Below are 70,520 nucleotides of genomic sequence, written 5' to 3' on the forward strand. Positions count from 1 at the left end.
TTTGAGGCGAGGTTGATGTCGCCAAAAAGGGCTTCGGAGTCGCCCTGGACCGGAGTCAGAGTCGGAATCGACGTCTCCGGCGAAGGTGTTTGGGGTCCGCCAGCATTATTAGTGGCGGCAGCGGCAGCGGAAGCCTGGTTGGTGAGTAAAGCAAGGGCCTCAGTTAGGCTATCGATTTTCGCCTCGAGTGAGTCCAGCCGGGCGTCTGCGGTAGGAGTGACTCCGGACGGCATGACGGGTGCGGGGACCACAGGAGTAGCGGAGGAGGGGACAAGTGGCAGGGGCGGTGACGAGGGCGGAACGGACTCGTACTCCGAGCCTGAGTCAGCGCCGAACCTGGCAATCTTGTCCGGTTGATCCCGTAGAGAGTTTCTTCTGCTGTAAGGGCAACCCCGGAGGCCTGAGATCAAGGTCTAGCAGGGGAGGATCCAAAGCGTGAACATTGGTAAGCGAATACAAATGAAGCTGACCTAGCAGGGGAGGATCCAAAGAGAAGAAACTCTAAGGGTCCGCCTGCTAGGTAGCTGACTATAGACTGCTTGTCCGTAGCTGCCGCTGTCGGGCACAGAAGCCTTGGGCGGCGTCGCAGGCGAGGTCCCAGGGCGACCGTCGGGAGGGCGTTGACAGATTGGTGATTGTGCGGGCGAGATGGAGGGCCGGACCGGAGTCGGAACCGGAGTCGGACCGGAATCGGGTGCGTCTCCGGGCCGAAAGGGAGGTTCCCCTGACATGTATACGCAGGAAGGGCTCCCACAAGCCATCGCGGGCGGCACGGCCCAACCCGCAGTCTGACAGTGGATAATCACAGCTATTTTCACTAGGGGCACAGCCTACGGCTTGCCAGAAGACGCGGGTCAAACGCGTGGCTGACCTCGTACCTACCGCGGGCCAGCCGCGTTGCTAGCGCGGACCCAGAAACAAAGAATTTCTTTGTCCTAGGACAAAGAAAGTTGTCACTGAGCAAGCCCGCGGTAGGTATGCGGTGAGCTCTGCGGCCGGCCCGCGTGTTCCAGCACGCCTTAGGTAATGCCCCCAGTGTTTCTCAGTCCATGTACTCAGTCATCGTACTGATCTTAGTCTGAGTTCGCCCTACTTCTGATAAATGTCACATATTATCTATTATATATATTGGTTCATACATTACTCCTAGTAGGAACAAGTGTCAGGAGTGATCACTTTGGGTTGACCCTATTGAACATAGTATAGAACCTCTGATCAAGTGTCTACTTGCCAACCTAATACTAGTGGTAATGCCCCTGATTGTATTTTAAGAGTCCTATGTAACCCAGGCTAGGATTAAAGAGGCCCGAAAGGAAGTTGCCCTGATAATCCAGCATGCATTTTATGTTTGTGATTTTTTCTTATATTATATCCATAAAATAATATAATTATATTTAGCTATCACTACCCTTAAGTAGGAGGATGACATTGTCAGAATCGATTCTGTAATTGGGTCTCTGGGAGAGGGTGTCAGGTTGACCCATGTCGCGGCCAGGCTTGTGGTGCAGCATGGAGTCGAACTGGGAGAGGTAGAGCAACCACCAAGCCTGTCTGAGGCTATCTCTGGTTGAGGTGCTGTGTCTTCCTGAAGTGCTCCACATTCTTATAGTCAGTCACAGACACAGAACTGAGAAAAAGTCGGTGTTGTCTTTATCTGGTACCCTTGCCTAATTTTGATTAGATCATATGGGTTTGAAGGTTACTGGCCTCAGCCTGAAACAAGTGAGCCAGGGCCCTGTTAGTTGTCTTCCGCCAATGTCATCAGTGCTGACATCTAAGTCACACTTGTATGTAATACCATCACATTTTCCTATGACTTCCCTGCTCCTCCTAGTTCAGTGTTGTGCCCTATGAGATTCAGCTACGAGAGGCTTTCCAAAAATCGAGGTGAGGCTGAATGCAGCGGAAAAGCAATACTGGGAGATGTCATAGATAGCTAGAAAACCAGGAAACTATAAAGGTGCGTTGAGGCTATCGTCTGTCTCAGGCATCATCAAGTTCACAAAGCTGACATTCTATGCTTAAGAGAACTTTCTGTCTCTTACAGCTGTTTGCAGAAAAGTTGACCAGACCCATTTTTTGATGATCAACCAAAAATTTGATCATTTTTTGGGCTCAGCTGCCAGCAGCCGTTTCTCGTCGAAATTCCGGCTTTTTCACATAAAATTTAGTATATTTCGAATGTGCTCAACGAGGCAAATGGAATGGTGTGGTACATGAAACGAAAAGAGAACAATTGAGAAATATTTAACACACTACTGATATGATGGAAATTTGCATATTTCTCAGCAATACCAGCAGCCTACAGTCTGATTAGACAACCAAATGGAAACTCGAGAGTATACCAGTCAAACTGTCGTGCTGCTCCAACCTGAAGGCATCTTTTTGCCATGCTCGTCGCCATTATGGGTGAGGTTATGGCGCTCGAAATGGGGAAAAAATACCCCTAGGAGAGAAACCTGTATCCGAGGACTTACCTGTCACAATCCAAGAACTTTTGTCATTTTATATGACAATGTCTTGGAAGACTGAGTCCCGAGAACTTGAACCTTCCAATAACTCGGCATTGCGAGATATGGGAGTGACTCTGGACAACTTGTCGCTTTTGAGAACTCAGCAATATCGAAGATTTGATGCCCAATATTAATTGCAATATGTTATTAAAAAATCAGGGAGGAATCTACCTCAGGCTAGTCTTCCTGTGTACTGTACTAGTAGCACTCAGATTGGGCAACAAATAAATAGCATAATGCATAATTATCCACATTACCTTTAGTAATAAATTAGTATAAAATTTATCTGCAACTGCCAAATACACGCTTCCAAAAAAGGCAACTCACCAATAAATGCCAGAAAATCTAAGAATGCAAAAGAATTTTTTAAGTTGGAAACATTTTATGCCGGTTCTGGGTCATTAGAGCCAAATCTACTGAGAAATGCAGTGTAAGTCTATAAATAATATAAATATTTGCAACTGAAATACTTTTCAAAGGTAGTGGGCATAATTATAAATTATGCTCTTCATTTATTGTCAGATCCATCTGAGTAGTAGCAGACTATACTTAGCAGACTATACTTACTATTCATAAATGTGCCTTTGATCTATGTATAAGTATAGTTCTTCAATAAAACTTATATCTCATGTGCAAACTTATTCTTATGATGTACTCCTATTATTATTATTATTATTATTATTATTATTATTATGACATATGGACCCAAATCTAGGTCCTAGTTTGTAGAGAATGACACATCGCCATCAATAGTGCTGAGTTGTCAGGAGCGAAGAGTTGAGTCTTTCCTCAGAGACAGGTCTTTCTTCTCGGGGTATTTTTTCCCCGTTTCGAGAGGTCACATCATGACTGGACACATTTTTGCTCTCATTTGCTCTCTCTTGTATTATTTGTGGATGCTTCGTCATACCCAAAGATGCCAAGATATTGGAGGACTTGTGCTAGGTTGTTGTGCACATGGCTGCGTGTAAAAGGCCGTCTGCAGAAACTGTTGCTTTTAGCTATGTCAGTTCTTGTTTACAATGATGGATACTCAAGGCTTAGTATATTCATAATGATCTGCGTGAGCAGCGTGAAGGGCCAGGGATGCATGGGGTTCATCTAGCTTTTGGATCTAGCTATGCGTTCTTTCCCTAACTCGGTGGATTTCAGTGATCTTTCTAACATTTCCAGCACTTCTGTAGACAAGTCAACAATCTGGCATGCATTATGAGCCTCTGGTTATACAATAAAGAATATTATGCACCAGGCTGCAGAGCGAAGTATTCTCAAGCATGCTAAGTTTACACTGACGATCGGAACACGTTATAATATGCAGCAACTAGTCTTTGTGAATTAGAGTGCTGCTGATCGACACACAACATACTGAGATTATGCCTGGGCTCTCTGTGGTCATTGCACAACTTGTAAGACATGCTTTGTCCAGGGATAAAGGTGAGGTATCCCTATCTACATTATGATTTATGCTGAGTATCATCAGATACTCTATTCTCCCTGCCCTCTTGCTAGATGGTATACTGACTATTGATACATAGCATCGAAGGCTTGCACCCAGCTGTTCCGCTACCAGATTAGATACCTACTATCATGCTTAAGCACGACAGAAGAGATAACAGCATACCGGAGAACCTCTAGCCAGGTCTTAGAAGAGTTAGTTCGCATTTGCAACAATGTACTCATATATTTTCAACAGAGGCTTATACCAATGGCGGTATGTGCAAGGGATGCTGTAGCAGTCCCCTTCTACTTTAATATGTTTATTGTTTTGACAACAAAAGTTAACTATCTCACACAGTTTCCAGGAAAGGCAACTATGTGTGTTATATCGCTGAGACTGCAATTAGAGAAAGAAAAAGGCAATTTACACAAAATGCCCTAATCGCATACAGGAACACAGCCGCATATTAGAACGTCATAGCGGAAAAGGGTGAAAAATCTCACAATAAACATTAATCTTATTTCAGTTGAATTATGCTCAGCTTGTACAACCTGTAATTTCTAGTAAAAACCCTGTCCTTGGATTGTTTATTATACCTGTCTTAGAGCTTGATTGATGGATAGTTGATGAAGGCTAAACGTTAACAGAACTATAATTACTTGAATTGCAATAAAATGGTTATATTGTTGTGGGAGAGGCACTTGTCAATACAGATAACTTGCATAGTTCTGATTAGAACTGTATGAGAATAAGTTTACAAAAGGAAAGAGAGGAATCATGTTATATGCATCTTTCTAATTTGGCAAGTGGCAAAAATTACAGTATCTGCTATTGCGTCTATTCTTCGCAAGCAAGGATAAGAGAACTAGTCATGGAGTTATTGTATGCAAAGGGTTATCAAAACAGGTACAGCCGAGGAATTGTCGTATTTACGACTGCAATTTGTTTACTAAGAACGACAATCGTGAGGACTGTGAATATATCTGCACCACAAGTGGTAGCTTCCTGTTCCATTTAATCATCTAGAGAGTTGCGGGAGGAGATACAAGGTAGTCCCAAGTTAGTTGGTGGGAAAGTCACCTTTATTTACCTCAACGGCTGTTGATGCCACAGTTATGGCCAATGAAAATGTAAACCCCCCTGATCCTACCAAGAACAAGAAGGTAAAAAAAACTTCGACTGACCAAAAAGTCAGAGTGGCGAATCTGCCTCTCATTTTTGCGTTTGCACAGTATTGACACTGTTGAGCATTTTTAGAGGGTCTGAAGAGAGTACGTAGAAACTTGAACAACCACAATGGAACCCTATCTGAGTGCTAGTTAAGGATATGAAGTCAACAGCGGCAGAGAAAGGCGCTCCTTAGTGTTAATAAGCATACATCTCTTAAGGAGAGAATTGAGAATAACGCACATGGGGTCCCAGTCTTTGCGACTCTATACCAGAACTTTTCACTTTTCCCCCTGCCTCTGCCTGTGATCGCTGAAGAGACTGCCCCGGTCTCTAAGGAGCCTTTATTCATCCTTCTACCATGCTTCGGAGCCGTTACGTTCATGGTTACTTGAGGGTTTGGGGCTAGGGGAAGATACTAGGGTGCATAAAAACACACCTTCAAGCCAAGAGTTTCCACCAATGCCTCAGTAAAGAGAAAGAGAAGAACCTCTAAGGGTCTGCCTGCTAGATAGCTGACTATATACCGCTTGTCTATAGCTGCCGCTGTCAGGAACAGAAGGCTTAGATGGCATTACAGGCCAGGTTCCAGGGCAACCGTCGGGAGGGCATTGACGGATTGGTGATTGTGCGGGGAAAGTGTCAGGGGAACCCCCACCTTAGCATCTGTCCATCACATCTCGGTATCAGACACCTGTCCATCAATTACCTATATGATGCCCAAGCGTTTTGTAGGACCCCCGAACATTCCCTATCACCTGGATCCGTGAGCCGGACTCCCATGTCCGAATTGGGCCGCCTCCGGCGGCCCCAGATGTCCGAATTTCCCCCAAGGTCCCACGCAGAAGCAGTCAAAATTGGCTATGTGCCGTGACAAATCGTCACGGAAAGGTCACATTAGGCGTCCAGTGAGTCGGCGCCACCGGTTCCCATGTCCGAATTTGGGGGGGTAGGTTTGGGCCAAAATTCGGGGTCCATGTCCAAATTTTCGCCAAGGTGCCGGCCGCGCGTTTGGTGTCCGAATCAGTAGCCAGGTGATAGGGAATGTTCGGGGGTCCTCGTTTTGTCTACCGATAGGAATCAACGTAGGTAATGCATCTGGATCTGCAAGAAGATCCTCCTGGGACCTGGCATGCGACATGGTGTGGGCATATTGCATGGAGCAACAATCATTCTTGGCGCATCAAGAGCCAGGTATATAGTTGGCTACCTGGCAACCCTCAGAGTTTCTTCTCTTTGGATCCTCCCCTGCCAGGACCTTGATCTCAGGCCTCCCGGGTTGCCCTTACAGCAAGATGGAGGGCCGGACCAGAGTTGGAATCAGAATCAGACCAGAATTGGAATCATCTTCAGGGGGCCAAAAGGGATGTTCCCCTGACAAGAAGTCTCACACTGTTTTTAAAACGTGCATAAAGGCATTTCCCTCCTAAGCTTACTTACTTCCCAGCATTTTACTGGCAAACTCTAGTGCACCTGGCAGATGTTCTTTGGAATGCTTCTGCAGACCTAAGAACTCCATAACAAAAACTCAGCAAGACTCTTGCTGAGTTTTTGACCCATTGAATATGAGTGATTATGAATATGAATATATTATGAATATAATATATTATACCTTGGCCATAATTAATTATATTCAAATACACCAGCAAGCCCTTCAGCCAGAGGTACTAGCTCTGTAGCAGGCTACTAGCAGCAGTAGCAACATCTTCAAACTCAGTCTTTACCATATCAATGGCTTTTGGCAGTAAATCAGGCCGGACAATATCCATATCCAGCCCTGACAGAAGGCTGAAGTTGACCTTTATATTGCTACCCTGGACTTTGATGATACTCTTCGCTGGTGAAGGTATCATACTTGACCTAGGCTAGAGTTTTGTTCAGCTTAATATCTTGTTGTAGAATATCCAGGCTATGTTACCAATCCTGGTTATGGCTGCAAAGAGCATCTCTGTAGGGCACCTGGTCTCCAGACTCCAGCATCAAGCATAGGATGACAGATATGCATGCCTCAATGACTGCAAAATTGGCCACAGAAACAACCATAACCAAGGAGTGGTTCAATAAACCATGAGATAAGGTGGATTATATGCACTATGTGCAGACTTGTGAAGCTTGAATATAATTGAATATATTCATAATATCTTCATATTCTGAGCCCAATTATGATTATGAATATGAATACAATTATAATATGCTCCAGCAGAGAGAATATATTATGAATATGAATAAATTATGAAAATTTCGTATTCATAATCATAATTGGACAGCACTAAGCAAGAGACATTAATGTTATAATAATTACGGAGACTGGTCTACATATACATAGGTACAGGGCATTCGCGATTATACACGTGACACATAAAATACGGGGTGCCAGACGGCGGGGAGACGTGAGAGGTTTGTGCACGCAAACAAGGTGGATGGCGCAGGGTGGATGTGGGTATTATGATACAGTGCCAGCGGCGATAGCAAGACGACAGCGAGAGCGATGGGGATAGGACCAATGCGGGAGACGACGACGAAGCGTGAGGATAGCGAAAGAACCAGAGCGAGAAAGAGAAATGTACGGGAGGGGAAAAAGAAAAGAAACGGCGGCGACAGGAGGCGGGCGTCGCAGCGCGGGCAGTCTAGACGGAGGGAACGCGCGGGTGGAAGATGAGCTTGCATTCCATGGAGGCCGGGAACATCACCTGCAGGTACGATCAGAAGCTTAAAAGAGAAGAGAAGGCACGACTCACAAAGCTGTCCCTCATGTTCATGCTCTTCTCGTCCGTCCCAGCGGCGGCTTCGATGTCGAAGTTGCGGAGCACGGCAACCAGGATGATGCGGAGGGCCAGGTGGGTGAGGTTAAGCCCGCCGCACATCCGCGAGCCGGTCCCGAACGGCATCATGTAGCTCGACATCTGCGCAAGACGCGCCGTTTCGGCCTCGCTGTCCTCCTTCGACGAGACGAGCCACCGTTCCGGAAGGAACGTCTCGGGCGAGGGGAAGACAGCCGGGTCACGGTGCATGGACCAGGCTTGCGTTCCGACGATGGTCCCGGGCGGCAGTGCGTATCCGAGGAGATCGAAGCCATCAGGCCCAAGGCAGCCTTTGTTGAGCGCGGTCGATTCGGGGATAACCCGCTCGAGCAGGGAAGGAACAGCACCATAGATGCGTAAACCTGTTGGACGTGAGGCTAAAGATCGGCTCCCAAATGAAAAACACGCACCCTCTTTGATGAACGCATTCAGGTACTCCATACCGTTGAGCGTCTTGATATCCGGAATCGTCTTGGAGTCGGGCATGACGGCGTCGATTTCGTTGCGGAGCTTGTGGAGTATCTCGCGACGACGGGTGAGCTCCCAGAGGAAGTAGGAAAGAGAGATCGAAGTCGTATCGGTGCCCGCAACCCTATAGGATATAGTGAGCCCTTAGCGTCTAACGAAGAGCATCGACCTACATGTGTCCCATACATTCGCTGATGGCGTCCTTCTCTGGCATCGGTGTTCCATTGGGGTACTTGTACGCCAGTAAACGGGGTAACAGGTACGACTTCTCCGTCTCATCCGCAAACGAGGAGTCATCAGAGGGGCACGGCGAAGCCGAACGCGAAGACGAGCGACTGCCGAGTCCCCCGACGGACAGGAAAGGAAACGATAACGGTATTGGCGAGACGATGGCGGGCTGAATCGGGGCAGGCGTCTTCTCGATATCGAGCTTTGCGCGCATCTCGTAGACACGAGTCGAGACGAATTCGGCCATGATCTTGTCGGAATCACAGAGAAGGCGAAGGCGCGCATGGGGAATCTTGCAGACCAGGTTCCAGGCCCATTTAGGCACCGCGCTGCGCTGAACGAGGCGACGAGTTAGGAAGTGAGAGATCAACTCATGGTCTATTACGCACGAGAATGCCACGTTTGGGGAAATCACCGATGGCGACAGTCAATCCTTCCTCAGCCTGGACAGCCCATTTGCCCACTGCACCGAGTCGGTATCCGTACGATGATGCGACAATGATGTCAAGAGCCAGCTAAGGCAACATGATAAGGAGGGGTACATGCAAAAGAGGAAATCGTACGTGACTGAACAGAGAGAGCGTGTCAACGGGAGTGTTGGCAGGCAGATGTTGGAGAATCTGAATGGAAATTTAGCCATACAGCACGAGTGAAACGAGATGGGAGGAAAAGGCGGGGAGGGAACCGATGTTGTAGGAGCCCTGATGCAGGGGAAAAGAAGGATTCGTGCAGCCACGTACATCAATAACCTGTCCCGTGGACTCGCAGATTTCTGGCTGGAGCTTGGCCAGGTTAGAAGGCATGTAATGCGATGCGTATGCCTTGCGGCGGATCGAGTGTTGCGCATGGGGAAGGGTAGTCATTCTGGAAAGAGTCGGAAACGAGATAGACGCGTAAAGGAGGTATGCTTACGCGTGGTCGTTGTCGTTCCTAGAGGAAGAAAGGTAAGACGGCGGGGGGCGTGATAGATATTATGAGGCACTGACGTCAATACGCTCTTGTAGTAGTCGCTCTTGTCGAGTTTGCAGGTGGAGTACACGCTCTTCATGGCGCCGAGGTCGCAGAACGCGACTTTGTTGGGTGCGATGCGGACGACGGGGCCGTAGACCTGGAAGAGCGCGTGGATTGTCTTGCATTGCTCGAGGCGGAGGACATGGGTCGTAATCCAGAGGGACGACACAGCAGCGTACCTAGGGAAAATGGTTAGACTGGAGAACGACAGATGACGCGTCGCGTACCATGGGCCTGGAATAGAGCTCAACGGGTGGAAGAAAAGGAGGTAGGTGGCGCGGACGAGGAGGGCGACGCAGAGGAGGGCAAGAGCGACGAGGGAGAGTGAGAGGGTGGACATGGGTGCCGTGCTGGGCGCGTGGGGGTGAGGTGTGTCGGGAAGGATGATGAGGGGAGAAGACAAGGAGCGCGTCAGGCGTGACGCATTATATAGGCCAGTCTCGATCGCCCCCGGTAATTCCCGAATTTCGTGATGGCATCGCCGTGTTTTTTTCCTGGTGCCGGCGCGACTCCTGGCGTTGGGGGAGAAATAGAAACGAGTGAGTAAAGGTCCTATTGCATCGGCTCATGCTGTTTAGTTCAATGCCATGTTCGGTCTGGTGCTTTTCGGGCATCCGCGAGCTAAAATACGCTCATCCGTGTCGCTTTCCGTTCTAAGCGAAGCGATTATGGAGGTACATACACAAGCCGACGGCAATGAGACTACACTTTATGACTATGAATCAAAAGTGCAAGATGAAAGCGACCACTCACGCCACAGTACAAGGCCGGGATCCCGGATGCCTGCAGCCTGGAAGCTTAAGCCTACGCGCTCAAGACCGCGGGAGTGAAACGACTGCCACTGTGCCATAACCAAGCACTGCGAGACCCACACTTTCCCGGGGACGGTCAAAATCCACCAAGCAATCCATGGCTCATGGTGGAGGAAGGTGAAGCGCGAAAAAAATCTCTTGATTGACAGAGTGTGGGGACAGTAGCACGTGCTTCCGACGAATGTGATGATCTGCGGCAGTCTGCGGCATGCACCTTGTTTTCGCCTTAACCTCAAGGACCCTTTTTACACACTGAACACACGATTTGTGCCGTATCCGACCCTTTGGCGCTTCTATTGAGCGTCGATTGAGCGTCGACTGGGCGGGACCCTCCCTTCAGCAAATTTTAGAACTTGAACTTGACTTGAACTGCGGTAAGTAAGCGCTTCAATTTACGCAGTAACCCTCATGGTCATGACAAGCACCCTGGTCCATATTTCGGTGGATACCCCAACAGTCGTACCACTCCCAATCGCCGTACCCACGCCCCGCAAACTGCGGCACCCGAACGTCCCTTTCGCGTCATCATCTCTTCGTACACATCATGATCCGTCGGAAATCGTCGTCACACGTGTGACCCTCCCTTCTTAAAACCACGATGTCGACGACCAAAAATACCTCGTTCCCCATCTTCCTCCCATGGCCCTCGTACCCGGCATCCACCCTTTCTTGACCGTCCTTTCACAGCACGCCGCCATGACGGCCCTTGTGCTGGGTGGTCTTCTGCTCAGTCTGTTTTATCGTCACTTTTTCGCGCGCCCGGACGAGTTGGCGGGAATGCGGGGCCCGCGGAACACAAGCTTGCTGAGAGGAAACCGCGATAGGCTCAACGTGCGTACTTCATGGGCTTGTGCTCATTCGGATGGCCGACCATTCCCAGGTTGCGCGGACCCTCGAGTGGCAGGAGATGTATGGGCGGACCTTCAAGACGCATGCCATGTTCAGCGTAAGCTTTATTCTCATCCACTTGTGAGACTAACAGGCCAATAGATGTCAACGCTCTTCACGTCTGACCTCACGGCGCTGCAACACATCCTAAACCGCGACGAGATATACCAGAAGGCGCCGATCATTCGCTGGGGACTGAGTGAGATGCTGGGTCGTGGGTTGCTAGTGCTCGAAGACGAGGAACATGCGAAACTGGTGCGCCGGACTCATTTCTTTCTTTATCCACCCGCTCAATGCGCCGTTCCAGCGCAGAATCATGTCACCCGCATTCTCCCCATCGCAGGTCAAGCTCCTCACGCCGCTCTTCCTCGACAAAGCAATGGAACTTGTCGCTTTCTGGTCCCCCACCAATAACGCCGGTTGGACGCAGTTCAATGTTGTGCGCGGCCTCAAGGCCGTGACGCTCGACATCATTGGACTTGCAGGCTTTGGTTATAACTTCCACGCACTCGCACCAGGAGGGGATGGCAGCACCGGGGTTACCGCGCTAGGAAGCGCATTCCGCGCGCTATTTGAGTCGTCTCAGACCCGCGTAATGACGCCGGTGCGCTTCTTAAGAGGAGTTGTTCCCGGGCTGAGGAATATTCTTGTGCGTTGTCTGTTTTGATTTATAACCCATTCTTTGACTGAAGGGGATTGTAGCCTGCGCCAAAGCATGCCGTCGAAGCGCGTAAAGCAATGGAACGGGTCGGAATGGAGCTACTACTCTCTGCAAAGCGCGATGAGGATGGTGCGGAGGACCGCCGGGACCTATTGTCGCTTCTTGTCAAATCTAATATGGCGGAGAGCGAGGGCCAGAGGCTGAGTGATGAAGTCGTCGTGGCACGTGTGTTACCATCCGCTCGTTTTTTCTGGCAAAATCTAATGATTGAGGCACAGAAATCCCTACCTTCTTCATTGCGGGCCACGAAACGACCTCTACGTCTACCGCTTGGGCTCTGCGTGCGCTCGCAGCCTACCCGGAAGTGCAATCCGCCCTCCGCTCGGAAGTCCAATCCCTCGGCACTGACTCGCCATCGTTCGATACCCTCCAAGGCCTCCCCTACCTCGACCACTTCGTCAGAGAGGTCATGCGGCTTCACGCTCCTGTATCGTTCACTAATCGTCTTGCGATGCGAGACGACGTCATCCCGCTGAGCAAGGACGGGGCCTGGACAGATGTGAACGGCGTGGTACATGAGAGTATCATGTAAGGATTCATTTCAACCCCCTGCTCCCAAATTAATCCTCTGTTTCCTAGTGTAAAGAAGGGACAGAACATCCAGGTCCCCATTGGCGCTGTCAACCGCGACAGAACAATCTGGGGCGCCGACGCAGACGAGTTCCGGTACATTTCCTTCCATGCCCATCTTGATTTACTTAAGCGTGGGATGTCTAGACCGGAACGCTGGGCCAGCCCGCTGCCCGCCGGAGCCGCCTCCGTTCCCGGCGTCTACTCGCACCAGCTCACCTTCCTCGGTGGGCCGCACAACTGCATCGGCTGGCGCTTCTCCCTTGCCGAGTGCGTTAAGAATATTAACTCTTGCTTAAGGGTTTTTCGCGCTTACTGATCGCAGGATGAAATCGCTTCTCTTTGTTCTCGTACGCGAGCTCGAGTTCGCCCTACCGGATGGCTGGACAGCGGATGACATCGTGCCCGCGTCCAATGCGGCAGTACAGCGGCCGATGCTGAGAGCGCGGCCAGAGGAGGGGACGCAGCTGCCGTTGCGCGTGCGGCGCATCGGTGTCTGACCGTTCGAGTTTGATATACATACTATTATGGTTTGAATAAACATGTAAAATGTTAGTTGCATTGGTTCTCTCTACAATAGATTGTTGCCTACAATTGAAATGATTTTCGCCAGACAAAAAGTAATCACATGTTCAAGTGCTCAGATAATGCGAAGTTAAATGTGGGTTTGCCCTCCGCCGTGTTGGTGGCGGGCTTGAGCGATTCCTGCCTGAGAAGAAACAACGGATTGCCGAAAGATTGATGTCACTCGGATATCAGATCCGGAAAGTCACCCGATGTCACGCTTTCCCGATCATCCTTCTTTTCTTCCTCGCAGTCACCACGTCATGGCGGACCCACCGTCTCCGCCCCCAGCGGCGGCCACCCTTCGACAACGACGCGCGGCAGCGCCTTCTGAAGACGAGCCGCCGGCGCCAGAGCCCGGGGCAATCCCAGAGTCGAGTCGGGGAGCAGGACGGGCAGAGCCAAAGGTGCGTAGTTCCTCTGGTCGGTTGGCGACTGACAGTGCCTAGCCCATGAAGGGAACATTCAACGTCATCCTGGGCCTCTACCTTCTCGTTGTAGTCGCCGGTTTTGCTGCGCTGGCCGCTGGTGCGGGAGCACTGCTGTACTATCAGGTGTGCCGCCCTTTACATTCTTTGTTAACTCGGAGGAAAACAGAATCCTGGCGACTACTTCCGCCCGACCGTAAAAGCAAAGGAGAGTCCGTCGTGGTTTTCGTCCCCGGATAAGGAGTGGGTGGTGGACTTGGGCGCGGATGCGGAGAAGCGAGAAGCCGTCGTGAAGGCTTTCAAGGTCCGTGAGTAGCTGTCTTAGATCCTTCACGACACCTAATAGTCGAATAGTATGCTTGGAGGGCATATGGTGTGTCGTTTTCATATTCTCTCGACCCAATAACTCAAACGTGGACAGAACGCGATGCGATGGGTTCGGACGAGTACCATCCCCTCGCACGGAAGGGGAGTAATTTGACTTCTGCTGGAGGAATCGGATATATGGTCGTTGACGCGTTGGATACGATGATGATCATGGGTTTGGACGAGGAGTATGCTAGGGCGAGGAGGTGGATCGAGACGAAGCTACAGTTTGACAGGGACGCCGAAGTTAGCGTGTTCGAGGTGCGTCTCCCTTCCTTACCTGTTCGAAGTCTGATATTGACAACAGACGACGATTCGCGTCCTTGGTGGGCTGTTGTCCGCGTACCATCTCGCTTCAAAACGACTCCATCCGTTCATCCCGCCATCCGACGCCGCACTCTTTCTCAACCAAGCTGAAGACCTCGCATCTCGACTTCTTCCGGCCTTCTCGACCGCGTCAGGTCTTCCATTCTCCTTGATCAATCTCCACAAGCGGGTGGGCGTGCCGGACAGGGAGAACCGTGGGTTAGTTAGCACGGCAGAGGCAGCGACCCTGCAACTCGAGTTCCGTTATCTGAGTTGGGTGTTGGGTGAGGATGAGTTCCACGAAAGCAAGAGCAATGTGCGTCCAGAGCAATACTGGGAGAAGGCAGAGCGGGTGATGAAGGTCATTCGGATGGCGCGAGCTAATGGCGGACTGGCGCCAATATTTATGAAGTGCGTGATTTTTCAACCTACTTCTCTCCAGTCGACCTGATGTCCCTCCAGTATCGACGCAGGCAAATTCGTCTCCTCTGACATTCGGCTGGGCTCGCGCGGGGACAGCTACTATGAGTACCTCCTGAAACAACACCTCCAGACGGCGTCGACGGAACCGATCTACCGCGACATGTACACCACCGCAATGAACGCCGTACACCGGACGATTTTCGTCCGCGGGCCTCTCACGGGGATGCTCTTCACGCAGGAGATCCAGTCCAAACGCAATGCTCAAAGTGGGATGAGTTGGGTGCGAGTTCGGAAGCAGGACCATTTGGTATGCTTCCTTGCTGGGGAACTCTTGTTGGGGGCGGTAACTGTGCATCGGGCTGCCGGCGTCAAGAAAGTTTCGATTCCACCGCGAGCAGAGGAGCTGACGGAGGAGGGGAGGCGAGATTGGACCGCGGGCATCGAGTTGCTGGAGACATGTGTGGATACGTACCGGACACCGACGTGAGTTGAGCATAATTCTTCCAGATGCCGAAGCTGATGAATCGTACTAGGGGACTGTCCGCGGAAATTGTGCACTTCCGCGAAGCGATGGACAAAAGCGCGAAAAATGGGGACCGGGTTCGGGACTGGTACATCAAGGATGCCAAGTGCGCTTGGTTGTTTATACTGTCATATTCTTAGTTGCTCCACAGACCTCCCGGTAACCCACCTGTCTACGACGCACGCTACATTTTGCGGCCCGAGACCATCGAGTCGCTCTTCGTTGCCTGGCGGCTGACCGGCAACCCGCGATACCGCGCATATGCATGGCGGATATTCCAGTCAATCGAGCGCGAGTGTCGGCTCCCCAGCGGCGGCTACGCAGGCATCAAGAACATTCTCGACGCACGCCACCACGAGGAGCAGGTCGCGCAGCGTGGGGCCGAACGCTGGGAAGACAAGATGGAGACGTTCTTCGTCAGCGAGACGTTGAAATACCTGTACTTGATGTTCAGCGAGGCGCGGTTGCTGCCCTTGGACGGTGCGGCTTTTTCCTGCCGGTTGATCAACGCTCAAGTTTGCTAGAATATGTCTTCAACACTGAGGCGCATCCGTTCCCGATCTTCGATCCGGGTCCAAGGATCGGCACCGGGCTGTGAGAAGGTAATTAATAGACTACCTGCGCTTCATGGCGCTGTGTGCCCTCGTGTCTATGGACGGTTTTTCACTCTCAAATGAACAAAAAAATTACTGTATCCGGCTCAGGTCTGGGTCATGCGTGAATCTCTTTAAAATGGGTCAGGTGACTGCTCGTTGGTCCGTGCGCGCCAACGCTTGTTATAAATCGCCGGACATGAAAGATCGCCGCCGCATTGTATAGGTCGTGATCATATAACATGCCAGTGCCTTACCTTGACATCATTTCCCCCGAATTGTGGGACCTCTGCATCTCATTCCTCGGCAAGTCCGACTTGCTAAAACTGTCGCTTGTGTGTAGGGCCCTCTATCAGGCAACGCAGCCGGCCATCTTTCGTGAGCTCAACGTGGTCTTGGTTTGTCATGGCGCAGACAGCGCGGCTAAGCGATCCCGCAAGCAAGCCATCGAGAATTTCACCAACATCGCAGGCAGCACTCAGTTTGCACCACTCGTCAAGGCACTGACTTATATGCATCGCCATAGTACTTCGGAGCGGCGCGCCCGACCTGTCTACAGGCCATCACAGCACTTCGTCGTTGTGCTTCCGCGTCTCGTCAACATTGTCATGCTTTCGGTCTGGAACGTTGCGCAGTCGAACCTGAACACCGTGGACAGCTTGCGGGCGGCCATCGACTCGCTACCTGTCCTTCGCAATCTCCATATTCAACACAGTGATCTTCCCAACGGAAACCTCCTCCCGCTTGAGAGCTTCAAATTTAGCGACGATTCCCTCGCCCTTGTCGCGAACGAGGACCAGCCATTCAGAATCTTTAACCCCGAAACCATCCAAACATTGATGCTCAAGGGCTTCGGTGGACCTCCCCCGATCCTACGAGCAGTTGCAACGCAGTCTTTTCCCGCCTTGCGCAGGCTTATCCTAGACATCTATCCCGACATCGACGTCCAAATGGTGGTGGCCATCCTCGAGGAGTCGCCGCAGCTCGTCTATCTTGCGCTGGATTGTCACTGTGATCCCAAGGATCAATACCTCGCTCCAGTTATACAGCTTCTTGTAGGACCAACGGTTCCACGCAGGACAACCGAGATAGACCATGTTATCCAAATATTCGAGCAGCTCTCCCGTCAGGCACTTCCGCGTTTGGAAACTCTTGTCTGTCCATACGGACTCATAAAGTGCATACTGCCTGGACGGCTAAACATTCACTCCCTCAGTACATTCCTAAGCTCAGCCGAGCTCCCGTTCGACACAGTTATTCCAGCCATAGAAGATGCCGCGATCAACGGGGCTTCCCTGACATGTATCAACCTGGTCGACCCGCTTGATCTCGACGACCTTCCTGCTGTTTTCTCCTCCCTCGCAGACTGTCTTGAATCATTGCAACATGTCCAGATCGCACTCATCGATGCTCCACTTAACCAGCCACCACGGGCTCTAACTTTGTTGCAGCGCCTCGTCCAGCGGCGCAAGGTCCCTCTTCCGAAAGCGTTGAAGTCGCTGTGTTTGGGTATTGCCCTCAACAAGGAAACCAGAAATCCTGAGGATGAATCGGACGAGACTGCGGCAACAGCGGCGTTCGAGCGGTTGCTCATGCCGTCGGTGCAGCTCACAATTGCACAGGGGTTGCACAGACAGCAGGCGTCGGGCAAGCTGACGAAAGTAACATTCGAGTTTTCAAAGCCGGCCAGCGGTGGGCGTACTTTTCCAGAGCTTCTTCAGTCAGACGAATGGGGGTATAAGATGGAAATCAATATGGATGCTGAATAGCCACGCCAGACACGGGCGATAGATCAGAAGTACAAGACCAGTCACCCTTGGAGGAACCGGTTCATGGCCAACGCCACATAGAGACCTCTGACCTAACATAAAGCTGTTCCGATCCATGAGCCATTGGTAAATAATACAAAATAGCATCTAAGTTGTTCCAACATTATGCGAATCGTAAAGTATCCGTGCTGGTCAGCGTTGGTGCATGCCGCGTGTAAGGGTTCGTATTCCCGGTCTCGGCATATCGCCTTCGGGAGAAGCTGCAGCCATACCATATTCTATCCGTACCAATGGAACTGAGTGCGCAGTTTTACACATCCTCCTTCTCCTTGCCCGCCGCCTTCGGCGAGTCTGGTTTTTCGATCTTCAAGTTCTTGATGAGGAGCGCCGCAATCAACCCGAGCCCAGCAACGGGCACGCCGATGACGAAGACCACTCTCAGCGACTGCGTGTAGCTCTTCACGACGCCGGGGATCATCTCGGGCGCGAGGCTCGTCCATATGGCGGTGGGGCTCTGCTTGACCACGTGCTCCGGCGCCTCAGGGGCGTAGCGCAGGAGGTAGCGGGACAATTCGGAGGCGAAGACGGGCTCCGCGATGCCGAGGCCCAGCGTGCCTCCCAGGAACTGTGCGAAGCTCGCCATCGACGTGGCCTGGCCCAGCAGCCGGACCTCCGCGGCGGAGCGGAATTCAACCTGCATTGCGAGCAATGAGTTCTGCATGCCCATGCCCGTGCCAATCCCCGCCAGAATCTGAAAGCCGACCAGCTGGGCAGAGGTGGTCGAGGGGGAGACAGTGTAGAGCAGGCCGGAGCCGACCGCGAGGAATAGCGGCGCGACGAGCAGGAAGGGGTGGTACCGCCCGAAAAGTCCGACCAGCTGGCCGGAGCCAATGACGGTGAGCACGGTGCCCATCATGAACGGGAGGAGGTCGATGCCGGACTGGGTCGCGCTGTGATGGCGCACGGCCTGGTAGAAAATGGGGATGTAGTAGGAGAATAACAGCAGCGAGAAGCGCGCAAGGAAGCAGTACGCGATGATGGCGTAAATTGAGGCGGACTTGAAGATTGCCGTGGGCACCATGGCACGCTCGCCGAGTCGGATCTCCCAGACGATGGTAATCACCGCGAAGACCGCAAAGAGCACGAAACAGACGATGACAGCGGGAGCAGACCATGGCTTTCACCAACGTCAGCGAAAGAAATTGGAACAACAAGGGAAACACACCTTCGTGTTTCCGCCCCACTGTAGCGCTAACACCAGACACGTAATGCTGGCTGCAACGAGCGTCGCCCCAATGTAGTCCAGCCGCAGTGTCTGCGCCCATAATTCGGCCCATGACTGCTTGTTTGGGTCCGCACCAAGTGGTGGGGCTGCCTTCAGCAGGAGGGCGACGCCGAGCATGGAGACACCGCCGAGGGGGAGGTTAATGAAGAAGCACCAGCGCCACGAGACGTGGTCAGTGAATGCTCCGCCGATGAGCGGACCAATGATGCTCGATAAACCGAAAAGAGCACCAAAGAGCCCGAAAAGACGGGGCCGGTCTTCGAGCCGCGTTACTTGCGAGATAACTTGCAGCATGGAGACGACTGGCGGAGGATTAGTAACGGAGAGATGCGATAGCAGCTGGACGCACAAATTCCAGCCGCGCCAACGCCTGAGACAGTCCGACCAGCAATCAGCATGTCGACGTTTCTTCCGACAGTCAGCCTCTATGTAAGACAAGGGAAAACCAGAACACGCACTGTGCAACCCCACACACGAGCGACCCAATCTCAAATATCGCAATAGCCACCATGAGCACCCATTTGCTCGGCCATATCCTCAACACTTGTCCGTAGAACAGCAGGAAGACTGTCTGTGCGAGGATGAATGATGTGGCAACCCAGCCCTGGAGCGTGAATGCGGAAAAGTCGGAGGCGATGCGGGGAAGGGCGGTGGAGAGGATTGTTTGGTCGAGTGCGACGAGCAGCAACGACAGCAGCATCGCGACAAAGACGACCGCGAGCTTGCGGCCTGTCAAGACACCGTCGGGAAGTGCGGGAGGGCTGGAGGGTGGGGACGGGTCGGAAGCAGGTGAAGGGGTCTTCTCAGTGTCATGCACACTGGGGGCGGCGCTGGCGAGGGTACGCTCAAGGGACGAGCGTGGGGAGGGAGGCACCGGGGCGTTATCGACGTTCGGAGCAGCCATTTTCGCGTCCGTGGTCGCCGGGGGTCGTGACGGGGGAGGGAAGTCGGTGGCGACCACGCACTAACCCTAGCCCTATATACCTGCGCTTACGAGCCCTAGCGCTGACGCACTCTGCGTCGTCGAGTCAAAGGGCAGGGTGTCAGCAGAAAAAATTTGTCAGGGACGGGTGATTAACCGCTCGGCAGCGGCATATGACCTAACTGTGCTGACACTCACTCCAAAACGGCCCGTGCCGACGCCAGATGGGGACGATCTTCGCGTGATCCGGCGAGCCCGACTGCGTCGTTGTCGACTTCTCCCGTCGGCCGCGAAAAAGCCGTGCAAAGAAAACGAGCAGACCGACGTCTCCTCCTCAGCGACAAGCCCCAGTGGCGGATGCGCACCCGCAGAAGCCCCACACGGGCGCCCCCCTGACCATCCATGTCTGACGCAAGTTTCACACGGTCTCGGAAACAGACCCACCGCTAGATCCTCGGGGATGTCGCCTGTTGACTTGTTTCGACAGACACGAGGTTGGCACCGCATAACCGCGGGCCACCGGACCCGTTTAGCCGTGTTTTTGATCGGCGACTCGGAAGGTGCCCTTTCTTGGTAGGATGTGGGCGTGCCGCTCGGCCGCAAAGTGCGTCCGTGTCTCGCAGTGATCACGGATTTCACGTTCCCCGATCGCAACCTAGCCTACATGCATCACCTGTTGCTTTCTGAAGTAACCTGAGTGGACCCTGAGTACATACATGCTTAATCCAAAATTAATATCTTATTCGTCGTCACAGAATATTTAACTTGAAGTCCTCGAGATGACCAGTAGGTACGAAGCTTCTGAGCACAATGTCGTATCACAGTTGAAGCGGACACTCAAACGCAAGGTCATCCAAATTTATTATATATCGGTACCGGTCTCAAAGGGAGATCAAAACTTTGTTTGCCAACGGCGCAATGAGCGTCATAAGTGCGCTGATCCCATTCGCGCGCTTGCGAGACGCATCAAGAGCGGCTAAAGTCTCCTCCTCTGTCAGCAGATCGAGCTTGCCAGCGACCGCCACCCTGTTGACGTCGTTGGCGGGGACCGCGTCCTTGTCCGATGCAAGCCATACGTCGTTGTGGAACCAGCTCCAGCACTCCTGCAACAGCACACATGCGAGCGTCGGGCAGCATCCTGCCCAGCGCCGGACATGTGCGAGCTCCGCGAGGACAATGGGTGTCAACTCTTCAATGGATTTCGTCTCCCAGTCCGGCGGCCGGGGTCGGGGCATGCGCAGTGTCGTAAGGTGCGGAAGCTGCGCGATGTACTTGTCGACGGACGGCAGGAAAGCCTGAGGAGGATTAGTATCCGCAGCTTCGCGATAGTTCAATAGTGGCTACTTCAGATGCCTCCCGACTATGATTGACTCCGAATGCAAAAATCGTTAGCAGTTGGATGGCCGGCGCATGCGTGGCGACGGCCGCAAGCGTTTCGGTGTCCCACATTTCAACAAACAGAGTGCAAGAAACGAGATTGGAAGCATCGGCGAGGACAGACAAAACCTTGCTGGGAGCATCCGGCGCAACGCGGCAATCAAAGACCGAATGCTCGATGGGCGAGTTTAACAGCCAGCGTTCGGCGAGTGTTGACGGGCCAGCGAAGCGCGTAAGGCACGGGAATTCGAGAGGCGCAAGTTGAGGTGCATCGTCTTGGGTTAACATGAGTTGTGTCCGCTCGCTGTTTGAGATGGCGAGGACCTGTAGTGTGGATTCGTGGAATTTGAGAAAGTCGACGGTATAGAAGCCGATGTATGGCAGCGTGCAGCAGCGGAGATGGGGAAATTGGTGGTTCAAGGCAAGCGCAAAAAACGTGGGTGAGGAGGTGAACGAAAGTGTCTCCAACTGCACAAGATTTTGCATTGCAGCGGAGATGAGGAGAGGGAGGTTCTCGTCGGGAAATGGCCCGGGGTCGAGGCGCTTGAGGGTCGTCGTATCGAGATGAATCCTGAGCTCGTCTCAGCAAGGTCACGATGTTGGAGGGAGTTACTCACACGTCGAGCTTTCGCACGAGTTCCGCACAGAGAGGACGCTGCGCAAGCGTCGTAATACAAGCTTTCATCTGCAGCGCATTGGAGCCATCGAAGACGATTTCGCGGTACAAAGAGGGGCAGCAGAGCTTGGCGAGACGTTTATTGACGAGACAAAGTGATGCGATATCGTTTGGCGGCGGAAAGCAGGAGATGAGTGCGACGAGTTCGTCGGGTACCTCGTCCATGACAGTCAGGAGCAAAGAGCAAAGGTGGGAGTCACACACGTCACAACGGGTCGGCGGCGGTTAGTAATCATATAAGTGGGAGGTCGACTCGGAAAACGTCCGGGTAGTGGCACTTGGGACGACTGGTGGCGGCCTAGTATGGTAGAGTCATTCGGTAAGGGGAAGGCTCGCTCTGACTTGGGTCATCGTCCACGCCAGGGAACTGCGTCGGAAGGAAGAAGGGAAAAGATAGCCATCGGCCTGTGATTGACGAGCGCGCACGGACCAGACTATGTTGCACGTGCCACATCAATCGCCTCTTCTTCCTTGACGACCATGGCGGCTACTTGGCGGAACAGCCGCTTTCGACACCTTCTCGTCCCATCTCGACTCGGATAGGGCGTTATGGCCGCAGCCGCAGCCGCAGGCTCCAGCACTGGGCGCTTATTGTGCTTGCTGGTGTATTTATACTCCCACACTCCCTCTCCCTTCACCCCCTTGCACTGCTGCACAGTAATGGCCGCCCCTGGCTTCCCTCATGCACATCCCTCGCTTTCTTTCTGGCTGCAGGGCAGCGCAGCTCGCCTCTCATCAACCACCGTTCCACACCGACCCTCCCGTCCGACATCCAGGATGTCGTGATCGTGGGAGGCGGGTACTCTGGTATCGCGACTGCCTACTTTCTACTCACTGGCCCGCAGCCGCCGGAACGCGTCGTGCTGCTGGAAGCACGGGAGATCGCGGACGGCGCAACGGGCCGGAATGGCGGGCATTGTCGGCCGAACGCTTATCGGAGTGAGTCTTTTCAGCTGCCAGTTGCTTCGTATGTATTCAGCGTGTGCAGCATACCCCACGTTCAAAAGGAAAGTTGGGCTGGAGCAGGCGCTGGCGGTTCTGGCAACAGAGGCGGTGCGTGGCTGAATGAAGGCAGTCAATTTTATGTGCTCACAATTGTTTTTGGATCCAGGACACTCTCCGCCTCACAGCTGAGATTGTTGCGACGGAGAGTATCAACTGTGACTTCCACCTGTGTGATACCTACGGTATGCCTTCCATGTTATTCCCTCAGCCCTGCTTATGGCCAATGTCATCCACGTCCAGATATTGCTGTCACCCCCGCCGAAGTCTCCGCCCTCGCCTCTGCTTATGCCGAATTCGTTGCGGACGGCGGGCCTGTCGAGGGGATTGTCGAATGCTTCACCACACCAGAGGCTGCTTCGAGGGAGACGCGCTGTCCCAGCGCTCTCGCGGCATATAAATTTCGCGCAAGCACCCTGTGGCCATACAAACTCGTCGCACACCTCGCTCAGTTGTGTCTTGCACGCGGGTTGAATCTGCAGACACAAACAGCCGTCAGGGCGGTCACTGCGTCGGACGAAGGGGGCATGTGGGAGCTGACAACGGATAGAGCCATTCTACGCACGCGTAAGGTCGTGTTCGCCACGAACGCGTACACGGGTACACTGCTCCCCGAGTTTGCCGGGCCAATTTATCCGTTCAAGGGACAGGTGTCGGCTGTCGTGCCGCCTGCGGCGTATTCAGGGTCTCAGGGATTCCCCAACAGCTATGGCTTTGTATGTCCTCTGTCGTTGATCTCTGGTCTCCTCTGAATTGAGCAGCTGTTTGGCGACTACTTTATGCAGCGGCCGAAGGATGGCATCTTCATATTATCGGCGGTGGGCGGCGGTTGGTCGATGAGGCACGCCTGCGCACAACCGACGATGCAACTGTACTTGAAGAGATCACCCAATTGCAGAAACATGTTGTCAAGACACTAATGGGCAGCGACAAATGGGGCGAGGAGGCCATTGGTGAAGGCTGGTTGACATCTTGGAGTGGTGGGTTGCCAAACTCTCTCAGTCTGCATTGAAGTCTTAGAGATACAAATGCCGTCCAGGGATTATGGGGTACTCCCGCGATTGTGCATATGTGCAGCACTGGCCAAGCCTCTCATTCAACTGTATCTTTCAGCTCTCCCATATGTTGGCCCACTCCCTGATAGGAATGGTGCATACATTTGCGCGGGGATTCAATGGGCATGGTGTGACATCCCCTATGCTACTGGTACCTAATACTCAACACACACACACCCACAGGTATGTCCTGGATTATGGCCTGTGCCAAAGGCCTCGCAGCTGTCCTTAAGGACACACCATATATTGCAATGGGCCTGCCGGAGTGTTTCTTGCCAATGACAGAGAGGTTGGCAAGGCAATCTATGTAACTGTGACAAACACTGCGGAGTAAAAATGTTATATATTATGATTTTTGACCAAAAGAGGGTCATCCTACAGCTGCTGGTTTATATCAAAGCCATGTGCCATAAACAGGGTCTGCATCATTCAATCAAGGGTTCAAGATTCTTATCAGGCACATAGGGTAGGGGGTCTCCCTGGAGGCAAAAAAAACTTTTTTGTATATGAAAGATTTGAGCCTTATATGGGTGGTAAAAGACACTGAAAATATAGTATCTACAAGATTTGGGACCATATGCCTTAATAATACATGCTAATTTCTCTAGTTCACAACCCCCCAGACTTATATGTATACTGACCTATTTCGATCAATTCAGCGGGCCTGTGACCCGTGACCGTTTGGCCGAAATGTTCAATTCGGCCGCAGGCCGAATTTCGCGTGACCTGTTGCCTAATTAGGAAATTCGGCGCGCTGCAGGCGCGGAAAATTTGAAAATTATCCTAATTGGGACACTTTGGGACCAAAGGATTTGGCTGTGACCCGTGACCCGCCGAAATATTTCGGCCAAAAAATCCCATGTGACCGTGACCGGCCTAATTGAAGGAAATGGGTCAGTATACTTTCAGGCTTATAGGCTTGCATAGTACATCCTGTCATAGGCCTATCATTAGGGAATTAATGGGAGAGAGTTGATATAGCCGGCCATGTGTGGTTGAATGCTCCAGGTATATACATACCTATACCTATACATATACACATACATAATTTTAAAAAAAAAACTTTTCCAAACATTGAATTTTTTATGCCATCTTTTGATTGTATCAATGATCACATGACACAAATTGTGAAAACATATCATCCTAAAAAAACTTTCCGACCCTGTATCCATGTTTTAAATGTTGAACCCCGTTGACTGATAAAAAATATTTTTCAAAATACTATACTATTTCGATTAATTAGTCCTGTCACAGTCAGACTCAGAATGACATGTCTCACTGAAAAATCTTCTGCATGTCACAGGTCAGTAAGGTGTGTGTGTGTGTGTGTGTGTGTGTGTGTGACATGTGACTCTTGAATTGATTAAAATACGTCAGTATTGCCAGAAGAAATTTAGAGTGCCTAAGGGGACCCACCAACTGCCATCATGCCTCCTGTCACAGATAAGACCTGGCCCGTCCGCTCCGGGCGCTGGTGTCGGGCTATCGCGGGCCCGTAGCACACAGCACGTTACGACGGGGAACATGCGCCCCAGTAGGAGGAACGTACACGTGGGAAGCACGTGACTGAGAACGACGCGTCAAGCCGTTGCCGAGCCCAACTCGACACAAGGGGACTGGGGGGGAGTGCTAGGAGGTTAGGAGTAGCGCCTGGCCCACAAGGGATGTACGATCGTCCCCTCTGCGGCCAGGAATGGGGGCGAGGAGGAGCAGAAGAGGCCAGGGTGTCTGATCACCCCCTTTGCGGGCCCGCATATATAAGACGCAATAGTGTACCCTGTACTCTATTGCTTAGATCGTCTGAAGAACTACCTTACTCCATACAAGGAGGCATTATCAACTCATCGGGCCCGACACGACCCGATTCGAACCTTTGACCACCGATAGCAACAAGGGACCGAGTTCACGGGCCCTTTCGGTTTTGATCTACCCCGCCCGCCATACTTGCGGGCCCGACTATCCGTCTGTTCTGTTCCGGGCGCGCGTTCTTAGGAGAGATCCTTGCACGGCCCGACCCGCAGTCTGACACCTCCCATGCCATCTTGTGGTTCATTGCCCAGTTTGTCACCTGTTGAAGCATATAGCAAACATAACATCCCACTTATATGCTGATGGATTCAGTATAGAATGACCTGTTTTAAGCAGTTTAGCACTGTATATTGTTAGTGATAGCCTGCCAGTATCATTGATAAAGCTTAGTACAATTAGAATATCTCTTATAGAAACTTATAGTGAAGAGACTATAGCATTGTCCACATCATTAGCATTTGCAATATCAAGGAGTGGTAAGGCATTCTGACAACTAATACCTATGTATAGGGGCTTCCCAAAAAGAGCTTTAACATATATCATATAAGTACATGTTTTATGTCCCTGTCAGGGGAACCCCTGCTTCAGGCTCCTTCGGACCATCCGAGCGCATCCGAGGCACATCCGACCGGCGCCCCCTCGGACGCTCCGACCCACCCCGACCATCGTCCACAATCACCGATCCGTCAAGACCCTCCCAACAATGACCTTGGGACAGAGCCTGCGATGCCGCTCAGGCCTTCTGTGCTCTACGTCGGCAGTTACAGACAACCAGTATATAGTTGGCGCCCTAGCAGGCGGACCCTTAGAGTTTCTTCTCTTTGGATCCTCCCCTGCTAGGCTTTCATCGGAGTCTCCAGGGTTGCCCTTACAATTCCCTCTCTGCTCAGGACTCTGATTTCGAGCCTCACCAGGTTGCCCTTACACTTGCCCAGAGTTATCCTCTGCTCTCATCTGATTACTACTTTGGACTCTCTGAACATATCACAAGTAGAATTGCTTTGACTAGGGTTAAAACAGATACATAAGTTGTTGTGTCCTTTCCTCTTGTTCACTACCTGAGAAGACCTCTACCTAAGGCCACCAGACCTGTCATAAGCATTCCATTCTATTCAATTTTTTTTGAGCATCACCAGCAGGCCAGAGAAGGTTGCCACAAATTTCTGATTCTCTGATCTTTAGTATTGTGCATAGTGTGAATTTATGAATAAACCATAGCTCAATTGTAACTACTATTTAGACAGCATAACATGTATATATACTATGTCAGGATAAATGATTGAAACAGTTTGCAGTGTCTTCTTGTGTGATTATAATTGAGACAACACTGAAATGATACGCGCGTGTTGAGGCTCGAACGCACGTCGCCAGCTTACGTTTTTAGGCGCTTGTCGGATCATCCATCAGATATCAAACTTCCTTGTCATGCCACGTCGACGACCCTTCTACCGCCCCACCCCCAATCCGGCGTCCTCTGCGCAGAGTGTGAAACACCCGCGACGGACCCGAGACAGCCAACGTATACCCAAGTTGTGCTGTTGCGCAGGCTGCGTGGCTGCTATACCCATATTTGATCTCTGGCGCGGCCGTTCTCATGGGATACCGCGCTCACGCTTTAAGCGCCAACCTGGCGTGGGCCGTAGCTGCTATCGGCGATGGCGACTCCCGCTGCTATGACATTGCTGGGGTTGTCACTCGGCATCCCCATCCAGCGCCGCTTTGTTCGGCCAAACTGAAGACCCCGCTCCGAGCGCGGATCCGGCTCTCTATTGATCATGAAAGCAGCGCCGATCCCCGCCAGCTAGGCGCCCACTCCGCCCACCGATGCAATTCAGTTGGACACACGGACTGCCTTGACCTGCGCACTGCATCGGCGTCACGATGACGCATTGCCCTCGATCCTAATGCATTCGCAACGCTATATATGCGCTGTAGGATGGTGTGTTGGCATGAACCCTTTCCACACACACTCGCCGCAGCCTCAGGTAGTTGCCGGTAGCACGCATCAGCCACCGCCACGCGCCGCGTAATATTGTTTCACGTCGGGCCTAGGCCACACGCTCAACAGCACAACAACTCAACAGCAGCGGTCGGGGCAGCTGAGCCCGGGCGCGCATTCGGGGATAGCCATCCATCCATCATCTGTCCTGCGGCCGGGGCGTGACCCCAGAGTCATCGTCACACGCAGGCTGTTGTAAGACAGAGTCATTTCCCAAATTTGGTGCGTGCCGACATCTCCAATGGGGCGGCTACATCATGCTTATTATACTGCGTTACAGCTCGAGCTCGCGTCTTGTTTTCGCTCCCCACCCCGCCCTAGAGCCATGTCTTCCCCTCCCGGAGCGCGACCGCGCGCCAGTCTAGACAGAAGAGAGGTGCGCTGGAGTTTGACAATCGAGGCGTATTCGGCGATGAATACGCCGGAGTCGTGGACTTCCGCGTTGCCGTCAGTGGACGACACTGACACTGACATACCTACTCGACTTGAATCCCCACCAGAGCGGCACGAGCAGCTTCCGGTCGCCGAAACGCCCCCACGGCTCCCGTTGCGTTTCCTACCGCCCACACCACATCCCAACGCTGATGTCCCCCTGCCCAGCCCCGACTCCACGAGTAGAATGCGAACAACTCTAACACTGCCTCGGCGCGAGTCTGAGGCTGTGATCCCCGCCGAACCACGCCGATTACAGCTCCACCCGGCATTGGCCCCGGCGACGGCGCTCACGCTCGACCTATCTTTCCCCTCCGATGCTTTCCAAGCCAACCCCCTTCTGACGGCCGACCTTCTCCTCACCCCCGCCTGCACCCCCCCGCGCAACTCACTGACGATTCGTCTTTCCACGCCGCCCGGCGCGCCGATGGCGTACAAGACGCGCGTCGAAGTGCGCTCTAAGACGATTGGACAAGCGTTCGTCAGCATCGGCGATGTCTTGTCCAAAATTCATCGCACCATCCGGGCGTACGACTCGGGCCAGGTCCCCGCGTCGCCGACCATCAGCACCATCAGTTCCGGATCGGGCTCCGCCTCCGGATCAAGTGCTCGGGGCTCGCCGTCGCCGTCGCCGACCCACCCGAGCGCGCCGTATTCGCCCGTGCAGGCCGCGGAGACGCTCCAGCGGTACCTCGTGCGCCGCGTCGCAACGGTGAACGGGTTCTGTCCGGACCGCCCGCTGTCCGTGCAGCACGCAAACATCGAGCGCGAGAGTGCGGGCGGGACACGTGTCGTCGACCGGTTCGTGGGGCACACACTCTTTGCGGGGCTCATGCCGCTCGAGGGTGCAAGCGAGGGCCACCTCCAGCTCGTGCTAGCTGTGCCTGAGCGCTACCGGGAGGCTCCGCCAACGCCTCCGAGTCCGCGCGGTGCCGATTTAATGTGATGTGATTTCCGCCCGTGTACTGCTTAGTCTGTGCGGGTTTGATGTGTTTTATCTATGGAGTTGTTTATCATTCCCCACATACCGCGGGTTTGATGCATTGTATCTATGTAATTTTTTCTATCACTATACTCTCCTGTAATCTTTCAACATTGTATTCATTAATCATTATCCTGTCTCCAAGGGGGTCCCAACTTTCGAAAATTGGATATACCGTCGAAAAGTTTTTTTTTTTCAGGCCATCGGGGACCCCCTTACCATACTGGGTAATATATTCCCATGATCACACATCATGTGACCTGATGATATGATCAACAGTCGCGATAGATAGTAATTCCGGCCCGCTGAACCGCTCCAATCGGGTTCGGTGTGCATTTCAGCGCTAGCTGATATTTTGCCTTTGTCGGTGTGATTGAGTCAGTGTCACTGCTAGGCTTCTTGTGATTATAGGTGATTAAATATCAATGATAAATTGTGAGGCTAGTCACACTGCAGTCACACTCCAGTCACACTACAGCCTAACTAAACTGCTGAAAGCCTTGCCATAGGTAAATAGTGGGGCTAATTAGTACCCACCTTGCATTCTATGCTAGAATGCTACATATATACTTCAAACACAACCTCAAACCCACCAAACCCCCCCCCCTCCCTAAACTTTGGTATAGCGAAAGTTTTTTTGACCATGCCTGCCCCCCCCATGTTCGTGATATGGATCTTGGGACCCCTTGTCTGTCTGTCTCTCTCTTTTTTTAGAGCATTTAAAGTAATAAACTTCAGTCTGCAGAAGCATTCTAAAGAACATTCACTGGGTGCACCGGAAAATACTAGTAAAAATGCCGGGAAGTAAGCTTAGGGGCAAATGCCTTTTTACATGTTTCAAATCACTGTAGGACTTGATTTACCGATGCAACACCCTTTTTTAAGGGTAGAATACCTACTACAACCCCCTTTTCATTTATTGAATTATTCAGCAAGGAGTCTTCATCCATGTAAGGGCAACCCCAGAGGCCTGAGACCAAGGTCTAGAAGTGCAGGATCCAAAGTGTGAACATTGGTAAGCAAATACAAATAAAGCTGACCTAGCAGGGGAGGATCCAAAGACAAGAAACTCTAGGGGTCCACCTGCTAGGTGGCTGACTATATACTACTGACCTATTTCGATCAATCAGCGGGCCTGGGACCTGTGACCATTTCCCTGAAATGTTCAATTCGGCCACAGACCAAATTTTGTGGGACCTATTACCCAATTCGGAAAAATCTTCCCAATTGGGACACTTTGGGACGAAAAATTTCAGCTGTGACCTGTGACCCGCCGAAATATTTCGGCCAAAAAACCCGGTGTGACTGTGACCGGCTTAATTGAATGAAATGGGTCAGTATACTGCTCATCCATAGCTGCTGCTGTCAGGCACAGAAGGCCTAGGTGGTATTGCAGGTAAGGTACCACAGCAGCATCCGTGGGAAACAGGTACCTGTACTCACGAATACGGATACCTGCACTAGTTATTCACGGGTATTTGTTCTATTAACTTCTATATTTAGGTATATTTGACAATATCAACGCCCTATATAGCATGTAGTATTAAGTATTGCACTGATATAGACACTACAGGACATGAGAAGACCATAGAGAGTGGATCATATATAAAATAATAAATATTGAGAAGATTGAGATCTTTCAGAGTTATACCTGTACTGTTGGCATCTAAACCTGCAGATGTTTTCCCTGCAGGTACCTGTGATGACATCCGTGGGTATTGACACTGGTGCTAAGCTTTAGTTATCTCTGAGGGGCTGAAAGGAAGGTTCCCCTGACATTACCCTCTTTTGAATGCGGCGTCCCAACACATAGTCTAGAACAGAATCATATCAAAGGTCGCCAAGGCAATGTGCCGTGGTTTGCCAGGATACTTATGATAGAACTCTGCAATTTTCTCCGGGGCAAAGACATAGTCGAAGTGAACCTACTAGTTAAGTGACATGTTGTACCCTCTTTATCTGATGAAGTAATTCAGTTGTTTATACCTCACCCTTGCATCCAGGACCCAATTCATACACTTGACACCTTGTAAATGTATGTTGATGCAAGCCAGTCAAGTTGATTAAAGTTTCTCCACTAGTAGAGTATCAGCTAGTAAAAGAGAAAGTAAATAAGGAATTTGCACTGCTGTTAAGTGCTGTGTCAACCAAAGGACTGGAATCAAAGTCGAAGTCAGAAATGGAATTGAAGCTAGAGAGCACTTGGGGGTGGAACACTATAAAAGGATGTTTGGGTGACTGGGGCTTCTAGTTGACCAAGATAAGACAAGAGAGAAGAGCAGAGTTGAGACGATGCTGGGAGATAGAGACCAGCAACGTTAATTTACAAACTGAAGTACATAATAATACATTTAAGTATTTATAGTACAAGAAGTGATAGAAACAGAATAAGGTATAACAAAGTTAAGTAAAGTAGAAGAGGGATTACATACAAGGAACAAGGCATAGATGATTGCATAGATTATAAGTCGGGGTAATTAGAAATACTCAGTAAATCTTTATTGCGTAAAAACTAAATACTAAAATCAGATATCAGAATCGAATGCTAGAGTTGGCACAGATATAACAACTATATGGAATAAAGCCTGAAAGTTATAGATAGCAGATTGTAAAAGTATAGTCAGCTTTTAGGGTTTTGCTATTCTGCATTAGGGTGTTGACATTGAGGAGGATTGCCTCCAATGCAAGTTCTACTAAATCGATCTCTATTGAGCCCTTATTTAAAGATTTACTGGCCATATATGTTGGATACTAATTAACTAGTCTGGTTGATTAGTATCCAACAAAATGCCAACCTCAAAGTTGGTGGATATCAAGAGGTCAAACGTTCAATCCCGGGTTGTCACTATTGGTGTATAATTTGTGTGTGGTAGGAACCTTTAGACTCTTGAACCCCGGGACATTGTTAGGAAATTTACAGAGTACACCACAGCTGGCCACCGATATCGCCTACAGAGTAGGGAATTGGAAATGTTTAATATACCCGGGTATGTTCTACCCGGGTATTGGATACTAATCAACCAGACTGGTTGATTAGTATTTAACAATATATGAGGAGGATAAATTATCCGAAGAATATTTGGTGTCAGAGTCAGAGTCCTTGTCCAGGTTGCCCTTATTAGAAGAATAGTGCAAGGAATGACCTAAGAGGATATCTTCAAAGATTGAGACTTAGGCTGGGGGTTAGCTATAACTAGTTAAGATGGACTATAGCCAATAGATACAAAGACCTGCCAAGGAAGTAAGAGCCTCCTTTAAATACTAACTCTGTATCACAATTAAGCATTGTAAAGATTCTGCAAGAACTACAGCAAAGTCTTCCCCCTAGGAATCTTAATGATACTTATAATAAACAACAAAGTCTTTAATAAGCTAGCACAATTATTCAAGGGAGATTTTAGAGCTATTAATACCCAGTATACAACCCAAGTGGTTTAAGACATTAGACACCTATAAAAAGGGTTAGTAATAGCATGAGATAGTAGTACCAAGCCATACATGGGTAGGAGATGCAGCCAACTGCTGAACCATAGAGATAAAGGAAAGGGAAGTCTTATTATCTATAAGCAATAATAAAAGGAAGACAAGCTTAGAATACACTAACAACAGCACCTATTGCTCCCACAACCAGCTATACATTATCAGTGGTAACCCGGCGGGTTGCCACTGATAACTCGCAGTGCTGACAGGAACTCCCAAGTGGTGAATAATTGCTGACAAAAGGGGTGAATAATTCTGAACTCTAAGGCAAATTTCTGCTAAGTCGAATAGGTAGGGGGTGAATAAAGGTGAATAATACAACACAGGCTATCCAGACCAAGTCCCCCAAAGTCACGCTATGTGACTCGTGACTCAGTGTCCCAAAAAGGAGATTTTCTTTGATAGAAACTGGAGCTGGTAGTTTCAGTAACAGTGTCATCTCAGATGGAGTTATAAGCCTGAGAATTTCTAAAAAAGGAATTCTTGACCATTTGAGAGAGTATGATCATTAGAAAATGTCACACATTGTCACAAAATAAGAGTGATATATCTTAACTATATGAACAACTTTTATCAAGTAACTTCTTGTGGCAGGTGAATAGTTGTGTCAGTAATAGCCAATCATTAGCTGATGTATAACTGATGAACCTCTATCTCCATGGTTACTTGAGTTAACAGCATGAATCAAGTACCAGCAGGTAGAGTTTCAAAAGTACCATGAATTGACACTAGTATTTCATTACTATCATAGGATATAATTACTATATTCACTCTTCAGTCATATAAAAAAGGAAAATATTGCTTAAAGGGTGTCAGAGGGCTGGCTTGTAGATTTAGGTACTTGAAACTAAGGCTCTAGTGTATCCACTTCCATCACTAGGGTGAATATAGCACTGAGAATGTTATACATTCAGTCATCAGTGGTAGTTGATCTCCATCAACTCCCAAAGATAAGGATAAATCTCTAGCTAGGCTTGGTGGATAGAGCTGGGAGAGAACTCATTTGAAAGGTGTACCATCCTACCATTATATAGTATATTCACCTATATCATCTGCTACCATCACATCAATCTATTGACTCCCAAGTATAATAGAATACTGAGTTGGAGAGTATTTTGCTGATATCTTGGGGCCCCATGCATAGAATCTCATAATCTAAGTTGACATTGTTCCACAAGATGGCCTACTATAATCCTGTTGATTGGTGATTATACAGCAAATGTTAGGATCACTCAAACCTTGGAGAGCCTAGGTGCTATATAATCCAGCATAGAGATATACTAGAGGGGAGGGGGCACCAGTTTCTGGGGGGTGGACTATACCCCTACTAGTAGATATACTCAGACTTCTTAGACTCACAAAGTTTATACTGTGGTGAACTCATCATTTTTGGGATAGATAACACTGATAATGGTACTGTGTAAGATCCAGAACAGCTATGAGGTTGGTTCAAGTGCTGGACAGGTTCATTTGAGGGTCCATACAATCCTATGATCATGTCTCAGATCATGCTTGAAATTAATTTCTAACCAGTTGTAATAGCGAAGACACTCTCTTTTGCTCTATAGCTACCTACCCTCTCTTCAGCTACCTCTGGGGATACATACCAGAACCATGATTAATTATGACATAGGGTTCTACTAGACATCCAAATATCCTCATCCTTGCATCTCAATGCCCAGTACTCAGTCCATAGACCCTACCATTTAACTGAACCATTCTGTACTCAACCTGTGTTAGAGTGTTCACCCCAATTCATCCTCCAGGAGTATATAAAGATCAATCTGAGCAGGTGGGTAGTTTATACATAGTATTGACTGGATTTTACATACTTGGATCTATAATCAGCTAATAGATCATAGCTGTATTGTTGATATCATCTGTAATGGTATTCATGAGTATAATTAAGAATAACACCACATTGCATTCATAGAATGGTTTGTGAAGGATATCATCTCATAGGGGGACCCTTCTGTATGCTTCCTACCCGAATCTCATTAGGTAATCTTCACTTCCAAGTCAGTTATTAGGGGATTAGAGTAAGAGGATATATGACATATATACAGGCAGATATGATAGCTAAAAATATGTGTGTGTTGCAGAACTATCATAGACAAACATTGGAGCAGAATACAACTTAGATTATGATTATCCATGCATTCCCTGGCAAGATATCAAGTCATCATTATGTTTGATCTAAATTGAAAGAGAAATACTACAGAAAAGTGGCATAGTAGCATAGGCTTAAGGTATGAGCCTATGATCTCAACAGAACATATAAAGGATGGGTTGCTACCTACCTATTAGTAAAACAATCATCTGAATCTATTGAGAACTAGTGAAGATATTGCTGGATCAATATGCTTGATGGACAATCATTATGTGTGAAATATGTACTCATCATGTTGTATTGGTGGAGACATTAATCTCACTATTCAGGTATCTTTAGTAGAGCTTGAATCAACTCTGTAGCTATTCTAGTTATCAAGATATCATCTCATCAGTTATAGATCAGCTAGTGATTTGCTAGTGCTGATGCAACACTTCAGCTGTCACTATAAGTCACTTAATGAAAGTTGACCATATAGTCAAAATACACAACTTTGATTTTGTGACAATATGTGACATCCTCTGATGATTCCCGTGTTGAGCTATGAAAATTTCCTTTTTGGGAGATTCAGCATACTTATTATTGTTTGTGACCCTGTATAAAAGCATGATACAAGCAGTATAACCACTAGCACTAGTGTCTATCAAAGAAAATCTCCTTTTTGGGACACTGAGTCACGAGTCACATAGCGTGACTTTGGGAAACTTGGTCTGGATAGCCTTTGTTGTATTATTCACCTTTATTCACCCCCTACCTATTCAACTTAGCAGAAATTTGCCTTAGAGTTTAGAATTATTCACCCCCCTTTGCAGCAATTATTCACCACTTGGGAGTTCCTGCCAGCACTGCGAGTTATCAGTGGCAACCCGCCGGGTTACCACTGATAATGTACAGCTGATTGTGGGAGCAACAGGTGAACAACAGATAAGTAAAAACTTATTACATGCTCTTTGTATAGTAATCAGCCTAATCGCTAAGTTTTTCTCCTACCTAAGAGGACAAAGTCAACTATATAGTAAGAAAGAGAAAAAGGTTTATATTGGGGGGGGTATCAGGACTATGCAGGAAACTACATATATATAACAGGCCTACCTAGAGACTAGTAGCGAGAAAATCTAGATAAATAACTAGTATGAGACTGACTAAAGGGGGGCTGCCTAAGTGTAGGGTGGAGTATAGTTTAAGAAGAGAATAAAAGTAGTGCCAGAAACCAGACTCTAGTCTATATATTTAAAAGAAAAAAATGAATTAAAAAGCAATAGACTAATAGACCAGAAAAGCCAAGAGTATTTTAAAAGCCTAAAAGAACCTACCTCTAAGCAGATAGAAGAAAGCATAGTATAATAAGCTACTATATAACAAACAGATAGAGACTTACTTTTAAATAGAACTCCTAGCCTTCTATTGCATCTAAATGCTCAGGTGCTATAATTAGTGCTAAAGCTCCTCACGAGTATTAATATCTGTAAATGTCATCATAGATACCTATGCTCAAACATTTACAGGTATTACACCTGTTTCCCACAGATAGCATAAGTACAGGTCTGCCTGAGATACTAACTGAATATTCTTAGCTATATTCTTTTAGCAGATTATGGCCTATACATTTGAGGAATATAGCTATTGAGAGCATCTCACATACTTATATGATATTTATAACCAGTATAACTACTAGATATTATCAGTATATTATATATTAAAACCTGCAGAATACCTGTGCAGGTACCTATACATGTGGCCTATTTTTTTATGGATGCTTGAAGCATAGGTATCTGTTTATTTTGATACCTACAAGTAAAGTACAGGTACCCTACCTGTGACACTCGTGAGGAGCTTTAAGATTCATCACTATTATAATATTATAAATTGAAGTATACATTTTAAGCTTAAAGTAGGGTAGGAGAAGGGCAACATCTAGGGAGGTAATAAACCTGCTTAATTAAAAAGGGTCTACTATAGACTTCTAATAGTTTATCAGACTACGCCCAAGACCGACAGTTAAATAAGAGGGTGAGTTGGTAATTAGCTAAGCATTCATTTTGCCTTAGACACCGTACAGCTAAACATCACCTACTAATTGTATATAAAAACTTTAATAAATATCATATTATATAAGAAGGTCAGATCTTATTACCTTGGTTACAATATTACATAGTTACAATGTTACATAGTATGACAAATGTCACAAAATTTCTAAAAAGGAAATTTTTTAGTTGATAATTATGAATAATTTGCATACTATAGGACTTAGGCAATATATAACACTAGTGTGGTGATACTAGTTGTAAGGGCAACCCCGGAGGTCCTGAGATCAAGGTCCTAGCAGGGGAGGATCCAAAGAGAAGAAACTCTAAGGGTCTGCCTGCTAAGGAGCTGACAATATACTGCTTGTCCGTAGCTGTCGCTGTTGGGCACAGAAGGCTTGAGCGGCGTCGCAGGCGAGATTCCAGGGCGACCGTCGGGAGGGCGTTGATGGATCGGTGATTGTGCAGGTGAGATGGAGGGCCGGACCGGAGTCGGACACATCTCCGAAGGGCCGAAAGGGGGCTTCCCCTGACACTAGTGTGTAACATCTGATGCTTTTAACTCTATACATACTGTTACATAATGTTATATAAGGTCACAGGTGTGATGTATCTCCCAAAAAGGAACTTTTTACAAGATGGTCCAAGTCAAGCTGATGACTCACAAGACTAACTTGAATTTATCAGTGAGCCAAATCCGGGTCAATGTATCAGTGAAGTGTCTTTCAATTTAAAATTTCCTATTCTCACCATGATTTTTAGCTAAAACAATTATCAAAGCAACAAGTAATCCAGGATTATACTCTTCTGGGTGGATAACTTTAGTTGCTATAAAGACATCAATATCAATCAATGCATCTCACCATCATTTGTATTCTGTTTATAATGTCTTCTTGCTGATAGTGAGAACATATTAAATTCATCTAGATGCTACATATATCAGATAAATTATCTATTTATAGTTATGGTTAAAGGCTCATTCATTCTTCAATGCTAAATGGGAGTGAATTCTGCGATTTCTAGGTATCTATGAGACTCAAATCATTAATAATATCACAACGAGCATTTTCCTAGATGATCACACTTAAGCATTTTTTCCTATCATATGAACATGCATCACAACCACAGGTTTATCTTGCGATACCTAAAATATTTATTGTATATGATTTCTGACCTGTTATTGTCTTTCTGTCTGCTAATTTTAAAGTATCTCCAACAGTTTGCACTTTATAATTGAATTTCAAACAATTAACAATATTATGATAATGTATCAAGGATTTATATGTTTTACTCCTGGGCAATATAATACCATATAGGCATTTGTAGCTTCACATCTAGATCAATTTGCAGACCATCTTTCTGTTAAGATATTGAGGTAAGAGGGATAAATGTCGAGTCACTCTAGAGTCAGTGGTGACTCAGTATCGGACTCATTATTTAGATTAACTCACTGTGACTTGATTCCTAGGTAGTGTATATACTCAGCTGTATTCTAGCTACAACATTGAATTATATAGCTATTCTTTCAACACTTTCTTGAAGTTAATTTTTTGGCAGACTTGATCATTCTTTTGACTTGTTCAAGATGGTTCAGTAGATTTCAAAATAGGTAAGATCATTGATTGTAAGAAAAGATTAATCATAGTCTGTTTCTTTGGGTCCAAATCATATCTATTAAACGATCAACAAAGAAGCACCAAGATGGTCTGAATTCCCCTTGAGAGAGACATATTTTCAGGTTCCATAAGCCAATTGCCTCATTTCTAGTTTCAACTTCTTCCTTCTGCCTCAATATGTAGTCTCATTATTCCATGGCTACTCTTGCCTTTTTATTGTCCCAGAAAGATGCATGTTGCATCCATTGCTTCAATTTCATACATTCCTTGAACATATATTAGATATTGTGTTCTTCCTGCAAAGCTCATATTTATTATAGCTCGCTTACCCTGTAGTCCAGGACTTGCCTATACAGCACATCCTGGATCTCCTCTAATTTTTCCAAGTACTGATGGCTGAGGGTTGATACTTTTCAGCAAGGGGGGTTCAAGATCCTTATCAGGCACATGGGGTAGGGGGGAGGGGGGGGGGTCCCTGGGGGGTAAAAAAAACTTTTTGTATGTAAAAGATTTGGGCCTTATATGGGTATAAAGACACTGAAAATATAGTGTATACCTTCTAATTTCTATAGTTCAGCACTCTCATTACTTATATCTATATACTTTCAGGCCCATGCACTTGGATAGCCCACTCTGTCAGAGGCCCATGCATCAGGTAATTGATAAGAGGTGAACATGTTGGAGTGTTGATATGGCCTGCCATGTGTGTGTTGGAAGGCTCTAGGTACATATATACCTATATATATACACATACACATGTATAAATTTTTTACAAAAAAAAGTTTCACAAAGATTGAATTTTTTATCCCACTTTTTGATCGCATCAGTGGTCACATGACGCTGATCGTGAGAATATATTACTCTATATGGCAGGAGGGGGGGAGGGGGGGGGTCCCGGGGGGGTTGGAAAAAAACTTTCCGACCCTATATCCGTGATTCGAACTTTGAACCCCCCCTTGCTTTTCAGACCTTCTTTAGATTTTCGTTGGATCACACCGGAGGCAAGGCCCGAGGCATCAGGGCGCCTGATGCTTTACGGGCATCAGGCGCACATTAGGCTAAAACATGTGTCATACATGTGTCGTACATGAGGCATGAAATATATAAACTTTGATGTCATTTTCAAGTCCGTCTTGACTCTTCTTTCCCCTATGGCCTGGTGTAGTTGCACCCAATGCTCCAAGCTCCCTGGAGGTCGTAGGGCAGTGAGCCGTCAAGTGCGCTCACAGCATCAGAAGCGTGATCGGCATGCTGTTTCAGCCAATAGTGATCTAGAGCATGACAATGCTGATAACACTGGGCAGCCTCAGGTTGAGGAGCTTCAGACTGTTATAGAGGTTAAGGATGATCAACTGGACAAAGGTACTGTTAACATAATAACTCCCAAGAATTTATATAATATTTATTTAGCTATATCTCCTGCACTTCAACTCTTGGTAGTTATTGTTCTTTGGCTCAATCTCTCTGCAGGATTGAGTAGAGATATATCAAACAGGGTCCTCAAGGCACTAAGTCTTATTCTTGGACTTTTATTACAGTCTCTTGCTATAGTGCTCCAAACTGCAGGAGTAGCTATTTCCACTCTCACAGATGCTCCTATCTCAGTAGATATTCGAACCCTATTTAGCAACAATGATCTGGAGCCTGAAATAGAAAGGATAGTATGCTGTCCAACATGCTATACTATGTATCCTGCAGGACAATTAATCCCAGAGATTTGTCTATGGCGCAAAAATCCTAAACGAGGAAAATTCTGCAATACTAACTTGTGGAAAAAAAGAAAAACCCGTCAAGGAGAGAAAAAGGTTGCAAAACGTTACTTTTCTATCCAGAACTTCTCATCATGGCTTTCTTTCTTTATGGGCCGCCCTGTTATCCGTGAAGCACTTCAGAAAACATTAAGTTGTTCTGGGCTGGGCGCGAGTCCTGACGCAGGCCCCGATCCGCGTCCACGAGGGGTGGGAGTAGATGGAGGTTGAAGGATGTGCTGGGGATAAAAGGTCGATGGCGGGGTTTGATATGGGTTGTTGCTTCGCGGTGGCCAGGCACTGGTGCGGCGCGGGCGAGGTGAGAGGGACCGTCTCCGCAGTGGTGGTGACCGGCTCCGGGCTCCAGACCGGCGGGCCGGAGAGCGCGAACGCGAACGTGAATGGCGAGACCTCCGAGGACTCGGTGATACGCATGCAGATGGTTTGGACCAGAAAACTATTGGTTTCTAGGTTTCCTCTGTCGATGCATACATCCTAGAGAACTAGCATGAGTCCTGAATGACTAGTTAGGGAGATATCTGCAAGGTGGTGACTCTCTATCATGGTTCCTCACGGTTCCAGGGTACACAGTTGCTGTCCTAAACCACTACAACTACTAGCAGAGCCCGACTTCATTGTAGGAAGATCCAACCTGCATGTACTCAAAGGGAACAACCAACAAAACCTTGATTCTGGTTCAATCGTTATGGAGGAATGCCGAATCTCACTTGTGGAAACCAGATAATGGTATGGACTGGACTTGGAGACAGCTGGAGAGCCAAATATGAGCGTTTGGAACTCATGTGACCGCGTTCAAAACGAATCCTGAACGAAGAACCACCTAACAACAATCCATCACCACTTGTTTCGACTATATCTCGATGGGGAGCTGGAGTTCTGGGACATATTGGGTATCGTTGGAATGCTAGAGAGGTGCACAACACGATCCAACACTCGTTGGGCAGGGGAAACATGGTTTACTGTCGAAGATTTGGGGAATTTCAGGGGTTCCAAACGACTTTTGGGTGATCCAAGGATCTACAGGGCGGAGCACACTATACCATAACGACAAGGGGCCTAAGACCGGCCAAGAATCGGAACAAACGGACTATCTCTGGGGGAATTACTCCGAATTATGCATATCCTTTGACTGTACATTATTTATAAGGTTCGCTTGGCACTAGTATTTAAGTAGTAGGATGTAGAGCTGTTCTGCAGGCAATCTGGGTCGCCTTCCTCTGCCTTAGGGCGGTGGGAGGAGGCTTAAGGGTCTGTTTGGGCGAGTCACTTTGCAGTCTTGTACAAATATTCTTCTTTTGGATTCGTCTCTGGCTCGGTGGAAGGTGGTGGGACTGTTGAGGGTTCGTTCTGGAGCATGGGGAACTGTTGGGAAAACTGGAATCTTCGATAAGAGTTGGGTCAATAACGACTTTGGTTACCAAAATTATCAACATCTGTGTTCCGGTTGGCGTTATATTGGGTTTCGGTTGGCGTTATCACTGTGTTTCGGTTGGCGGTCGAGGATTTAAGGCAGTTAGTCCTGATCCAAGACATCTCTGGACGGTTTAAGGCAGTTAGTTCCTGACCTGAACGAGAACCGGGTCGGCTGGGGTTCCAAAAGTGTGTTGTATCACTCCCAGAGGCTTGTATACCCAGTCTGTGAGGGTTGGAAGCGTTCTCCATCGCTCCCTCATGGTCATATATATCTGGGCATCGTACTGGCGCTTCACTATTGCGGTGTTTCGTCGGTAGTACGCTTTAGATTGGGGAAAATCTGAGTTTGGAGACGAAGATTTGGTTGAGGGAACGGATTATAGGCAGAGGAATCATGAGAATCGACTGGAACTTCGGTCAACATTGCATTTACCACACCAATAACAATAATTATCGACAATGGAGAGTCTGGAACTAGCCTTGGTCAACGGCTAGAACGATCTCTGAGTGTGAGGAACGAGACAAATGATCTTGACAAGCCTTGATTATTGGTGTTTCGTTGTTTGCACTCGATATTTGGGTAGATGGAAGCGTTCTTTGGACAATTCTGTTACACAGTTGGGAAACTTTACATCCAAGCCTCAGATTTCAGTCCGAGTTTCGGCAAGGATTGGAGTTTGTTGTATTTATCTTGGCCTATCTTACCATTCTACACGATTTGGCACTAGTCTTTGAGCGTTATCTCGTTCTGAAGTTCAGTTCAGAACAAGATATGTCCATAGATATAGAGCCAGACCTTCTGAAGAGTGATTTGGAGAGTGATCCTCAATAACAATTCTCAATGAATGTGTTGAGACAACGACTTGTCAGGTTTATGTGGGTGGAGTGGACCATAAGAGAGTGTTTTGGGTTATGGTTAGTTTGGGTTGAGATCGTTTTTGTGAGAGGATTTGAGTGTAGAGCTGGTTTCAGCCTGTTCCTCATTCGTCTGAGTCCATTAGACGACGGTTTCATCCCATTCTGGTCGATATTCCAGTTAGCACACTGGCACTCCAGTTCCTATCGTTAGTCCTGAGCGCCGCAAATCATCTGGAGCCCACCGCGAGGGGTTGCTCTTCGAATAAATCACTTGGAAAGTGGATTTTCTCGAGTTCTTAACAAGGATTCGATATCCATCGTTGTGTTTGGTTCAAAACAAGGCAGGACGCTCAAGAATCGATGCAAGAGTAGATTCTTGAGGATCGGACCGAAAATGGAACATGTCCTGTGGGTCCAATTTTGGCTGGGGAGCGTTTACATTGACGAGAGGTCAAGGAACCGTTGATGGAAAACGAAGTCTGGCGAGAGGTGGAGGCTGAGGAGCGTTTATATTGCCAATGAAGACAAGGAATTGACAATAGAAAACGAATCCTTGATTGTGTTATGGTGGAAACAGCTGTATCAAAGACCCAAATAACGATTTGTCGTTGGGAAAACGAAGCTGGGGCTACTCTGGAAACGAGACCTTTCGTTCAATATGGTTTCTGGCAGCATACATGGACGATATGGCCACAACATTATCGATGTATCGCTAAGGCTTCCAGGCCTGGTTGCAATAATTTCGCTTGGAATGGGTTTTCGATGTTGTGAAGTGGTGTAGGTGGAAGAGCAGACGAGTTTCTGTGTGGTGGGAGATGGGAACTGTGTTGGAGGCTGTTAGCGTCGGCTAAGGACCCGTTTGAGTCAGAGTACATGACAGAATTCATAAGGAAAACAGGATTCCAAACGGAAAACTCACACCCTATGGTTTGAGGGTTCGTTTAGGACTCTTGTTCGTCTTATGGAATCTGTTGTGAGCCTCATCTTCAGAGACTACCTGGACAACTGAACAAGGATTCGATAAACAATGGCTATATTTGAACGATTCAAGATGGAGAAAGGGAAGCTAGCGACTTTAGATGAGTTGGTGTGACTATATCTGATGTGGGCTCGTTCTGCATCGAACTTCAGTCATAAAAATCCATCTTAAGTCGTTATATTCTCCTTGTTCTATACTTTCTAGGAGGAACAAAGCATTCTACTATTGGAGGAACATCGTTAAAACATGATATCCATGCCAGGAAATCTGTTGAGAACGGTGTATACTCAAGGAAAATATGGTTGAACAGCTTAACTCTGAGAGGAACGAAAAATCTTAGTCAGAGAACATGGAGATTCTGTTATGGACAGTTTATATAACTGGTTTCAAGACGACTGCATGCGTTTTCATTAACTGAGTACCCTCTTGTTTGGAAAAATTTCGTTCTGTTGAACGAAATGATTGTGCAATAAACGTTGGTATAAGGATTAATGAATGTTAACGAGAGATAAATTCGAATTGTATGCACATTATTCGTTGAAGAATTGGGTTCCTGAACAAGAACTCAAATTTTCTGTCGATAATGCTGCAGAAAACGAAGTTTAACTTGAGTGGAAACGGAATTGAAGGCGTTATATCTCTGAGGATGTGTTTGAATTCGCTGGAAATTGACTAGTTATACTAGGTTGATACTTCCTCGAGTCTAGACATATCAACTCGAAATTTTGGCCCAAGTTGATTCGATCCTGGAGGCTGGGGAACATAAGCATTGTTGAAACGGGACTATGTCAGGGTCTGGAACAGATACCTTCGAGGGAATTGGTCCTGTGGTGGAACTCACTTGGAAAACTCTTGTTTGGAACACGCAGCTTCCGTTCTAGGGTATTGCTGGGACAGCAATTATTCGAAAATGGGGGAGAGCAGTATCACCAGATTGACAATGAAGAGTTTCCTTAAGGCTAGGAGTGGAATGGTTGAAAGGAATGAGGTGAAATCAAGGGGAAGAACGGTGGAACAGTTAGAGCAGGAGTTAGAGAAATGTTCAGAACAAGCGGAAACCGAAATAACAGGGTCCTCATGGATCTATACTTGAAGCCTCATTATAGAGCAACGAAAATAGAGTCTCAGAACACGGAGAAGCTTGGGTGGAACAGCTGAAGAAACGAATTCTGGTGGAGGAAATAGCGTTTTTCGAGTTAGGAGTCTGGGGAGAAACAAAGAAGTAGATCGGTTTAGTACCTATCAACACTCTGGGCAGCTGCAGCGCATGGGAGGGGCAAGTTGTCGGATTCTATGAGTCCAGAGCCGAGATATTGAGGAGGAACATAAGGGAGGAACGGAAAACCAAAGTAAACGAACGAAATTTCGAGCCAAACACCAGTGGAATCGACAATGAATTGAATAATCCTTGGAAAGAAGAGTGCAGAGCTTCGAACTCTGGGGGCCCTCTTTGGTTGAATGGCGTTATTGAGTGTGGAACAGACTCAGAAGAACCATGAGAGTTGTGGAACAAGTGGAATCAGTATGGAGCATTGAGGAACAACTGGAAGTCATGAGGGAGGAAGTCAGAATGGGAGCAGGAGGACTGAATGCCATGTGGAAAGCTTCGAAGACTGTCAGAACGAGTCAGAACATACCAGAAACCAAGTGGAACAACGAATCAGAGAGAACGGAACGAGACCATTAACGAAAGACCTTGAATCCTGGTCGACTGGGGACAGTCGAAAGTGAAAAATGGGGGAGATGATACGCATGCAGATGGTTTGGACCAGAAAACTATTGGTTTCTAGGTTTCCTCTGTCGATGCATACATCCTAGAGAACTAGCATGAGTCCTGAATGACTAGTTAGGGAGATATCTGCAAGGTGGTGACTCTCTATCATGGTTCCTCACGGTTCCAGGGTACACAGTTGCTGTCCTAAACCACTACAACTACTAGCAGAGCCCGACTTCATTGTAGGAAGATCCAACCTGCATGTACTCAAAGGGAACAACCAACAAAACCTTGATTCTGGTTCAATCGTTATGGAGGAATGCCGAATCTCACTTGTGGAAACCAGATAATGGTATGGACTGGACTTGGAGACAGCTGGAGAGCCAAATATGAGCGTTTGGAACTCATGTGACCACGTTCAAAACGAATCCTGAACGAAGAACCACCTAACAACAATCCATCACCACTTGTTTCGACTATATCTCGATGGGGAGCTGGAGTTCTGGGACATATTGGGTATCGTTGGAATGCTAGAGAGGTGCACAACACGATCCAACACTCGTTGGGCAGGGGAAACATGGTTTACTGTCGAAGATTTGGGGAATTTCAGGGGTTCCAAACGACTTTTGGGTGATCCAAGGATCTACAGGGCGGAGCACACTATACCATAACGACAAGGGGCCTAAGACCGGCCAAGAATCGGAACAAACGGACTATCTCTGGGGGAATTACTCCGAATTATGCATATCCTTTGACTGTACATTATTTATAAGGTTCGCTTGGCACTAGTATTTAAGTAGTAGGATGTAGAGCTGTTCTGCAGGCAATCTGGGTCGCCTTCCTCTGCCTTAGGGCGGTGGGAGGAGGCTTAAGGGTCTGTTTGGGCGAGTCACTTTGCAGTCTTGTACAAATATTCTTCTTTTGGATTCGTCTCTGGCTCGGTGGAAGGTGGTGGGACTGTTGAGGGTTCGTTCTGGAGCATGGGGAACTGTTGGGAAAACTGGAATCTTCGATAAGAGTTGGGTCAATAACGACTTTGGTTACCAAAATTATCAACATCTGTGTTCCGGTTGGCGTTATATTGGGTTTCGGTTGGCGTTATCACTGTGTTTCGGTTGGCGGTCGAGGATTTAAGGCAGTTAGTCCTGATCCAAGACATCTCTGGACGGTTTAAGGCAGTTAGTTCCTGACCTGAACGAGAACCGGGTCGGCTGGGGTTCCAAAAGTGTGTTGTATCACTCCCAGAGGCTTGTATACCCAGTCTGTGAGGGTTGGAAGCGTTCTCCATCGCTCCCTCATGGTCATATATATCTGGGCATCGTACTGGCGCTTCACTATTGCGGTGTTTCGTCGGTAGTACGCTTTAGATTGGGGAAAATCTGAGTTTGGAGACGAAGATTTGGTTGAGGGAACGGATTATAGGCAGAGGAATCATGAGAATCGACTGGAACTTCGGTCAACATTGCATTTACCACACCAATAACAATAATTATCGACAATGGAGAGTCTGGAACTAGCCTTGGTCAACGGCTAGAACGATCTCTGAGTGTGAGGAACGAGACAAATGATCTTGACAAGCCTTGATTATTGGTGTTTCGTTGTTTGCACTCGATATTTGGGTAGATGGAAGCGTTCTTTGGACAATTCTGTTACACAGTTGGGAAACTTTACATCCAAGCCTCAGATTTCAGTCCGAGTTTCGGCAAGGATTGGAGTTTGTTGTATTTATCTTGGCCTATCTTACCATTCTACACGATTTGGCACTAGTCTTTGAGCGTTATCTCGTTCTGAAGTTCAGTTCAGAACAAGATATGTCCATAGATATAGAGCCAGACCTTCTGAAGAGTGATTTGGAGAGTGATCCTCAATAACAATTCTCAATGAATGTGTTGAGACAACGACTTGTCAGGTTTATGTGGGTGGAGTGGACCATAAGAGAGTGTTTTGGGTTATGGTTAGTTTGGGTTGAGATCGTTTTTGTGAGAGGATTTGAGTGTAGAGCTGGTTTCAGCCTGTTCCTCATTCGTCTGAGTCCATTAGACGACGGTTTCATCCCATTCTGGTCGATATTCCAGTTAGCACACTGGCACTCCAGTTCCTATCGTTAGTCCTGAGCGCCGCAAATCATCGGAGCAGAGTGCTCGCGACTCAGAGCCTGAGTATCAGCCTGGCGAGGTGAACGCGAGCGCAAGCGCTGGCGCGATGGCCCCGGCATGTTAGGATCAATGTGCGGCCGGGGTATGCGAGACTGTGGAGGCCTAGGCTGTTGAGGTGGGGACTTGGAGTGCATTGGAGCACTGGAGGTGGAATGGGGCGGCATCGGCTGGTTACCAGAGCTGTGGCCAGCTTCACTTGCTGGAGCTTGAGTGGGTGGAGCGGGGCGGGGTATACGCGGCTTGCCCTTGAGGTCAGAATAGCGTGAATCTGATGCATCGTAGGGTTTGAAGCGGTTGTCGGGGGGTTGGTTTGGAGTTTGTGAAGACATCGAGAACTTGAGACTAGAGTCTGAATCAGTGGTGGTGGTCAAAGAAAGAGAGAGTCACCACTTGCCATGCTGCAGCAACCCCTGCCAGTCATTCCCGGTCCACTCTGTTGGTGCGCGTCGCCACTGATGAAAGCACAAAGGGAGATCAAAAGTGTGACCGAGGGGAGAAAGGGATCAATTATGATTGGCATACGAATGACAGATCCGTGCTACCTCGCTGTGAACACGACCCACCGGCATACATCTGAAGGATGCTCCAGGTGCGCCTGATGCCCGTAAAGCATCAGGCGCCCTGATGCCGCGGGCATTGCCTCCGGTGTCAGGGATAACATCTTTTGATGAGTTTAAATTGGGTCTTCTATCAGTTATAGCATTTGCTTGATATTCACTCTAACCAAATGGTACAATTATAGTTTTGGATATGTTAAACTTGCCTCACCCTGGCTCTCGCATGGTAAAAACTGGTCCTCGAAGACAGAATTGATTTGTGGTGAATGCTTGATATGGCATATGGTTACTGGAGCAAGATTGTATTATCTTATGGATTACCAATAGGCCAGCTGAGCAAGGCAAGTACTTACTACAGTTAAATGAGGGATACTAATAGCAACCCTATATATACACACTCGCACAATTTAACTAATTCGGATTCGAACGGGCGACCTCACGGTTTGCTATCATCGAATGTCCATAAGCAGAGGGACCGGTCTGGGCCCTGCAAATTTTTCCTGCTTCCGTGCTGCCACGACTTCTCGATGCTCCCGCAGAAGAGAAGGCGCTTCCGCTGCTACGCGTGGCGCCGTGGCAACGTGTCACGGCCCACGGTGGCCCAGGAAGGCATCACGGGTGCCCCAGGAAGGCACCGGGCCACGTTCGGCTCCGGTAACCAGCGGCGCAAAAGGCTATCTGCTGGACTGGCTGGTGCGGGCTTCGCGTCGCTGCCCAATCGTGTCGCATGCTAGCCAGGCACCGCAGCAGGGCGGTCTGGGCCCGCCGCCGGACGCACTCCCTCCGCCAGACAGGCGTGATGCGCGCGAAGCGTCGATGCGGACATTGGGCTGCTGGTGGGCCCCGATCGGGCGCGTCACGCATCCCTTCCTTTCTTTCGTCCCCCCACCATCCGCCCGCGCGCGCCATGTCCCGCACCCCCTCCTCCGCGCAAACGCTCGATGTCGACGGCGACCTGGCGGCGATGCTGGCGCGCCTTGACGGGCCCGGCCCGCGCCTGTCGTTCGACCCGGCCGTTTCGGCCGCTGTCCAGGGCCAGAGCAGCGCCCCGCTCGACAGCCGCGCGACGAAGGAGAGAGGGCTGCTGGCCAAGCTGAAGAAGCGCGCGTCCATGCTCCTCCGCCGGCCGCCAAAGACGGCGACGGGCGGTAGTAGCCACCCGCGGCCGCCCCGCCTGTCGCTGTCGCTGCTCGCATCGCTCTCCGCCCCCAGCCGGCTCCCTGCATACTCCACGCCCTGCCTCCCCAGCCAGCTCCACGGCCACCAGCCGTCAGCGCACTCGCCCCCGTCGACGTCATCGTGTGGTTCCGCGTCATCGCGCGATGCCTCGTTCTCCTCCCAGTCGTCCTGCGCTGCGCCATCCCGCTGCACAGCCACCCGCCATAGCTCTGCGAAGCGCCATACGCCCCTCCCCAAAGCGAAGCCCGCTCCGAGAATCCCTATTCCGCCCATCCCCACGCAACGCCAGCGCCACCCGTACGTATATGGCGCGCGGCCACGGTCTCCAGGCCTGACCTCCAAGACCAAGTCGAGCACCAGTACAGAAGCGTTCGCCCATAGTCGTCACAGCAGCGTCGTCCTCCCGCCCCAGCTCTTCCACCTCCCCACCGCCACCGCTGCCCCGCGCACACCACCCCGCTTCCGCGACCGTGTCCAGCGGAGCACGGGCCGCTCCCCGCCATTCGCGTTCCACTACCCGTCGTCGCCGACGCTGGGCTTGCCGTCCTCGCCCCCGAGCTCGCTCGCTAGCAGCACGGACTCGGAGTGGTCGGACCCCGGCCTGTGGCTCGCCTCGTCGCTCCTCGGGGACGCGTTCACGGTCTCGGAGTCGGCCGCGAGCCCGACGAGCACCGATTCTGCGCCGCCACGTCCGCAGACGCCGCTCCGACGTATGACTGCGCGTCCCTGCGCATCCCTGCGCGTCCTTTGCGCTCCAGGTGCCGGGCATCGATATCGATGGAGGTGGCTAACATAATCTATTTGACGATACCCACACACGTCGCCCGTCCCAACGCTAAGTCGCGCTCCGCTCGCCAAGTCTCGCGTCCAGGTCATAGTTAAATACCTCGATTGTGTGGCTGTGTTGAATTATCAGAAAAATATTTTCACTAGCAACCGCGCAGCGGGGGAAGAAAATTTTCTTGATCCTGACCGTGGGTTTCGGGGGAATCTGGCGGTGGTATCATGTGCCCGGCGTGATCGTGTAGATGGTAGCACATGATGCGGGCAAATCTGCCCGTGCACTGATAGTTTGTTCACATCTACGGCTGATGCATATGCTGGTTAGTACGTCAGATGATCCGCAAAAATACACCGATGCTTTGGCTCAATGGACAGATCCGGGGGCCAGCGGAGCCTTCGACCACAACATTACTGACTTTGTGGTATCCATACTGGGCCTCTCACTACATGCCTGGGGCTTGGATTCTGTCTTTTTCTTCATGTCCATATCATCGGGATCTGCTGTGATGTTCGCGTTGCCATCAGTCGAAAATGTGATTCATGATCTGCGGCTCTTATCACAAGCTAAGCCGCCGCTTGCAGTTAGTTATCCCGGAAATAGCGCTCCTGGCCAAGCCTTAAGCAAAGCCGGCCCTAAAGTAAATCAAGCTTTTATTCTGGAAAGGTCAGAATCAATTCGGGCCGGCCCTAAAGTGATTGCTGACCTATGGATAAATGTGTTTCTGGAGAATTGGCTTCTCAAAGTGGACCTCAACAGCAAAATAGCATATACCATAGCTCTATTCATAGTAGTGTTATCGAGGCATAGTTACTGATATGACATGTAATGTGGATAGAATAGTACAATACAAATGATATAAATCCAAGTTAATCTTGCTCTTGTTCTGGAGAGGTGGGAATCAATTTCAGCCGGCCTTTGGCCAACTAAAGTCATAGGAAAGCTGTGCAAGTGTGGGGATGACATGGCCAGACTTCCACCGGCCAAACCAAAATTTTCACAGACAATGATGGTAACATTGCCAAATTTAGAAAGCCGGCCCTAAAGTACATTTGCTCCACAGAACTCTATATTTGAGATTAACCTATGGATAAGTCACATGGCTCTATTTATGGTAGTCTACAAGGGCAGATTTACTACTTGAGCATGATTTGAAGGTCCAATAAAAGTGGGTCAAATTCAAATTTTCAGATTATCTGCATTATACTATGCTACTGTACTGTTTCATTCAATTCAACGGCTTCGAAAAGTCAGCCAAAATTATTTGTGGTCCATCTGGAAATTAGGGGTGACTGTGATGGGCCAAATTGATTGATGGGATACAGTATACTAAAAGTGACTCAAATTTCAATTGCAGCACATTGTTGCCATGGCAACAAGGATGGTTGATTGGTGATCGAATGGACTGAATAATAAAGGATATATAAATTCAAATTCTCAAGGTGACTGCCTTAAGCTACTGGGGTACAATGAAAGGGAAGCAAATTTTGAACATTACCATATATATGGAAATCTTGCCAGTTTAAACATTGCACTGGTAACTTAGTGAGATCAACCACATGATTATTGATATGATGTCTAGAATAGGGATGAAATGGATTGAACACTGCAATAAAAGAGATATAAATTCGAATTTACAAGTTGACCAAGTTACTAGGGTACAGGGAATTTCAAATATTGATTATCTTTCTACAGAAAGTTTCCAATTGTTGCAGGTTTATTGTTGGCATAGCAACTCAGTGGTCTGATTAGACAAGCCAAAGACATCTATATAAGACAGTGGGAACATTTACTGAAGCCAAGCAAATTTGTTAATGTCTCACACTTACTTGGACTGAGTGTAAAAATAAAAGTACCACAAATTCAAATTTTAACTTATCAAAATTGGTGACACCAAAGCTATTAGGATCAATGTACTGTACCCTTGAAATGATTGTCTTAGGGGCCTTCTTGCAGATCCTGATGAATTATGTACATTGATTCCTATCAGTGGACAGAATGGCGGTCGCTTGTTGATCATGTAGGTAATTGATGGATGGGTGTGTAATGCCAAGGTAGGGTTTCCCTGACATTTAAATCAACAAACATAAATAGACAACAAAAAAAACACAATATATATATAAATGAGAAAACCATCGCAGAAACATATGATGAAATTCATTCTGTTTCTTCAATAATAAAAGAGAGAAAATTCAAATGTAGGGGGAGTTAACAAGATATAGCTATAAGGGATTTCACTCAGACCCAGAATTTGAAAAAGTTTGCTTATGTAATCATGTCACAGATCAACATGGGCCTCTATTGTGCAGAGTTATTTCAGGGGGGGAAAAGGCTCAATATAGGCATGTGTGGTGGATACATTTTTCACATAGGAATTTGCAGATAAGATAACTTCAAGGACGGCAGGGATCCGCTTACGTAATCAAGGCCAGAATAGTCTACTCGTCAGACAACGGTCCAGGCCCGCTCAGATGATGTGGCATGGTTGTTTGATTCTCGTTGCCCGGAGCTCGTTGATACCCAGCGCATCACAGGCAAGAAATCACCTGTGATGTCCGGGCCAAATGCCAGCCTTGTTTTCATTGCTGCCATCTGATTCTCTGCCCAGCCAGCTGGCTCCCATCTTCTTTCCACTTGATTGGCTTGCTTTCTTGCTTTGGGGTGTTGTCCTCCCGAACTGCAGCAGGACGGAGCTGAGCAGCTGCTATGACGCGCGTGATCAGAAATGTGTTGATGTTGGATACATCGGGAGTCCGGGGTGAAGTGAGCGGCTTGGCTGCTGCGTTGGTGACGTGGGCACATGGTTGAAGTTAGCAACCGGCGTGATGGGGCTGCCCGCGCATGCAAGAATGTCTAGTTCGTCGGTACTCGGCGGAGAGAATTGCCCGTGTCGCTTGAGGTGGATCACATCAGTTACCCGGTTCCGGCTGGGGTGGATCACATCTGTAACCTCCCGCTGAGCTGTTCAGTGGCTCCTTGCCTCAGTTGTGGTTATCTCTCTGGCCTTTCTCCTCTCTTGCCTTCCACTTTTGCCCGTGGGGCCAGCCATTTTTGCGTTCATGGTTTCTTTATCCTACATCTTTTTTGGGTTCCCCCGCTCCTCCCTGCCCCCGCGTCGCTCAGGCACAGAGCCCGAAAGGCGAGACTCCGCGTGCAGCGTGTCAGGTGCGCCATGTGATGGCGTGGAAGCATGGCGCCGTTGCCATGCACGCGCGATGATCGCGGCACATGATTGCAGCAACGTCCCGGGCCCGTGGGAGCGCGGGCCAGCTTACGCTTGGCGGGCGGCTACTTAAACCCGCTGTCGCCGCCATGATCCTCACCCTCCTCCTCTTTCTTCTCGCCCCCTGCCTCTTCTGCCGCCCACAGCCATTGCCTCCGCGAGGTGCGTCGGCCTGCTGCCCTCCCGGCTCGTTTGGCTGACATTTTGCGTGATCGCGCCGATCCGCCCGCGTGACGGTCCGAAAACACGTGGCTTGGCTGCGCCGCCGCCTTGCTCGCCGTTGCCGACTCGGGAGTTGCCCGCGCTGGGTGCTGCCCCTGGCCGTTCTCTCCAGCTCGGGCTCTGCCCGCTTCCTCGCGTGGCTGCCGTGGTGCGTTGTGTGGATGAAGCCCTCGTCGTGCTGTCTAACCGCCTCGACTGTGTAGCCGTGATCGAACGGAGCGCCCGGCCGTCGAGGCCGAGTGCACGTGACCCACCGCACGTCTTCCTGGGCTGAGGCCGCCGCCTTGCTTGCCGCTGCCGACTCGCGGTCGCCCACGCTGGGCCGCGTTCGCTGCTCCTCCGGGCCGCGGCCTTCGGCGCCGACAGCACGTGCTGCTGCGAAGCCGCGTAACGCGAAGCACGTCACACACGGGCATCGGGCGGTGTCGTCGCTTTTCGTCCTCCCTTCCCCCGTGTCCCGCCCGCCGCGTTCGACGCCGCCGACTCGAATGGCCTTGCGTTGTCGCCCCCAGGCATGTCCTCCCGTTCTGCCCGCCGCTTCCTGTTGCGCTGACGCGCTTCGTAGCCGTTGTTTGCGCTAGCGACCGTGGGCACTAGGGGAACGACGGCGAAAGTGCCCGCTTGGCTGACTCGCTGTACGTCGCAGGCGTTACCTCGTTCGGTGCGTGGCACGTTGCTGGCTGGTGTCGCGGCTGACCACTGAGGTCAGCAATGCAGGGCTGGGCTGCGTAAGCCCATGCGATGGCGATGGCGATGACCACGTCCTCGGGTGTGTTCGCGGGGCGCGGGGCTGGGCGGCTGGTGCGCTATGTTGTTGTGGATTAAGGTTTCACCGGAGCTAATACACCCACCAGCTCATTTGCTGCGACGCGCAATGAACGCTGGCAGCGCGGTGACACGACGGCGGCCTCGCCAGGCGCTACCGCCCGTCTCGCGCGTTCGGTGCGTGGCGCGTTGCTGGATCGTGATTTCGCGGCTGACTGATCGCAGTTGGGCTCTCGCCCGGCGCTGAGGCGCTTTTGCTTTTCTTTCGTCACGCCGCCGTCGTTCGCGCGGAAGCAACCGCTGCCGTTGGCGTTCGGGCGCGGGAGGCGTTGGCGAAGGGCAGCTGGGACGGGCTGGGGGTACGTTTGCTGTCGAGCCGTGTGTCGTGAACGCAGAGGGCGGGACTCCATTTTCTGGTGCACAATGAACGTTTCATAGGTGATATTTGTGTAAGGCAATGAAAAGACATTCTGATTCTGATGTAAATCCTGCTAATTCGCATTCGAACGGGCGACCCCACGGTTTTCTAACACCTGCAAATTTTTCCTGCTTCCTTTCTGCCACGACTTCTCGATGGCGGAAGCGCTCTCGCAGAAGAGAAGGCGCTTCCGCCGCTACGCATGGCGTGCGCCGTGGCAACGTGTCACGGGTGGCCCAGGAAGGCGTTGCGGGTGCCCCAGGAAGGCATCACGGGTGCCCCAGGAAGGCACCGGGCCACGTTCGGCTCCGGTAACCAGCAGCGCAAAAGGCTATCTGCTGGACTTGCTGGTGCGGGCTTCTCGTCGCTGCCCAATCGTAGCGGATGCTAGCCAGGCACCGTAGCAGGGCGGTCTGGGCCCGCCTCCGGACGCACTCCCTCCGCCAGACAGGCTTGATGCGCGCGGGAACCCATGCGCGGACATTGGGCTGCTGGTGGGCCCCGATCGGGCGCGTCACGCATCTCTTCCTTTCTTTCGTCCCCCCACCATCCGCCCGCGCGCACAATGTCCCGCTTCCCCTCCCCCGCGCAAACGCCCGATGTCGACGGCGACCTGGCGGCGATGCTGGCGCGTCTTGACGGGCCCGGCCCGCGCCTGTCGTTCGACCCGGCGGTTTCGGCCGCTGTCCGTGGCCAGAGCAGCGCCCCGCTCGACAGCCGCGCGACGAAGGAGAGAGGGCTGCTGGGCAAGCTGAAGAAGCGCGCGTCGATGATGCTGCGCTGGCCGCCAAAGACAGCGACGGGCGGTAGTAGCCACCCGCGGCCGCCCCGCCTGTCGCTGTCGCTGCTCGCGTCGCTCTCTGCCCCCAGCCGGCTCCCTGCGTACTCCACGCCCTGCCTCCCCAGCCAGCTCCACGGCCACCAGCCGTCAGCGCACTCGCCGCCGTCGACGTCATCGTGTGACTCTGCGTCATCGCGCGATGCATCGTTCTCCTCCCATTCGTCCTGCGCTGCGCCATCCCACCCGCCACTCGCGCGTACAGCCACCCGCCATGCGAAGCGCAGACACGTTGCGCCCCTCCCCAAAGCGAAGCCCGCTCCAAAAATCCCTATTCCGCCCATCCCCACTCAACGCCAGCGCCACCCGTACGTATATTGCGCGCGGCCACGGTCTCCAGGCCTGACCTCCAAGACCACCAGCACAGAAGCATTCGCCCATAGTCGTCACAGCAGCGTCCTTCTCCCTCCCCAGCTCTTCCACCTCCCTACCGCCCCTGCTGCCCCCGCGCACACCACCCCGCTTCCGCGACCGTGTCCAGCGGAGCACGGGCCGCTCCCCGCCATTCGCGTTCCACTACCCGTCGTCGCCGGCGCTGGGTTTGCCGTCCTCGCCGTCTAGCTCGCTCGCGAGCAGCACGGACTCGGAGTGGTCGGACCCCGGCCTGTGGCTCGCCTCGTCGCTCCTCGGGGACGCGTTCACGGTCTCGGAGCCGGCCGGTAGCCCCACGAGCACCGATTCTGCGCCGCCACGTCCGCAGACGCCGCTCCGCGCGCGCGAGACACGTGCACGCGAGTCGTCGCCGATCTGGGGGGCAGAGTGTTCGCCCGCGAGCCTGAGCACCGACGGCAGCTGCTGCACTGTGTGGCACAGCGCGTGCTCCGACGTCGGGGGCGCATGACTGATGCCGGATGCCCCGCCCGTCGTCGTTGTCCGTATCCAGAATCCCGCACGGACCGCTTGCACACATCGTGCGTCTCCTTCTGCTCCGCCCGGCGCGCCTGACGTCGCTGCACAGGCATCCTTATCCACGCCTAATACCGATTCGCTCTTGGGACTGTCCGCGCCACCACCGCGGCCACCGCGCTTTTTTTGCCGCTTTGCTATCGAATTACTGTACACAGCCCGCCAGGGGCTCTATCACACGCGGCTGTCCGTCGCTCGCTCGCTCCGCTTTTGTCAAATGTTGTTGTATTTTACTGTAGAGAAGAAGAAGAATGAATAATAGCGTGGGTGCTTGTGTTTTGGGAAATGGTCAACCAGCCCTATATCATCAATGTGTTCCTGATTGAAGACGGGCAACTAGTGTCCGTCCCCCACTTTGTGGCTCAGGCTGTGAAAGGCTATGGTGGTCACTTTGGGTTTTGCGCGATTTTTCTGCACATTTTCGGTAGCGCAATAAAATTTACGACAAACTTTGCAGAAAAGCCGCGTGAATGTTCAGCGACACATTTATCTATCCGCACGCGACTTTTCTGCATGACGGCGCGACTTCTCCATCAATCATATGCAGCCCGCGCCGGTTTAAGTTTTATCATCTCGGCCGGCACTCAAGCGCATCACTGCCAAGGCATATCAAGGCCCTTGCTCAATGTGGTGCAATACTTCAGTTATGACCTAATAATATCCCAGGTATCCTCTTGATCTACCCAATATTTGTTGATTGACTGTTTTGGTGACTATGTCGGTCTATACTGTCCTATTTCGATCAAGTGTCCGGCACTTTTTCGAAATTTGGGACCAAAAAATTTTCTTTTGATTTATGACGATTTTTGACAAGGACTTTTTTGGTCAATGTAACGCGTAACGCGGACACTTGATTGAAATAGGACAGTATGCAGCCTGGGTGGCTTCTGGCACCTCTGATCTTTTTCAGTAACTTCAACTGAGATCATCAATGCTATCTCCATATGACAGCTGTAGTAGTCATGTGAATATATCAAATCATAATTATAATATGAAATAATGAAACAATATATTATCTACCATTAAACTTAGCATCACATTCACAATAGTCCAGTATAGTAGGTGAATTCCACACTAACCATACAATATCATATAGCCATTCAGTGTATATGGATAGTCAATTGTTGGAGCCCTAGGACTCAAGTATATAAGTTACAACAGATCTAGAAATGATCAATTTCTGCTGATCAAGGTATTTACAAACCTTTATTCATATTATCACATTTACACTGCATTTCTCGGTGGATTTGACTGTAACTGACCATGATAGTATAAAATTACATCTCTCACCTCCAGGGGGCATTCCCAATTTTAAAAAATTTACATAATAGGACTTATGTGGCATTTATTAGTAATTGCCCTTTTGGGAGGGGCAGTTAAAAAAAACAATGGTCACTGTGTTCTGTATCTTTGTATGGGTGGAGCTGTAGCAGACTATGACAGTAAATAAGTACCTAACTATTTGTACTACCTAGATGAGGCTATTGCTGACATTCTAGAAGATAAACTTGATAATGCAGCAAGTTCCAGTGTTTAATAACTACTGATAACTATATTGAGATCGGAGGCATTATCACAGCTGACAGGCAGACTCAAATAGGTGGTCTAGTTCTGTATCATCAAGTTCTAGTATTTAAATAACTACTAATAACTAGTTTAGTATTGGGACAGACTCAAATAAGTGGTCTAGTTGAGTCAATCCATTCAAGTTGTTGATAGCTTCAAGGGGAGGGAAAAAATAAATTAAGGAACATACACACTAAGAAAAATTTAAGGGCTCCCAGCTGGACCAACCGACCGTGACATGCGTGACAGTTGCCTATTTAGGCAGGTATTTCACAGGATCATGTGATTGACTCATCTGGAAATAATCCTCACAAACTATTGGACTATGTCTAGCCACTCATCACGGCTGCTATAAGGAAAGAATAGCCATAGGATTGGACTTGTGTCCACAGTTCAGAACCCAGTACTAGGTCACAAATGTGACAATACTCACCAAATATGGAAGTTCATTGATGAGATGCAGAGAATTGTATGTGCAGCCTCATATTGCACTGAGAACCTATGGAAACATCTTCTTACACTTATTATTGCTGTTCTCACCTGATAGGGCGCGGATCAAAACAAGTCGATATATACGGAAAATGTAGTCGACACTAAATAGCTTGTTTCTCCACCAATACACGTCTGTTTCCCCTGCAAGTATGTGCGTTTTTGGTAGCCTTAGGATGACCAGTGTACAGTGTTTGCACTGTTGTCATCCATGATCAACGTGACCGCGACTTCTGGTTTTGACCACCATGGAGCCAAGGGAGACACGGTCAAGTCGCCACAAAAAAGCGCCTATTACACCTCACGCCTCTGCTGCCTCACTCCAAGCTCTTGCTAGCGCTGCTGCGCTTGTGCAAACCTCTCCAAACAAGGAGAATGTCACGGTCATGTCCCCAACCAGCCGCCCTCCCGGACCTCTTCCCCACCTCAAGCTCACGCCTCGTATGAATTATTCATTAGCTCAACACTGAGACTCACCACTCACAGCCCGCACACCAGCTCTAGCGAAGGAGCCTTTAACTCCCACATCCAAACGGAGCTCATCTAGTGCATTCGGCGGTATGGGCATGTTTCTGTATCAGAATTGCAAGCTGACTCTGCCTTTGTAGATGAGACCGACTCAGATATAGTGTAAGGGCAACCCCGGAGGCCTGAGATCAAGGAATACAAATGAAGCTGACCTAGCAGGGGAGGATCCAAAGAGAAGAAACTCTAAGGGTCCGCCTGCTAGGTAGCTGACTATATACTGCTTGTCTGTTATATCCGTGCCGACTCCGGCATCCGTCTCCGATATCCGTCTCCGGTATTTGGTTTTTACGCAATGAAGATTTACTGAGCGTTTCCAATTACCCCGACTTATGATCTATGCAATCATCTATGCCTTGTTCCTCGTATGCAACTCCTCTTCTACTTTACTTGACTTTGTTCTAATCTTGTTACTTACTTTGTTATACCTTATTCCGTTTCCGTTACTTCTCGTACTATAAATACTTTGATGTATTATCACGTACTTCAGTTTGTAAATTAACGTTGCTGGTCTCTATCTCCCAGCGTCGTCTCGACTCCACTCTTCTCCTCTTGTCTTGTCTTGGTCAACTGGAAGCCCCGGTCACCCAATCATCCTTCTGTGGTGTTCCGCCCCAAGTGCTCTACGACTTCGATTCCGTCTCCGACTTCGACTCCGTCTCCGTCTCTGTCTCCGTCCCTTTGGTCGACACGGCACTTAACAGTATTTACAAGCTCACTTCCTTTTGACCATGTCAAACGTACGCCTCTCTTCTGACAACATTGACCCCGCCAATACTGGTCAACGGCGTTCATCCCGCTTCTACGAACAAATGGTTCCTCTCACTTCGCCTATGGCGAACTTCACCTACAACGCTGGCGCTCCTGTCACTTCGGTTCCTGTTCCCGTTCCTCGGACACCTACTGGCACTACCAACCCTTTCCGGCCTGGTTTTGTCATGTCTCCGCAGGATCCTGATCCAAGTACTATCCCTATGCCAACGACTCCGCATCCAAACACGGGTCGTTTTTCTAACGTCAGTTCCCCTCCCGTCTCTCCTACTTTACGTTACCGACCCCTCACTCCCACACGCCTTCACGACATTGAAGAAGAAAGCGAGCCAGTCCCGATGTATCGGCACGCTTTTAGCAGGCCCATGAGCCCTGCTCAAGGTCGCTCCGGAAACGGAAACGATTCCGGTCAAGGTCAACCAAACCGCAACCCCTCTCCGACTTTTAGCGGCAAGCCGAGTCCATTCTTGACTTTGCCCTCTGGCTCCCCTCCTGGCTCTCCCAGAGGCGGACCTCCTGGTGGTGGTGGACCTGGCGGACCTGGTGGTGGTGGACCTGGTGGTCCTGGTGGCAGCCCTGGTGGATCTGGAAATCCATTCTGGGGTCCCCCTAGAGGTGGTGGTGGCGGAGGAGGCGGAGGAGGTGGAGGTGGTGGGCCACCTGGTGGAGGTGGTGGTGCCGGAGTCCCTCGAGCTGGCTCTCCGGGCCGTGATCTTCAACGCGCAATGATTGGCGCTCTCCAAAATTTCCAACATTTCCTCACCAACTTTCCTCAGCGCAACAATGCTGCGCCCCGTTCCAATCGGAGTCTTCTCCGGGCACCGGACACGTTCGACGGTTCCGATCCCGCGAAGCTCGTCCCTTTCCTCACCCAGTGCTATATGCACTTTGCCGAGCGTGAGCAAGATTTCTCTACTGATGACGAGAAAATAATCTACATCACCTCGTATCTGCGCGGAAACGCATTGGCGTATTTTACGCCTAACCTGTATGCCATGAATCAGGGCCAGGCTATTGCGATTCCGGCTTGGGACGGCAATTTTCCTTTGTTCATCAAGGAACTCCAGGACAACTTTGGTCCTCAGGACCCGGTTGGCGACGCGGAGGACAAAATCCGGAATGTGACAATGAAGTCCGGTGATAAGATCACCACTTACATTATCCAATTCGACACCCTCGCTCTCATCACCAATTGGGGTGATTCCGCTCTCCGACATACCTTCTATTCCGGTCTTCCTAAACGTATCAAGGACGACATGATGCACTACGTCTACGCTAATACGCTGGACGGGTAGTCAAGCAAACTGCCCGTCTCATCGACGGCAAGTATTGGAAGCGTGAAGCGGAGAAGCAGAGGGAGCGGGAGTTAAGAGATTCTCATGGTGGTGGATCTGGTTCTGGTTCGGGCTCTGGCCATTCCGGTGGCCATTCCGGTGGCTCGAATTCTGGGTCTGGGGGTTCTAAAAAGAACTCCTCTTCGAAAAAATCGTCTGGCTCCTCTGGCTCCTCTGGCAACAACTCCGGAAACGGAAAGCGTCTCCGGTGGTAATTCAATTCTGGCAACAAGGGCTCCAACAGCTCTCAGCAACAGGCTTCCTCGTCGTCTTCCAACAATAACGACAAGACGAAGACAGCCAAAGCGGCACGCTTCCCTTCTTGGTCCTGATGGGAAGTTGAAGCCAGAAATACGCGAGTTCAGAATCAAGAACAAGCTTTGCCTCTTCTGTGGCAAGTCTGGGCATATGGCCAACGAATGTCGAAAGAAGAAGGCTATGTTGGACGCACGCGCCACTACCATCACTCCGGTGGCTGCGTCTCCGGCGGTCGCCACTCTCGGTCGACAACACTGAGTCAAAAAAATAGTCAGCGACTCGGTCCCTCTTGCAGCCGAACCGAGCCGCGTTGACTCCAGGTTGCTACCGGAGGTACGTCTCAACGCGTCCGCTCTTTCTTCTCACGCCCTTTTTCTCGATCTTCACGTTTCCGCTCTCGTCCCGTCTCCGGGGGGTCCCGGACTCGATCCTGTCAGGAATAGAGTCTGGTTCAACCCCAACTCTTTCCGTCGTACAATGCATAGCGGCGGGATTCAACTCCCGCTTGAGGACTCTTATCGACTCTGGATCATCTCATTGTTTTATATCTGCCTCTATCTGTAAAATGAAGAATCTTTTGCCCTATGCTGTTTCGCCTGTCAAGCTACGGTACCTCGACGGCTCCTCATCAACCATCAACCAACAAATCCGTCTTCTCATCCGCTTTCCGTCTGGCGAAGTCCACCTTGTGGAATTCTATGTTACCCATCTGGACTCTCCTTGCGAAATGGTTCTTGGATATAGTTGGCTCAACCGCTTTAATCCGTTGATTAACTGGTCTGAAGCCACCGTCTCTTTCCGTTCCAACACGTCTAGGGAGTCTTTGTCGACAAAACTGGCTACTATCACGCCTGCTCCTGTTGCGATCAGCTCCTCTACGAGCGAGGACACTCCGGAATCGGAATCGATTCCGCCCTCTCCGGTTGCTCCTATATCGCCCCCTTCGCCAACAAATCCTGGTCCTGTATTGGACGATCCGTCTCCGGTTGACACTCCGTCTCCGGCCATAACTCTCACGCGCAAGACTCCTCTTGTCGCGCCCCAAATCTCTCTTGTTTCTGCTGCGGCTTATCGCTGTGTTATTGCGGATAAAGATACGTATCAGTACACTCTTCGTGCAGTCCCTTCTGACGAAGCCTTTGCTCGAGCAGCTCAAGCCGAGCCTGAGGTTAATCGTCTCCCACCCGAGTATCAAGACTACGCCGATGTGTTCTCGGAAACGGAAGCTTTCAACCTTCCGCCCCATCGCGAGTTTGATCTCAAGATCGAGACCGTTGATGGTGAAGAACCACCCATCGGACACGTCTATTCTCTGTCTCAGAACGAGCTGGAAGCTCTCCGCAAGTTCATCGACGAGAATCTCCGCTCCGGGTTCATTTATCCTTCGCGCTCTAGTCATGGCGCGCCTATTCTCTTCGCTAAGACACCTGCTGCAGCTCATTTTTTGCGCAACACTTGGGCTGTTGCCCAAAAGTGTTTTGCGCAAAATGTCGGGGGTTTGGGGATCAACCCACGGAGCGCCGGCAGGGGTCAGGAAACATCGGACCATCATCAGAAGTTGATCTCATTGCGGCCCGCATCTAGATCAGTCTCGGGGACACGGCAACAGGGCCGGGGCAAGTCGATCAAGCTATTTCTGAGGCAAATAATGCAAGTAATCATTATAACACTTATATAATTACATTTCATCATCGTCACTGGCATTTCCGTGCTCGTCCTCATCCTCTACATCGACGAGCCCATCGACGATGTCCCCGTCATCATCGCAGGACAAATAAACAACATTAACTGCTCTTGCAGCTCGCTTTCCTCGCGCTAACTTCGGACTCGTTCGCACAATCTCTGCGCGAGCTGCCAGGTTGCGAAATATGTCAGCTTGCTTCGTCGCATACGCAATCATCCCCTCCGCAACCCCCCCCTCCCAATCCGCTGATGTCAACCCCCTTCCCCCGAGTAAGCCACGCCTGCTCCTCAGCACCAAAGGAGAGCGGGAGTCGTTGCCATTCCGCGTCCAATATCCGTACTTCTTCTTTCCAACGACGAGTTCGTGCGTAAGACTTCGCCCATTCGATTCGTAGAGCTGAGACCAATGGTTAGTGGGTGTTGAAGCCTTGAGACAACTCCTACATACCTTCTTCGACTCCCTGTGAGGAGTTTTGGACGTTGCTCCAGATCCAGGATACTTGGCGTCAACTTTCTCCGTGTTTAAACACAGCGTTTGCTTCACGAGCTGCGTGTCGTCGATCTGGCCGTGTGCTAGGTAGTTGGTCGACCGTTTCGTCCTCTTCTGTGTCACTAGTCTCCATCGGCGCAGGGCCCTTTGGCAGAGCAAGAAGGCCAGCTTGCGCCAATGCCATATCTTGTCTGCGTTCATTTCGTTCTGCCCTTTCCCGTTTCCGCTCTGCTCGCGAGACCTCCTCAGCATCCTCCATACATCGGATATCCTTCTTCTCGAGTTTCCGCCACAATATGAGGTCTTCTCCTTCAAGAGCTACCAGTGCTCGCCGAGCTTGCTGGTATTTTTCGGAATAGAGCAAGATCTTTTGCTCATTTTGATCGACCAACGATCTCGAACGCGTATTCATTACTTGAGCGCATGAGTTGTTCTTCTTGTAAGTGAGGAGCCTCGCTTTGACATGCAGTTGTAGTTGCAAGCTTGTCAACGATGAGCGACACTGAGCATCCCGTAGCGTCTGCTCGATAGCGACCAGTCCCTCTCGACAGCCACCGTTCTCACGCTCGACAGCAGTAAGGGCAGAAGGAGGAAGAAGGGGGACGTGCTCCGCGAGGGTTTCTTGAGTCAAGTGGAGTGCATCGAGACGCAGAAGAGCCGCCGGCATATATGTTGCTTGGAGCGTTCGCAAACGCTTAATAGAGCGATTGAGTTTGCGTCGTTGACGACGGAGACTAACTCCAGTTGAGGAGCGTTTCTTGCCCACATCGACCAATCCACGAATGCGACGCCTGTAATTAGAATATGCATAAGAAGAATACGCAGATAAATCAGGAAATACATACTGGTCTCCCTCCACATCTAACAAGGCAACAATGAATTCAGTCGGGGAGATGTCGTGAATCGGAAGTGCCCCCGACTTCTCTTCTTCAGCTTCCTGCTCTTCAAGCATTTTGCGGACAGCAGTCTCGCTCATACCTAAATCAAGTCAATAAACCGCACTGCATCTTGACACACTGTATAATTGCACCTTCAGCTTTGTACTCGTAAGGGTTAGGTTTCATGTTATCGGCCTCGAATTCATCCACTTGTTTTTTCCAGTCCAGCACACGATCTGCATGGCCAGTTGACAATTGTTCGAAGTCGAGTTCTTGTCTCGCAAGTTCTTCTTTTGCGTTGTCGGTCCTTCGACGCAATAAGACGGCTGAGAGTTTGAAAGTCAGCATTAGAAAACTCAGTAGAAGAATACGCACCAAGACGCAGTAGCTTCAGCCAGTTCCAAAATGACCAGTGGTCATCCAACTGGTCCCAGCGAGCACCCGGTCCACAAACCCGTGTACTGCCAGCAATTCCGCCAATCATACTCCAAGGTCGCTCGATTCCTTCGCCATCCGTCATGCCCGAGCCGAGGATGAGTAGTAGGGAAAAGAGAATTTGGCACAAGACGAGATGGCCCTTGATGTGCATCTTGGGGATTGCAAATCGAATCAAAGCCAGGGCGAGGCGAAGACGGACAAGGGGCGGAAGCTTGGCCAGTCACTCAATGAGTTTCTTGATCCATTGGCAAACAATGTCGTATGAGAGAATCTTCCAGAGACGAGCGTCGATATGCCGCATGAACGAACCGAAGATATAGTCCATATTCCCATACCTGAGCTTGGTCAATATGTAACTTTACTGGGGATATATCTCACGTACCGCTCGCCCGCCTGTAAGTCTCCGACGCCGTTGGGCAATACGAATTCGTGTCTTGCGCAGACGCCCATGCCAACCCCGGTTACACTGTAACCACGAGAAAACTTGGTGTTTGCATGGTCCAAAGCAGCAAGACCGCTACAGGTGCTCATCTAAATTGGAGGTCAGTTTCAGCCAACAAAATACAAGACACCATGGCGTACCTCTTGCTCGTCAGTTATCGTTAGTAAATGAGCTCGATACGGTTCCCATTCGACCATGTAAGCCCACCCCGTTCCCAAACCCGGATCACGTAGCTCGTTGGAGATTGAACGGCGTTTCAATCGGAAACAAGCGTCCATAGCGATGAACATGATGTAGAGACACCTTGACTTGTATCAATAGGTGTGATTCAGCCCAGCGAGAATTTACCGATCTTCAGGAGGAGCATTCTCCCATCCTTCTGGCAAGTTGATTCCAGGCCGCGGACAGGCAGGGCAACGAATGGCAAGCTCTCCTGAAGCAGTTCCCATGACACCGAAACGGTCATGACCACGACCCTTCCGCTTAAGCAACAGAAGATGTCGGTATTGCCGTGAAATCCGCATAAAAACAGAGTATCGATCAGGTGGCTTGATACCAGTCCCGTCCGTGCAAGACTCGAGTGCAGAATAGAAGTCGTATGTCGTTGTTTTGCCGTGGAGGGAAAGATAGTGAAATCGGTCCAAGCAGGAGAAGGTTGCGGAAGTTCGTGGAAACTCCGTCGTCGCCGGATACCATCCAGCCTTCAACAACTGAACACAGTCTGCGTCATGACCCATGCAGCCGCAGAAGTCCACGGCAACTTCGTGTATCCCGTTAGCTGCCAAAACCACAAAGTCACTTCGTCCTGCCATTGGGCGGTCACAGATTTCGTTGAGTGGGTGCGCGAGTTGGATGCGTAGACCAAGGCTACGAAGAGTGGTCTTGATAAAGTACACACCCGTCCATTTCTGTGAGAGTCTGATGAGTAGAGTGCTCGCAATATAACTTAGCTCTCACCTCAATGAAATGCAAGGGGTTAGCCCGGTGAGCTTCGACACAACAGCCTTGACATGACATAGCTCCACCAAAGCAAGATAGGCAGCGGTATATGGCTGGAGAGGCGCTGTCACGACATGTACCGCAGAGGTCTCCTTCCTTGCCTCGTCCATCGCGCCAGAGGAGAGATTGCAAAAAAGAGTCCCGGCATTCACGCATCCATCGATCCATTGCTGGGTCCTGAAGGCCTTTAGAATGTATAAGATGGGAAGGGATGGTAATACGTACTGCAGGTTGGCTGTGTCGAGCCGCATTGGTCTCTACATCGTCTTCTTCTTCTTCTTCGCCTTCCAAACATATCTCATATCTCTCAGGATCCTCGGCGGGAGTATGATTGAGAGCTCCATCCTGGCGATGAAGATGGTTTAGCCGTGCTCGTTTGACTGGAGAAGTGGGCTCGACAACAACACTCTGTGTATGGACGCGTCGATTGTCGTTCGTGACGCGATGCAGAGAAGTGGTCAAAGGGGCGTCTGGTGGTGCACCAACAAGCTCCTCCATCGACAAGATATGATGTCGAACAAACCCAGGAGCACCCGTTGCTCGACGTTTTCGAGTGTTGGACGATGATGATGCCATGAAGGAAGGGTGACGTGACCACCGTGACCAAACAAATCAAAATTCAGTGGATATTCGGTCGATCGCATACAGTGGCCGTGCAAGAAGAAAATGTATACAAAAAAACAGACTACTGGTAAATCAAATGCCAAGGAGCTCGAGCTATCAAGGCATCTCTGCGAAATAAGCAGAATGAGAGGTCGTCCAAAGAATAGCAGAAAACAAACTCACATATTTGTGTACTCCTCTCCACGACAGAAATCTAGGTCAAACACAGGTGGGGAAGATTCGGGCGTAAGTTTTCCAAAGTAGAATTCAGCAAGTATGGCATATGATCCAGGTTCGAGCGGTGGAGTCGATGTGTCTGCGTCGCTGGGAGGAGGAGGGTCACCATGGAACCATCTAGGTTGATTTAAGCTAGCGTTGTATGATGAGATACACGTACCGTCCAACCAGATGCCTGACGGCTTCGACATGACCTAGCTCTATGTCAAGCGCCTTGGTGCCCATCACCGTCGTCATGAGATCTCTCTGCAACGCTCTAACCCGCCCCAACTGATGTTTGACGACCACGACATTTCCTACGACACGGCTTGGGGGAGGGCCCACATTGCTTGCGAGATTGGCGATGGCATCGTTGTACGGAACCTCGATTTCGTGGTCGTCGTCATCAAGTGAAGATATGGAGCGAGCTCTGCCTTTGGGACTGCACCCACTGACAAAGAACGAGTAAGCTTCGCTCGCAAAACACCACACCCCAGTGATGTCTAGCCACTCCTCTAGATTCGGATTGCTGGTGCTCCAGGTGTGCTCGATAGACTTCATGAGGGAGGATACTTCGGCTGAATTTCCTGCTGTAGGCAGGCGCTCGATCTTGCCATTTGTCCAGAAGACCATAACATGGATTGGGGACTTGTTCGAAGATGTCGTTGTCGAGGATGTGGACATGGTGGTGAGGGGGAAGTAGGCGGCCATTGAGAACCGAGCAGAGAAGCTGATGATTCCGCTCTTACATATATGGCTCCAATATGCAGCGGATAGAGCGGGAATTCAAGCGCGTCTACTATTGAGGTCGATAGAGCGGGAATTCGAGCGTGTCTGCCGTCGAGGACCCTTTGAAATCCCGGAGAGTGGAATGTTTCAAGAGGAAATTTATTTCTGTTGAAGTTAGATACAAACTGAGGTAGGCGCTACAGGAAAGCCAGAGTTCGAAGGCGGACGCAGCGGCGCGCTTCCCACACCAAATGTACTTTGACCATTGCAATATATGCCAACTGTGCTTCTTTCGTTTTGACGGGACAGGCCGCACCTCCGTCGATGTCTAGGTCGTCCTGGAGCACTTGTAACAGAGCCCAGGATTTCCTTGCAGAGTCCAGTTCCCGCTCCATTTGCAGCATAGAATCCTTGCGAGACCAGTTCCGACACCAGTATCCAAATTCCTCCTCCCTCTCCTCCTCTTCCTGGAGTTTGTAGCCATGAATGGCATTGATAAGTTGCGGGACGTTCTCGTACTCTCGACGTGGCTCGTTTTTGAAGTCCAGGGAGTCGTATGGCGGTCTCAGTTGGTAAGGGAAGAGCCCAGTCATTTGGCCACTCCTTCCTCGGCAAAACCACTCTTCGTCGTCGTCGGGAAGGGCAAAGGCGGCCTGTTGGACGAGGTCGATGGGCAAAGGGGGTAGATTGTCAAGGGTTAACGGCTTTTGCTTCCTTCCTCGCTTGTTCCTCCGCTGATACTCTGCACGGACAACGAGAGCTCTGAAACCACAAGACCGTCAGCAAGCAATAGACATGCAAGAGAAAGTACATGCTTGGGGCTGTTCTCGTATTTTCGGTGAGATTCTCGCGCTGCCTCGCGTCTCTCCTCCTCCGTTCGGTATTTGGGTGGTTGGGGCATGACGTGAGAGTGGTACCGGTGAAGGATGTCGTATGGGTTGTTTGAGATGGATGTAGATGGAAGATGTCGAAGGACAAGTGTTATCAGTTCCGTGACACCAGTGATCTGAAGATCTCGGAATTGCGAATTCATTCATTAAAGAGGTTGTGGTTAGTCTTACGGGCCACTGAAGACGGCGTTCGAGTCCTATTGCATGCCCGTTTAAGATAATATGTACTTTCCTCCAGTACTAGTACCTGTACATTGGTGATGGTCGGTTGAAGTTATCGACCTTGGTGTGCATTCGGTAATGCCGACTGTCCTTCATACCAGATATCTGGTCGTGTGTATCGAAACCTATATAAATGCTGGTTTCAAGAAAATTATATCATGCAAACCGGGCATCGAAACTATGGCTATTACCATTTTTTGTGGAGTGGTAGTCCAAGCGCCTGGCTTATAACAAAAATATTTGTTTTTCCGAGATCTTCAGTCACGCGTTACCACCACTCATGCAAACGCTTCAGTGTCATTTCTGAGTTTCATTCGACAGTCCTTTAGTGTTGTACCAAGAGTTTTTCGATTCAAGCATATGAACAAGAGACAGATATTTTAAATGACTCCCAGGGGCCTGATTTGGCGCTCAATTTCACCAGATCGGCGAAGCATGGAGCGCTCGACGTGCCAGAGTGCCCACCAAGCATTGCCAGCGTTGTTACGCCGACGAATGGCCTCCTGAAATGCCTCTCGCGAACCTTCAAGCTCCCCCTGCTCCACATGTGAATACTCCAATCCCAGACCTTCGCCACGAGCAACGATAGCCTCGTATGCACGAATAAGTTGCTGATGAAATCGGGCCGTTGCCGCCTGCTCCTGCTCTTCGAATCCAAATGCGTCGGCGAGGAGGCGGACTTGATCAATGGAGTGAGTTACAGTCTGTAGTTCTTCTCGCAGCGAGAGTAGGAGGGCGTCGTTGGTAATCTTCTTCTCTACTTGCTTTGCACGAAGACGGGCCTGGTCTACACCAAGGTTGAGTGACGATTAACTAGAGGATAATAAACATTACCAGCTGCCAGCAATAACTTGGGACGCGGACGCGTGTAGGGCTTGGTTGTTGACTTGAAGGTTGACGACGAGTTCTCTACTGTGGGGATTGAGTCGGCGACAGACGGTATAACCTGCTGGAGCTCACCGGAATGAGGAGGCTTTTCTTGAGGTGTATATCCAGTAGCCGTACTCCCTCTGGAAGCAGGCTTGGATGGAGAGCTAGCAGGTATCGCTTAGGAAATATCAATAGGTTTGCGACGAGCCCACAGCAGCTATTTACCTTGGTGCGCCTTTGAAAGTGGTTTGTTGGGCGTATCTGGCACCTTGACAAACACAGGTTTGCGAGGAGTCGAAGGTGTCGAAAGTTCAGTGTCCATGGCAAAAAGGCAGAGGGAGCGAGCAAGAAGCAAGTGGGCCGTGGAGGGAGAGAGGCCGAGCCCCTCCAAAGCTTCTAGGACGGCCATACGCGTCAGGTAAGGAAGAAGCAGGTGGGCCGTGGAGAGAGAGAGGCCGAGCCCCCTCCAAAGCTTCTGGGATGGCCACTCGTTCAGCCGTTAGAGAGGCAGCCGAAGAAGAAGCTGCACGTAAGCGTTATTGTGTCACGGTCACACGTCAAGAAAATTTCACTAACTAACGGGGACCCACTTCTCTTTCCTTCCACCCGCCTCTCTTTTCCTGCCACTCGTTTCTCTTCCGCCCATGTCCCTCGAAGTTGCCACTGGTGCCACCACGTCGTCGTTCAACTCGGACGACTACACGTCCCGGGTCGTCGTCCTCGTCTGAGGCGTTCATGGAGCCCAGACTGACTCGAGTGCGTCCTGGCCAATGCTGACGACACAATGACTCACCATAGCCAACAGGTATACCATGCTGCTCAGCCGCCCCCAATCACGGTCAAAATCGCTGTGTACCCTTGGATGGCGGGTATCCTTGGCATCTACGACTTCGACCTCGACCGCTACTCGCCTACGCTGCGCGCCTCCGCCTTGTCGCTGGACTATTTCGAAATCAACCCGGCTCCCTGCTCTCAGTGCCC

At 49.9% G+C, this 70,520-nt stretch overlaps 8 protein-coding genes across 8 annotated transcripts; 4 read left to right on the forward strand and 4 right to left on the reverse strand.

Moving 5' to 3' along the window:
• Positions 1-7,745: 7,745 nt before the first annotated feature.
• Positions 7,746-10,008, reverse strand: MIND_00570000 (uncharacterized protein; the record flags this gene model as incomplete). Its single annotated transcript, XM_037362466.1, has 10 exons — positions 9,854-10,008; positions 9,602-9,805; positions 9,528-9,545; positions 9,356-9,479; positions 9,179-9,235; positions 9,005-9,130; positions 8,561-8,949; positions 8,330-8,511; positions 7,857-8,281; positions 7,746-7,808 (listed from the first exon to the last, which is right to left on the reverse strand). The coding sequence occupies exons 1-10, from the start codon at positions 9,964-9,966 to the stop codon at positions 7,746-7,748; spliced, it is 1,701 nt and encodes a 566-aa protein (XP_037220387.1). The 5' UTR covers positions 9,967-10,008.
• A 1,069-nt stretch (positions 10,009-11,077) lies between these two features.
• MIND_00570100 (Cytochrome P450) lies at positions 11,078-13,117 on the forward strand (the record flags this gene model as incomplete). The annotated part of the gene is made up of 8 exons (XM_037362467.1): positions 11,078-11,269; positions 11,319-11,384; positions 11,429-11,581; positions 11,634-11,975; positions 12,029-12,212; positions 12,266-12,575; positions 12,627-12,887; positions 12,943-13,117. The coding sequence occupies 8 exons, from the start codon at positions 11,078-11,080 to the stop codon at positions 13,115-13,117; spliced, it is 1,683 nt and encodes a 560-aa protein (XP_037220388.1).
• Positions 13,118-13,444: 327 nt separating this feature from the next.
• MIND_00570200 (alpha-1,2-Mannosidase) lies at positions 13,445-15,825 on the forward strand (the record flags this gene model as incomplete). The annotated part of the gene is made up of 10 exons (XM_037362468.1): positions 13,445-13,588; positions 13,631-13,735; positions 13,779-13,913; positions 13,964-13,982; positions 14,031-14,236; positions 14,283-14,692; positions 14,744-15,187; positions 15,238-15,333; positions 15,379-15,707; positions 15,752-15,825. The coding sequence occupies 10 exons, from the start codon at positions 13,445-13,447 to the stop codon at positions 15,823-15,825; spliced, it is 1,962 nt and encodes a 653-aa protein (XP_037220389.1).
• A 2,074-nt stretch (positions 15,826-17,899) lies between these two features.
• On the reverse strand, positions 17,900-19,778 carry MIND_00570300 (Major facilitator transporter-like protein; the record flags this gene model as incomplete). The annotated part of the gene is made up of 4 exons (XM_037362469.1): positions 17,900-18,766; positions 18,815-19,176; positions 19,224-19,282; positions 19,333-19,778. 4 exons carry the CDS (start codon positions 19,776-19,778, stop codon positions 17,900-17,902), a joined length of 1,734 nt encoding a protein of 577 aa, XP_037220390.1.
• An 899-nt stretch (positions 19,779-20,677) lies between these two features.
• MIND_00570400 (uncharacterized protein) lies at positions 20,678-22,014 on the reverse strand (the record flags this gene model as incomplete). The annotated part of the gene is made up of 3 exons (XM_037362470.1): positions 20,678-21,091; positions 21,141-21,744; positions 21,791-22,014. 3 exons carry the CDS (start codon positions 22,012-22,014, stop codon positions 20,678-20,680), a joined length of 1,242 nt encoding a protein of 413 aa, XP_037220391.1.
• Positions 22,015-27,619: 5,605 nt separating this feature from the next.
• On the forward strand, positions 27,620-29,092 carry MIND_00570600 (uncharacterized protein; the record flags this gene model as incomplete). Its single annotated transcript, XM_037362471.1, has 2 exons — positions 27,620-28,260; positions 28,315-29,092. The coding sequence occupies exons 1-2, from the start codon at positions 28,040-28,042 to the stop codon at positions 29,090-29,092; spliced, it is 999 nt and encodes a 332-aa protein (XP_037220392.1). The 5' UTR covers positions 27,620-28,039.
• A 19,619-nt stretch (positions 29,093-48,711) lies between these two features.
• On the forward strand, positions 48,712-49,779 carry MIND_00570700 (uncharacterized protein; the record flags this gene model as incomplete). The annotated part of the gene is made up of 1 exon (XM_037362472.1): positions 48,712-49,779. The coding sequence occupies one exon, from the start codon at positions 48,712-48,714 to the stop codon at positions 49,777-49,779; it is 1,068 nt and encodes a 355-aa protein (XP_037220393.1).
• A 12,978-nt stretch (positions 49,780-62,757) lies between these two features.
• Positions 62,758-66,585, reverse strand: MIND_00570800 (CxC2 domain-containing protein; the record flags this gene model as incomplete). The annotated part of the gene is made up of 12 exons (XM_037362473.1): positions 62,758-63,159; positions 63,211-63,335; positions 63,376-64,043; positions 64,098-64,230; positions 64,283-64,456; positions 64,506-64,779; positions 64,822-64,903; positions 64,951-65,099; positions 65,151-65,313; positions 65,359-65,928; positions 65,968-66,194; positions 66,235-66,585. The coding sequence occupies 12 exons, from the start codon at positions 66,583-66,585 to the stop codon at positions 62,758-62,760; spliced, it is 3,318 nt and encodes a 1,105-aa protein (XP_037220394.1).
• Between the last annotated feature and the right edge of the window lie 3,935 nt (positions 66,586-70,520).

This window comes from Mycena indigotica (assembly GCF_014461135.1).
Source record: "Mycena indigotica strain 171206Taipei chromosome Unknown Mind.scaff0005, whole genome shotgun sequence".
NCBI classification, from domain to species: domain Eukaryota; kingdom Fungi; phylum Basidiomycota; class Agaricomycetes; order Agaricales; family Mycenaceae; genus Mycena; species Mycena indigotica.